This window comes from Hermetia illucens, chromosome 3, assembly GCF_905115235.1.
Source record: "Hermetia illucens chromosome 3, iHerIll2.2.curated.20191125, whole genome shotgun sequence".
Classification (NCBI taxonomy): Eukaryota; Metazoa; Arthropoda; class Insecta; order Diptera; family Stratiomyidae; genus Hermetia; species Hermetia illucens.
Genome location: NC_051851.1, coordinates 98,446,998 through 98,515,322, shown reverse-complemented (window position 1 = coordinate 98,515,322; position 68,325 = coordinate 98,446,998). Strand labels below are relative to the sequence as shown.

The 68,325-nt window shown below is 41.0% G+C and overlaps 1 protein-coding gene across 1 annotated transcript; it reads left to right on the top strand.

The window, feature by feature from the left end:
- The first annotated feature begins 15,082 nt into the window (after positions 1-15,082).
- On the top strand, positions 15,083-52,625 carry LOC119652796 (GTP-binding protein Di-Ras2). The gene is made up of 4 exons (XM_038057118.1): positions 15,083-15,738; positions 45,038-45,223; positions 45,286-45,456; positions 51,335-52,625. Exons 1-4 carry the CDS (start codon positions 15,601-15,603, stop codon positions 51,497-51,499), a joined length of 660 nt encoding a protein of 219 aa, XP_037913046.1. The 5' UTR covers positions 15,083-15,600; the 3' UTR covers positions 51,500-52,625.
- The last annotated feature ends 15,700 nt before the right edge of the window (positions 52,626-68,325 follow it).

Here is a 68,325-nt window from a genome sequence, read left to right as displayed (position 1 = left end):
ATTTTTGAATGTAGTTTATTGACCACTACTATTTTATGATCTAATAGTTTGGACGTACACGTGGTCTACATTGATTTTGATTTTTTTTTAAATAATTTATATATGACATAGTTATACATGTATTTTTTTATTTTATAGATTTTTATTATGATGAAAATCTCTCCCGCGAACAATTTCTCAGATAAAAACGGTGATTTTTGAGATAAAAACTGGATAACCAATGCTGCCAATTCAATTGCATTGATATCAAATATTTCGCGGCCGTGGTGTAGACAACAGAAAGTTGGTGCAAAATTACAATTAACACCAAATGGGATGGCCAGTGTGATCGTAAAAGATTAACGTGGCCTAGAGATAAGCGAAAAATAAGGGATATTTATATACAAAATAGAAAGGCCTCTTCAATGGGCATAGTGGGGCAGATACGGGATACCAGCATTTTAATTTGGATGTCGAGTAAAAGAATTGAGTTTTTCATGTCGACCTCCATTAAAGAAACCACCACATCACACTTCAATAGATCCAAATAGCACTTGAATTTGATTGTTGATGCTTGAAAAAGGTGACTAGGCTTCTTTTTAAGGTTTTGTGTAAACACAAAACCTTATTAAAATCGGTTTACCGTCTGTCTGTCTGTCTGTCTGTCCGTCTGTCTGTCTGTCTGTCTGTTTGTCCGTCACACGCATTTTTCTCCGAGACGGTTATAGCGATTGACACCAAATTTGGTAGAAAGGTCGGAACTGTGAACGCTCACGCATACAGTGAATTACATTCTTTTACGTCGAATTTAAGGGGGGGGTCCCCATACATGCAAAAGGGGGGTGTCAAATTTTTTTTCATCAAATATAGTCATGTTGGGTATCAAATTAAAGGTCTCGATTAGTACTTTTCAAAGCCGAGCTTGGTTTTTACATTCGTTGGAAGGGTGGGGAGCGCGGAGGGTTGAAAGTGATCATTTCTTTAAGGGGGCCATTCTCAGAAACTACTAAACCCAAAAATCTGAAAAAATCAGGAGGCTGCCACTATACGGTGCCTGTGCTCCGAAATACCTTCCATGCCGATATCTGTTTAAATAAACTTAATAATAGTATATTACTACAATTTTTTGTAATTGGTTAGAAACCCTCCTTAAGTTCATGCTAGTACCATGAAATTTTGCAGTGATATAGGCTATGATATAGAGCATGATCTTACCAAGTTTGGTGTAAATCGCACTATTAGTAACAAAGTTATAATACCTGAAATTTGTTGCTTCTTTGAAAATTAAAGACTATGAATGTCAATATCACCCGAAAGTGGATACTCTTACATAATATATGGATATATTACGTGCTACGTACTAAGAAATACACAAAACCTTTCGTACCTGAAACGTCCAGCTTCCGGTTTCCCGACTTGTTATAATAATAAAAGTAATCAGCAATTTAGCTTCCATATAGTTTTTTGCAAAGTCGAAACTCAAAAATCTTTTCCGAACTTCCCTTTATGATGAATCTTTGGTACATGGTTCGCATTGACTGACAAATCAGGTCTTGTGAGAAGAAGACCTGGTGAAAAATTTAAAGAAGATTGGATCGTAAAAAGAGTCAAGCATTCATTTAGTATTATAACCTGATCAATGATTTGCAACAAAAGTACAGGACGCCTACAAATTGAACAAAAGACAATAAGGCAGGACTAATATACAAAGAAAGGTTTTGGAAACCAGAATGATACTCAAAGTACGCGAATGGTTATCGAATGCCAACTTTATATCTGTGTACGACTCTGCTCTATGCTAAAAGATCAAAACAGAATGGCATTTTAAAAAAAAAACGCCAGACAGCTGCTATTGATCGGTAATTTTTCGGAATTTAACCACACTAAAAACCTTTGGGGATCAATGAAAAACACAAAATCTTTAAGAAAACTATAATGAATACGATTCAATTGGCAGAATCCTTCATAGTGGTTACGCATAGAAGCAATGAAATGAAAATTAACTGCATTAAATATATTGAAAGCATGCCATGAGTAAGAGTTATAATTCCAAAGACGGCTCGACTAAATCTTAAATTTTTATTTAATTTTTAATGTTATGGGATAATTTTAAGCATATTTCAAATGTCTACTCAATGCTTTCGACAACATAAATAATTTGTAAAAATTGGTAACATGTTTTTTATCTTTCCTTGCATCATTATCAACGGCGCAACAACGGGTATCCGATCTAGGCCTGCCTTAATAAGGAACTCCAGACATCCTGGTTTTTCGCCGAGGTCCACCAATTCGATATCCCTAAAACTTGTCTGGCATCCTGACCTACGCCATCGCTCCATCTTAGGCAGGGTCTGCCTCGTCTTCTTTTTCTACCATAGATATTTCCCTTACAGATTTTCCAGGCTGGATCATCCTCATCCATACGGATTAAGCGACCCGCCCACCGTAACTTATTGAGCCGGATTTTATCCACAACCTGACGGTCATGGTACCGCTGATAGATTTCTTCGTTATGTAGGGTACGGAATCGTGCATCCTCACGTATGAGGTCAAAAATTCTTCGGAGGATTCTTCTCTCGAACGCGACGGACTAAGAACCCAAGTCTCCGAGGAATACATAAGGACTGGCAAGATCATTGTCTTATACAGTAAGAGCTTTGACCATATGGTGAGACGTTTCAAGCGAAACAGTTCTTGTAAACTGAAATAGGCTCTGTTAGCTGATAACAATCGTGCGCAGATTTCATCATCGTAGTTGTTAGCGGTTGTGATTTTCGACCCTAGATAGGAAAAATTATCAACGGTCTCAAAGTTGTATTCTCCTATCTTTATTCTTCCCGTTTGACCAGTGCGGTTTAATGTTGTTGGTTGGTTGGTTTTTGGTGTTAACATTGCCACTATATATTTTGTCTTGCCTTCATTGATGTGCAGCCCAAGATCTCGCGCCGCCTACTCGGCCCGGATGAAGGCAGTTTGTACGTCTCGGGTCGTTCTTCCCATCATGTCGATATCGTCAGAATAGGCCAGTAGTTGGGTGGACTTAAAGGGGATCGTACCCCTTATGTTTACCTCACCATCACGGATCACTTTCTCCAGGGCCAGGTTAAAGACGAGGCATGATAGGACATCCTCTTGTCGTAGACCGTTGTTTATGTCGAATGGTCTTGAGTGGGATCCTGCTGCTTTTATCTGGCCTCGCACTTTGGTCAGGGTCAGCCTAGTCAGTCTTACCAATTTCGTCGCGATACCGAATTCTCTCATGGCCGTGTACAGTTTTATCCTGGCTATGTTATCATAGGCGGCCGTCGGACTGTTTCTTCTATACTTGGTGGTGGCAGTATTTGTCCGTCGTCTTCAGTTGGCGGGACCTTCAACTCGTCGATGTTCTGGTTGTTCAGTAGTTCATGAAAGTACTCAATCCATCGCTCCAATAGGCCCATTCTGTCGGAAATCTGATTTCCCTCTTTGTGTCGGCACGATAAAAATCGAGGTGTGTAGGGCTTCATCCTACTGACTTGTTGGTAAAACTTGCGCGCCTGGTGCGGTTGCTCCCTGCACTTTTCGAGTTCACAGACCTGTTGGTTCTACTAGGCTTCCTTTTTCCGTCTGTGAAGTCGCTTCTCCCCTCGACGGAGTTCGTGATAAGTATCCGCGCGTGCCCGCGTCCTTTGAGAATGCAGTTTGCATTCATCGTCAAACTAGTCGTTCTGACTCTTTTTGCGGGTGAGGCCAAGTATGTTTGTGGACGTATTTATGATAACGTTCTTCAGGTGGTTGTGAAGATAATTTTTTGATGCTCTGTTGACTGCGGTTATTCCATTTCCCTCTTATAGGTGTTGCGGAGGGTTGTGTTGTGAATGGCTTCAGTGTTAACTCTCACCTGATTGCCAGAGGGGACTCTGGGTGGTGTTGTTATTCTAACTAGGAGCACCATGTCAAGGAGATAATGTTCCGAGTCTATTTGGCCCCCTATATGTACTGACATTCATGAAGGCTGAGAGGTTCGATCAACATGTGGTCAATTTGGTTGAAAGTGGTTCCGCGCGGAGAGGCCCACGTATGTTTGTAGACCGCTTTCCGCGCAAACCAGGTACCTCCAACAACCATTTCGTGTGACCATGCTAATTGAATAATCCGTAGTCCGTTATCATTTGCATTTTGGTGTAAGCTATTGAAGCCAACGTATCGCCTGAATACGGGCTCCGTACCTACTTGGCTATTAAAATCCCCAAGTATGATTTTGATATCATATCTGGGACAGGCTTCGAGGGTCCATTTTACTGCCTCGTAGAAGGTATCGTTCTCCGACTCTGCAGTCTCCCCTGTAGGGGCGTGAACGTTAATGAGGCTTATATTTCTAAATTTGCCTCACAAGCGCAGAATGCATAACGGTTGGCTTATGTTTTCAAAGCCGATAAGAGCAAGTTTCATTTCATGGCTGACTAAGAAACCTACTCCGAGCACATGGTTGACTGGATAGCTGCTGTAATATATGGTGTTACGACTCTTCTCCAGAAAACCGCTCCCTGTCAAACGCATCTCCTGTCCCACTATATTGGGACAAGGTATCGGCTAGCTGCTTGGTAGCTCCATCTCTGTCCAGGGAGCACAGGTTCCATGAGAAAATGCGCAAATCGTTATTCCTTTGTCGTTGCCGGGTTCGTCATTGTGTTATCCATCCAGTCCGAGGCTCCTGTTGTGGCTTCGTAACAAGTTTTTTTCCGTGTGGGGTTGTCAGCCCTACACAACCCCCAACCTGAAGAGCCAGTTGGTATAATTTATCCCGTTTTTAGGCGCCCACATTCAGTGAAACAAAATTGTACATCCCTGTTTTGCATTTAACTCTCTTAAAATCACCATAGAACGTTTCCATTTACTGCATGAGCGAGGTTCATAGTTTTAACCTTTTTACTAAATTTTGTGTGAATATTCCTGGAAAAAGTGAGAGTGGCAAACAAATAGGCAAACAGACCGATGGACGGACAGACAACCAGTGTTCCACAAAATCTTAAAAATAATAAGAAAACAAAGAAGAGATGTTGTGGTTGTTCTATGCTCTGCAAAGGATAGAAGACACAGTGCCTCAAAATATCCGGCTCCCGATATACAGGCTGCGTAAAAAGTTCTGATAACTTTCCCAGGTGTTTTTTGAGTTGAAAATTACTGCATAAACAATTTAAACAATAAAAATACTTAATATATCAATAAATACATTTACTCTTAAAACCGATCACCCTTCATTTATGCAAAATTGACGGAGATTAATATTTCAGCACAGGTTTTTGGGACCTACGTTTTATTTATTTATTTTTTTGAATATTAACATACACTGACTTATACTGCTTTTTACTTCATTTTTATTAGCACTTAAAGACAGAAAATTAAATAAAATTATAAAAACCTTGCGTGATCACTTTTGTGAGTTTGAGCATTTGGGAACTTATTCGCCATCAATACCTTCTGCATCCACTTTTGCGTCCCGCACAGTCTTAATTCTTCCTAGCATACTTTCAACAAAATCCTTGCATCCATTTAGGACAATGTCCTGCCATCCAATATAAACTTTTACCCACAGCTCTTCCTTTATCTCCCTTCTCTCCCGTAACCGTCTTCCTTAATATTCCCCGAGGATGGAAACTATGGGCGATAAAAAATTGTAATATTCTTCTTTTTCTTCAGCCTTTGTCCCGATCACAAGCGGGGTCGGCTCGTCGTGATCGATTTCGCCATTTTGCTCTATCGAATCCCTGATCTAGGTGCAGTCTCGACGCTTTTAAATCCCCATCCAGCGTATCAAGCCACCGTTGTTTCGGCCTGCCTTTTCGTAGTTTACCATCGACTTCGATGTTCAGACCAATCTTGGCAAGTGAATTCTCGTTAGCACGAATTGCGTGTCCATACCATCGCAGACGCCTCTCTCGCAACTTTTCCACGATCGGTGCAACCCAATACCAATCGAGAATATCCTCATCTCGGATGTGATCAAAACTTGTCACGCCACTAGTCCAAGGCAACATCTTCGTTTTCATTACCGCAGGACGATCATTGTCTTTTATAGTCGGCCAACACAAAGAATCATCGAGGGCGACAGGGTGGACGGCATTGCGGTAAATTTCAGATTTGAGAAATTCGTTGATACGTCGTTCACAAAGAACACCAGTTGTAGAACACCACTTCATCCAGGTTGCGTTAATGCGTGAAGCAATTTCATAACGCAGTTCTCCATTGACTGATAGCATTGACCCGAGGTATTTAAATATTGTAATATTATTATTTTTAAATCATGCTTTTGTTAATTTGATAGTGACCTTAGGATCATTGTCTTGCTGGAAGGCAATATCGGAAGCATTCTCATCAAATTTTCTCAAAGTGCCAATATATGATATTGGAGCCCTCTTTTCGAGGTTTCTGTGAAGTGATTCAACGCTTATGGACGTCATACATCCCCACACCATTATGAAATATCCTCCAAATTTAAAGGTTGGCTTTACATGCCACGGCTGCAATTTCCCACTGGAGGTTTTCCATACTCACAAGCGGCCATCCGATCCCAAATGGTTGATTTTGCACTCGTTGGATCACATTTTTCCCCTATCGTGCAGCGTCCATTGAGAATATTTTCTAGACGTTGCGGCGTATACCTCGCTGATAGCAAGGGTTTTTTGACTTTGCCTGTTCCTTGTACGCCAGCGCTTTACAATGTTCGATGAATTGTTTCAGCTGATGTTTTGACTGGAAAATCGTCCGAATTTTACATATTATATTAAACTCATGGATATGCTTCTCAAAGATGAGATCCATCGATAAGATTCATCATTTCTTTAAAATTCTTTAACTTTTTGCAGATTGTAGTTATCTGTTGGTTGTTCGTTAGCTCCCATTCCGCTCCTAAATAAATGTTAATTATTTTTTTTTATTTCTACCATGATTTACGTTCTTTTTATTTTTCATTCAGAAAATCTGCTTTTTACTTGACAGAAATTAGTAAAAAAAAAAACTTTTTCCAAGCACGCTATTCTCCTGTTATGTATATCATTTTGTCGGCTCATTTCTTAGTTAGAGCACAAGGCTGTCGTACGGAAGGTCGCAGTTTCAATCTCAATGGTGGCAGTGGAATTTGTATCATGATTTGACGTCGGATACCAGTCGACTCAGCTGTAAATGAATACCTGAGTGAAATCAGGGAAATAATCTCGTGCGAGCGCAATGCTGACCACATTGCCTCCTACAGGGTACTGTAATCCTGTTGTGTAGCGGTGCGGTCTTGAATGAAGTGCTCTAACACGCTTCAAGGCCCTGACCCAATTTGATTGTTGCGCCAAAGATTTTTATTATTATTTTTAGTGAGAAAAAAAAAAGCAAAAAAGAAAAGAGCTAATGGTTCTTTAAATGCCGAAATTTTGTTATTACCCATATACCGGTATTTCGAGGACCAGTTGTCGTCTTCCTCAGTGAGTTTAGTCAGGCTACTCAAGATTGCCTAAGCAGTTTCACCTCTTGTGTATATTCTTTTTACCTTCTTAAACCGATCAGGCTTACTGTCAACACAAATCAATAATGCAGAAATAAACTTATTGGGAGGATCTCATGATGTGCCAGTTCGGTTAATGTGTTAGTTCGATACCGTTGGAAACCGATACTATACGTTTTGAGTGATTCCAGCCTTAGATTTGTGTAGAACACAGATAGAACTTTACACTCGGCGTAAGCGTGATCAATTTCGAGAGTGTCCTTATAACACTAAACGAAACAAAAATACAAAAAATGTTCAGCATTTTCTCCTTAATACATTTAAGCCTCAATACATTTAAGAAGTAGCTTATGAAAATTGCCAACGACGCTTGCACACTCATCCACTGTAATATCATCCCAGGCGCGTGTCAGAGCCGCTTTCAACACATCAACGGTGGATTGTTATTTATTCGAAAGTTTTCATTCCAGGACGGACCAGACGACAATTCAAAAATTTAAAAAAAAATCATGGAGTAACCACGGTAAATAGGTAAATTAATAATCTTAATATCTTAATATTCTTTTTAAAAATAAACTGAAACCTCTCCTCAACTTCATCTTATAATCATAAACTATTGCAATAATAAAGGCTATAGCATAAACCATGATGCTACCACATTTGATGGAGGACCTGCTATTGTTCTGAATGAAATTACACTAGCGCGCCTTACGCGCCCTACGCTACTGGACCAATACATTTTCGCCTCCATTACCGGTAGGCGCCGTCTTAATAGTAGGCCAGCACTCACAACCATAGAGGGAGAGAAGCGAGCGACACTGCGGTAAATTTAGGATTTAAGACATTCATTGAGGCGTCGATCACAAAGTGCGGAAGCTTTCGAACACTTCATCAACGTTGCGCCGATGCCTGAAGCAATTTCATAATGTAGCTCACCATTAGCTGATAACATTGACCCGAAATATTTAAGTCGCGTAGTTCTTTTGGGGGGGAGGGGGAGGGGGGTTGCTACCACCGGCAAAGATTCAACGCAATGAATTTTCAACGACATAAAATGGAGTTTTTTGGTCGGCTTGCCACGAGACCTGTCTCCAAGAGAGGCAGGTAGAAATCAGCACAGTGATCCCCTGGTCTCATCATTTCATTTTTGTCTTACTGATGATAGTACGTAAATAACTTCTTTTTTACTGACCAATAAAATAATAATTTTGCTTTTGTGACGGCGCACATTACACTGAACTTCCCGGCATTTCGTACAGCATGGAAGTTCGAGCGCGCAATGCTCACCACTACTCGCAGCAATCAACAAAGCTTTAACACTTTACGTTCATCTATGCGCCTCCACGATTTCGAAGTCAGCCAGGACTTACGACGCCTTCTCAGGACGTGGCCGACGACCTGAGTAGCCCTCACGGAAAAAACATTTTTAATGGCGACCCAAAGCTCATCAATATTCTCAACGGGACTATTGAAAATATCTGCCGTCCAAACAGTATGAGGCTCTCCCACTGTCGAAATACAGCTGGATCATATAAGCGATCGTTATTGGGAAACCGCAGCTTTTCAACCCTGTGAGAATCGGCGAACGCAAAGCGCAAACGAAGACAAATGACCTTTAGATGGTGATCCATTTTGTGGCCGATATCAGCACCGTTTTGTTACAAACATCCAGAAAATATTTGCTAAATCTACTGCTGATCGAAAGTTGTTGTCAAAGCACTCCTTGGCATTCAATTTCATCTTTCCTCCTGAGTGCATTCAATTGCTCATAGAAAGCCTCCTTTTTCGTTCTATCAGAAGTATCCGTTATCGAATAGCACTATACTATTGAGGTTTTCCTCATTCTGGACCAGAATTCCTCAGTCAGTATCCTGGCGGTTCCCCTAAGTGTTAATCCGATATCGAATTTACGTTTAGTTCAAGCCTATCGCAGTACAATAGCCTCCTACTACAGGAGGGAGAGGAGTATCTAACCATACTTAATTTTAGAATGTCGAGCTCATTACGCTGGAACAGTTGCTCAAGTTGGAAATAGCGACCATTCTGGGACTTACACATTCCAAAAAGCAGCTCATATCCTAATAGGAGAGCCAAAGGTCGTAGCCGATAAGTCGGCTCTTTCGAAATCTGCAGGTTGCAAACCCACGAATTTTTATCCCTTTTAGTCGCATTAGTGAGTTGAGAAAACTTAATTCTGGGGAGCTACGGAGATTATTGAGGTAAACTTCTGTAAGAAGACTTTTTGCTTAATACAACTTTTTAGTCACGTCTCTTGTGGTTTGAGTCTCGTTCACACGAAAGAATTTGAACGAGCACCATAAAAAATTGATAGATTGATGCAACGGTTCAAATCTTATGAATTTCATGAGCATGGTGTATAATACAAAGGCATAATTACCATTTGTGACCCAGCCTAACCGCCCTGAAAATGTATGTTCCATAATTTGCATTGCGTCTATGCGCATAATGCACGGGAAATGATTGATTAAGATGCAAATCAGCTTTCAATTAATTTAATAATTACCCGCATTACTTACTTAATTCTTACAACTTTAGAGAGGGCACCCTGTTTGCGAAATCGGTAATTCAAATCTGCTTGAGCCCTGTACCGATAAAACTATTATAACTTGCACCCCTGGTCTTGGTAATACTATCAATTGCCTCTAGTTAACGCGACTCAGTGTAAAATCTAATCAATTCTGCTAATCGCAATTTTAGATTGGCATTGGCAATTAAATGGCAAAAGTGAAGATAATGTTTCAAAAATAATATACATATTAATATTAGGATTGAAATGTAAGCATTTGGCTTTCAATCACAACGTTATGCTAGCTTACAACAACGGAAAACATAATTTAATTTTTAATACTTGAAATAAACATACATACACAGTCTAAAAATATAGTAATTGTTAGGTGATAACTGGAAACTAAGTTGAAAAGCGCAATTTGGCTGGGTGGCTATTTGCTAGTAAGTTGCGCGTTTTGAAGAGAATTCGAAAAGGTTTATATTAATTACAGAATATACCTGGGCAAACTTTTGTTTTAGTTTCGTTATAGAGAGGGCAAGAGCTTGAAAATGGTATCTAGGTAGGTAGGTAGGGTAAAAGGGGGTAGGGTAAAATAACTAAAGAAAATTGGCGCATCGACTTGTCGAGAACTGACGGATTTAGATATCTCGGATCAATGCTATTAGCCAATGATGAAATGTACTGTGAAATTCCTCCACGCTTCACGTCTTTCGCAACTGGCGTTCTTTGTAATCGATACACCAACGAACGCCTTAAACCCAAAATTTGGCTGATAGTATTGACCCGAGACATTTAAATCGTTCCGTTCTGGCCAGGTCACTGCTATTGACAATAATAGTGCCTGTTTCATGGGGATCGGTCTTCAAAAATTAGGTTTTACTCAGATTCAATCTGAGACCGTGTTGCAATCTATTTTTGGACAAGTTGAGTGAGAGTGTTCATAACAAGAACAAGGAGGAGTGGTGAGAGGGTGTTTCCTTGATAAACACCGACGGAGACACGAAGTGGTTTCGGTACACCCGCCGGACTTCGAACTTTACTTTTGGGAGTCTCGTAGATTAATTTATGCAGCGCATGACTTTCTTTAGTCTAGGTGTGTCGTAGAGCATACTGGATTAGTTCATGTGGCACACGGTGAAACGCTTTCTCAGATCCAAAAATGCAATGTAAAGAGGGAGCTGTTTCTCACGGTGTTTCTCCATGAGTAACGGCGCAGCGTGTATTGTCTATATCAGTAGTTCCGCAGTTCTTGATAAACCCAGCTTGTTGCACGGTTATTTCAACGATTTCGCGAATACGGTTAAGAAGAATGCATTCAGAAGTCTTCATGGTATGGGAAAGTAACCGGATCGTACTGTGATTTGAACATTCTGCTGGACTACTTTTATTTTTCCATATTGGAACTGTGGTACATTCTTGCCAATCAGTTATCGTAAAGATCTTTGTAATGGACCGCTCGAGTGACATCGATCGTTTCTTTCCTTTCCGTTTGACGTACTTGTAAATTTATCAATTCGCCAGCGTTTTATCGTTGAGAAACTTCTAGTAGTAGGCTTTATTTCAACATCATCATTTCATAGCCAGGTATATCAGTTGATGAACCGCTTACTGGGTCTGGTGACTCCGAGGATTGCATAGGCTGCTTTGTCGATCATGTCTTTAACTTGGTTCCACAATTCTTCCACATTCGTGAGGGTTGGTAATCGCATAAGTGAGATAATTTCTTCTTTCTTCTCAGTTAATAAACGATCAACGAATTAATTTAAAAAAAAATATTTTCGATCTTTTCGAGTTGAGAGTTTACAAGACAGATTAAATACTCAAATTAAATACTACAAATTCAAACTTAAACCGCAAAGAAGATTTACACGGTATTCAATTACGCAATTCGACATTCTAATTATTGCATTGATGACCTGTTGACGGATTTCCATGCATCAATTGTCGCGACACCTGTAATTGCTGACACAGGTCTGAATGCTCGTGTAGTTTTTAAGATTTTTTGTAAAACAAACCCTTATTAAAATCGATCTGTCTGTCTGTCTGTCTGTCACACGCACTTTTCTCCAAAACGGCCAAACCGATTCGAACAAAATTTGGTAGATAGATGGGAACTATGAAATCCCACATTCAGCGAGTGGCATAAATTTAGGTGGAGTTTAAAGGGGGGCTCCCCATACATGTAAAGGGGGGTGTTGGGTATCAAATGAAAGGCCTCGATTTGTACTTTCCGAAACTGACATTAGTTTTGGCGTGAATTGCAAAGTGTGTGAGTAAGGAGTCAAAATGTACGCACTTAAAGTGACATTTTCGGAAACTACCCAGCCTAAAAATCCGAAAAAATCAGGATGGTGCGCTTAGATGGAATCTTGGCCTCAAAATATGTCCCATTCCGATATCTGCTAAAATAAACTAACTAATAGTACATTACTAACTTTTAGAAATTTACTGAAAAACCCTCCTTAAATTCATCCTAGGACTTCCGATTTTTATACCAGGACAGAGAAGACAATATTTCGTATATACGCGGAAATCTAGCCATTAACGCCAAAGTTATAGCAGTCCAAACTTAGCGATTTCGCGCGAATTAACCCAAAGCCATGCAAATAAGATGCTGACGTCATAATTAACGGAAGTAATTGATATTCGCGTGAAATATTAAGGTCGGATTTATGAAGAATCTACTTCTCTCCAGCCCTTTTTAAGGTTTTGTGTAAAACACTTAGGTGACATCTAATCTTCGAGAGATGTCCCATCCCAGTATCTGCTCCAATAAATTTACTAATAGTATATTATCAACTTTGATGATCAATTGACTAAAAAACCCCGACATAGAGGACAGCCTCGTGCATACACATGCCAAGTTTCATGAAAATCGAACTATTGGTGTCAAAGTTATAGCAGTTCAAACTTATCAATTTCAATTAGCAGCATCCTAAGCGATACAAATAAGATGATGACGTCATAATTAACGAGAATAATTGGCATTCCAGTGAAATATTTAAATTCCATTCAAGAAGAATCTAATTCTCCCCAGTTTTTTTTTATATTTGATGTAGGTTACATTCTTGGCATTTGCTAATAATATTAAACTCGGAGTGTGAAGCGTATGGGGTTGACTATTGTCAATACAGGGGTTTCTATCAAATGATTTATTTAAATCGCTTTCTAAAAAAAAAAAGGGCAATGGAATTTTTAGTTATATGACACGGAGCTGTCCTGCCCTCGTCGCTCCTCACATCTTTTTATTTTTCTTCAGCCTTTGTCCCGTTCACAAGCGGGGTCGGCTCGTCGTGATCGGTTTCCTCATTTTATTTTATCAAATGCCTGCTCAGGATGTAATCGCGAGGCCTTTAAATCCCCATCCAGCATATCAAGCGACCGTTATTTCGGCCGGCTTTTTGTTTGCTTAAAATTGACTTCGCTGTTCAGACCAATATTGGTAAGTGAATTCTCGTTAGCGTGAATTACGTGACCACACCACTGAAAACGCCTCTTTGGCAGTTTTTCCACGATCAGTGCAACCCCATAACGCTCGCCGATATCCACATTTCGGATGTGATCAAAACGTGTCACCCCACCAGTGCAATGCAACATCTTCGTCCCCATTACAGCAAGACGCCGTTCATTGTCTTTTATAGTCGACCAACACTCAGAACTATAGAGACCAGCAGACGGACGACATTGCAGTAAATTTTAGATGTGGGACGTGCGCTGATACGTCGATCACAAAGAACACCACTTGTGGAATGCCACCAGGTTGCGTTAATGCGTGAAGCAATTTCATTACGCAGTTCTCCATTAGCTGATAGCATTGACTCGAGATATTTAAGTCGCTGAGATCTGGCAATGGCAGTAACCTGCCCAGAACCGAGCGATTTAAACATCTCAGGTCAATGCTATCAGCCAATGGAGACCTACGTTATGCTCCTCACATAGAAAAACACAAAACGTTTTCTACCTGAAGCGTCAAGCTTCCGATTTCCCGACTTGTTTTTATTGCTATTGATTTCACGCGTGCATTTTCTCCGGTTGACGTTAACTTAAATTTGTAAGAAATCTTTTAGACACTTCTTTCGAGAGTCATATGACAGGCATCAGTTGTATCCTCGAGCTGGCGAGCCAGGGGTCATCTCAGTGAGAGTATCGAGGTTCGTTCGTCGGTTTAGGGCATCGTCCAAACAAGTACTGCTACTCTATTTTCGAACCTCTTATACGGTTTTTTTAGCAATCATTAATTTTCACAAGTATTCGGTTATTTCAGATGATTGATTTAATTAAAATAAGCTATAAAATCAAATCAAACTTTTGCCTTAAAATAAATGTAACTTATGTTTAACGGAATAGGTAGAATGATTATGTAAATTCACGTAAACACGTTTGATTAATCAGAACACTTATCACGGTATGTTATCGATATTATACACCCCAATGCTTCAAAGTAAGCAAAATCCAAATATCATACAATTGTACCAAAGGAAAACTTCAGTCTTTTTGATGCCAAACGAAAGTGTAAACATACGTTTATGTATCTGAAACATTTCACGCGTCATGTAAACATTGCCTGGCAATTTGAGTTAGGTTCAAACGAAAGATATCAATTTCACTCAACAGCAGAAATCCGAACCAGTCCTGTAACCTCAGTGTGCTTGCGGTTAGCATTGCCAGACTGGCAGACTCCGATCAGTTAAGCAGCGAGTAGACTGTGTCTCATCGAATTTTGCGTATTGCATATGCACAGGCTGATAGCTCTGACGTCGTCGACAAGTGTCTTCGGTTGAAGTATGCAAAGCCAAAATTCTTATTGCCTGAAGCCATGCAAACTGTGAAGCCCGAATCTAGGAGTTTCTATAATTTATTCATTTTATGAAGAACGGTATGATCCGTCCTGCCAATATCTACGTGTGGAATGACAGAGTAAGTAATAGGCAACTTGGACCATTGTGCATCTTCCGTCCGTTGTTAAAACGAATCGAACTCCCAGCTGTCCTGTCACGCGGGACGTTCCGTTGGCGTGCTGTGGGTGCCGCGACAGGTGTGCGCATGGCTGCTGCTTGTTGCCATTTCTTTCTCCACCCCATGAATCACGAAGAACGAAAACGTAGTTGCGAGTCAGTTCCTTATTCGGTGCATGTCGCAGTCTGTCAAATTTTCGCTCGCAGCCTGCCTTTAGGAGTTTTCAGCTGTCACCTCCACCATTCAGCTAATTTCGTTGTCGCTAATATGTAGGCAAATTCGCGTCGGGATAGATTTTCGCCTTAAAGAATGTTTACACTGCGCCGTTTCGCCGATTCCACCCTCGAAACTAACAGTTCTGGTGTTTTCTCGCGCGGTTCAACGGCAAAGGCGAGCGATTCGTCCAGGGGATGATAAAGTTTATGTCGCCGACCCACAACAACAGATATCGGGAAATTGCAGTTTTCCTCAGTGGGAAAAGTGACGCGCGGTGAAGTGTGTGTGGGAGATGTTGCTCCACAGAATGATTGCTGCCCATGCATCGTGAATTGAGGGACCCAAACGCATAAGAAACGATTTTTTCACGATTTCCTTCCAATAAATCCGCGGCGGAGAAGATATTGTGGTGGCCATCGACGCTCGCGAGATCGACCGAGTTAGTAGAATGCCAGAGCAAAGCAATGATTACCGAGTAGTAGTGTTCGGGGCGGGCGGGGTGGGCAAGAGTTCACTCGTGTTGCGCTTCATCAAAGGGACGTTTCGAGAGAGCTACATTCCAACGATCGAGGATACATATCGCCAGGTACGCTAGCGTTAAGAATCCACCAAGTGACCCCAACGCCCCAACCCACGCGGGGATCTAAATTTCATATTAATAGGACTCGTTCAGCACGGAAAGTGATTAGGAGCAGGCAAATGTTCCGAGCAACCGCCGATGGGGGGGCATCAGCCCACCTCAACCAGCATATGCACGCACATAGGCGGCGAATACACCCTTTCTCGGAAATTGAAAATAGAATTTTTCACTCTAAATAATGGTCGGCGGAGGGAAGGCAGAGTGTAACGTGGCCAAAGATGGATACGGTTAGAGCTTAGGAAAGGTTACCACCCACGCCTGCAATCGCGCGCTACCAATTACAGAAAAAGACTTTCCCAACAAGTCGCTCCTCGGATGGCATTAATTGCATCGCTTGGCCAATATAACACTGCATGCGTTCGGCGGTGCAGCCCCTCCAAGAAACTATTCGGGTACTTTGAAGTTGTTCCTCATTTGATGGCGGTGAAACAAACGAACTGATTAACGGCGAACAATGTTGATCCAATGCCCGTTTAGGCTCCTTTCTTAGTTCTCCATTCACTAAGAAAGGAGCCCAAAATGTAGACCTTGACAGTTGGTACTTTTCTGGTAAGGTGGGTGCAGTGCTTAATTTATTGTAGAAGGATGGGTTGTGACGCAAGTGGGTGGTTTGTAGATGTACCATACAAACTATATGCGAGGAAATTAGGCTTGCACAATTGCAACGATTGATCGTTTAAACGTCGAACTTCAGATAACGAATCTACGGTGAGCGTCCTCCCCAAGCAGTTGTCCTTGGTAGTGCGGGAGTCAAGACCTTGCTTAAGATGGTTGCTGTCTTTATCAGGAATCTGTGCACTAGCAATTACAATATGTTCATTAAGAATGTGTACGCTATTGTTTTCTTATTTACTATATGAAAATAGCGTTCAGGTAATAAGGATGTTAGTAGATGTAGTAGTAGAATCAAGCGCACAATTGAATTTTTACTTCGATCCGTGCTAAATTAAAAAGTAGTTACTTGTTCAAGGGAAAGAAGTATCAACTACAAGAAAAGTTTCGTTGCTGTATTTCTGGTCTGCCAGAAAAGACCAAGTCTAGTTCAAATAGTTAGAATCTTAAAAGCTTCAAAGATGTTCATAGTCAAATGAGTTGTTATCTTTGAAACTAATGGCAATGTCAATAGCAACATCGAGTAGAGATTCCGTTAAAGCACAAGGCAAGACCGTCATTACCCTAAGCACGAAGCCTTTAGCACAATCTTTGTGTTAAGCAAAACTAAAATGACAAAAAGGACGTTAAAGTGTCATTAAAAGCAAATAGGCAAAGACCTCCAGTACTGCCTTTATTAATAGAATTGCAAAAAAGCCGTCCTTCTACTGGTTGAGCTCAATCTTCATCGTCCTCAGTATCTCCCTGACGGGGAGGGTTCCCCGGTTTGTGAATAGGATTACTGGCGAATCCAATCCCAAGTGTGATCAGAACATACAGTCATTGGATCGTGCCTTCCCAATCTCTCTAGACATTCTATTTTTGCACCCAGGTCCACCAATTTGACATCCCTAAAAACGTTGTTTAGGAACCTTTGCTATCGCTCTATCTGAAGCAGAGTTTGCCACGTCTATTTCTACCATAATAGATAATTTCCTTACAGACTTTTCGGAGTTGATCATGCTCTGTTGGCTGCCAACAACCGCGCACGATATCGATTATAATTTGACCCTGAAGAAAAGACATTGTCAACGGTCTCAAAGTTGTAGTCTCTTATCTTTATTGTTCTCATTTGACAGTACCTTCTGCTGTTATTGGTTCTTTGATTTTTGGTGGTGACGTTGCCACCATATATTTCGTCTTGCTTTCATTAATGTGCAGCCTAAGATCTCGCACCGTCTGTTTGATCTGGATGAAGGTAGATTATACATCTTGGGTTGTTCTTCCCATAACGTCAATATGGCTACGCGACGCATCATAAGCAGCGTTGTAGTGGATTAAAAATTTTGCTGGTCATATTCCAACAGCCTTTCCGTTGTTTGCCGCAGAGAGAAAATCTGATCATTTTGGTATGGACCGATGATGTTTTGGGTGTTTGGGTCGGATACTAGCAGGATAGCGGAGAATATCTTACAGATGGTATTTGGCAATGTGATACCTCTATAATTGGTGCACTGCCTGATAACCCCCTTTTTATGTTCGGGACAGATAATGCCATTGTGCTAGTCATCAGGCATTGATTCGCTGTCATAAGTTGATGCACTGCTTGGTGAAACGTAATTGGTCGTCTCCATATTTAACCACCTGGTGACTTATGCTCTTTAAGCCAATGTATTGCACGGGCTGTTTCTTCCATGCTTGGTGGCGATATTTTTCCATCGTCTTTAGTTTGCTTGACCTCCACTTCGGCAATATTTTGGTTGTTGAACAGTTTATCAAAGTACTCCATCCATCGCTATTCCATAAGGTAGGAAATCAGATTTCCTTCTTTGTCTCGGCAGGATTAGCATCGAGGTGCTGGCTTTTTGGTAAAACTTTTGCGCCTGGCAAGGTTGCTCCCTGTTCTTTTGAGCTCGGTGACCTGTTGGTTATCCCAGCTTACTTACCTCGTCGAAACACCCTTCCGACTTTTTTGTGAAGGGGGCCAAGTATGTTTGTGGCTGTGATAACGTGGTATGATAACGTTCTTCAAGTGTTGTGATGAACATTTCCCGATCTACATCTCCAGGACCTCCATTGACTGCGGTTATTGCGGCAATCATTTACCCATTATAGGTATTACGAAGAACTCTGTTATGGATGGCTTCAGTATTCACTCTCACCTGATTAAGAGAGATAATTCGTGGTGGTGTTGTTTTTGGAGCTACTGCTTGCCAAAGAAATAATGACCCGATGTGATGGAGGCAGCTTTTGTAGTAGAGCTGGTGATCCAGCAAGCGTTTCCAAGGTTTTATGGGTAAAAATCTACGTTTCACCATTGGACGTGTGGACCGCCGTTCCTTAAGAGCAGCCATTTCTTTTTGGGTTATTTCCCTTTGCATTTATAAATGGTTTTGCGCTTGTTTGCAAGGGAAACGACAGAGAAAACTCTCGCGATCACCACGCCAACCGGCTATGAGATAGTATGGTAGGCAAACGCTTCCCACAAAGTTCCCCGTCTCTACACTTGCACAAGACACTTATAATGCACCTCGCTAAAAGAGGACTATACCGCGCTCAAAGAAAGCGTTCTGCTGAAAGTAGATTCCTAGCATCTGCCATTAGCCGTTTAACGGTAAAACTCTTGCTCCAATTTTGTTCGTTGCCGTTTTAGTTTGCTTTAAACGCTCATCTTAGGTTCGATAGAAAAAAAACTACCTTCAGACAAGTATTGAATAAACGAGCATTAATTTGGGCTGTTCATGAAGCATCACTTTGTATATCTATTCCAGGCTACTTTCGGGTCGTGACGTCTTTTTCAACTCAATTCCAGTGCGAAACTTAAATTGGCAATGCTTCCTTGACAACCCCGCACCGGAACATTGCAGTGGATCCGATATTGAAAACTGCAAGCCAAGAACTTTCTTCCATCTCCAGAATCCGCTTCTCACTGGAGTCAGGGTGAGGAGACCCCATTCAAATGTTCTGACTTCTCCAACCAGGATTTGCTTCTCCATGCCTACGACGGCATCTTGCGAACCAACAACTTTTCATCGAAAGTTCCTCATTCGATGGAAGATAGACACTGGAAAATCTTATCCCTAAACACCGATTTTTTCTCTCTCGGATTTCAGGATACGAGGATATACGCTCTAGGCTGGAAAACAGAGCCTTCTCTGCCTTGACTGCCTCACAGAACGCGTCCTTCTCAATTCTCTTCGGACCTAAGTTGACTTTCGGGGATTAAGATAAAGTTTTGTCCTCCGTCGATCTAATGAACAGCGCTCACCTAGGTCTAGTCCTTCTTTATTTCTACGCCTTTTCTTTTGTCGTCTCGAAATTCGTATTCGTCTTGCCCTTCTTCGTTTGGTTGCCCTGAAGACTATCAGAGGCAATTTTCTCCTTTTGCTTTGGAATGGACTATCTGAGGCTCTTTTGGTGCTTTTTTTTCAAGTCTTCTGCTGTGGTCTATGTCCGCCTATAAGGGAAAGTATCTCTAATAGCTCTCGAAACTTTGTCGTTACGTTTTTCTGTAGAATGGTTGCAGTACATGGGGTTTACAATTTCTGAGGAGGCATTTTCTCATCTCGCTCCGCCACAACAGAATACTAAATTGGCATCTACGCACCATCTGGCATTACTTCGTTAGGCTTATTTGGTATTTGGCCATACGCACCCTGGTTATGCCGGGTTGTTTCAGCAATTAATACCTCCTTGGCTCGGTTGGTTGGTTTCCTTATTCACCATGAAATTATTGCTAGAGTGTCCAAGTGAGCAGGTCCATTTAGCGAAGAACGGCGTAAACTCGAGTACAAAGCCCCTAAAACAGTTCTCTGGGGTCTATACACACTACCCAAACAAAGAACCGGAGGCTGTGGCTCCAGATATGCGCCACACGCGCGTTAAAATTTGCTAAAATAAATTGTTTCTTTCTTTAGGTCTGAGTTAAAAATTAGGGGCAGCCTATTTTTGCTCAACAGTTCGTACCTCAAGCTTTTATGTAAAAAAATAATGATGAATATATATCACGTATTCGAGCGAGAAAAAAATGGTGGATGTATTCGGTAAAGAAAACTAACCATTTGAGCGGAAAACTTTCAATCGATGGTGACAGAGGTGCGGAAGAAACTCCAGGCATTGGTTTAAAAAAAGATCGTTGTAACCCAGCGAAAGAGAAGTTTTAGATGTATTGGATAAAGAAGGGTGACCAGTGGAAAAATAATTCCGATGGGGGAGATTTCGGTCAAATTTTACCCCACAGCCATATAAAATCTTGTTCTACTCCTCGAAACCTTTAATTTTTTATAGCTACTCCACGTATTCAATGACATAGGATGACTTTCTTGTTGAGGATGCTGGGAGTCCTGAGTCTGCACCCACTTGGTGACGGACGAAAATGACGACCGGAAATGGAATTATGTATATGTCATCCTAACGGTTACAGGCCTGCTTGAGATACTATGACCAATAAGTACACTATAACCAGTAAAAGGGGCACAATAGTTCTTCAAGGACGCGGTGCGACTTTCCCTTACAGAATAATAATAATGGCGGCAAAATTAGCTTAAATAAAATGCGGCTTCCTTTACATCTCGCGTATTGCTATTAATGGACTAAATCCCGTTAATATTTATTATTTAACCAATTGGAATACTGGAAGCTGGACGGCTCGGGTATAAAGAGTTTGTGTTCATTTTGTATGAGAAATTTCCTATGCACGTCTTAGATTGCGATAAATTCACGTGAAATACAAAATTTCGACCTTCTATAATTAATAATAATAATAATCGTTGACGCAACAATCCATACAATACAGAGTCGGATCACTATCTTGTTGATATGGTGTTCCAGGCTCGAATAACCACCTCGCCCAGAATCCCCTCTGACAATCGGGTGAGAGTTGATACTGAAGCCGTCCACAGCACAGCCCTCCGTAACATCTATAAGAGGGAAATGAAAACCGCAACAACCACAGTGAACAGAGACCTTTGAAATGAAACATCAACACAAGATCTTCACAATCACCTGAAGAACGTTATCATAGATACTGCCACAAACATACTTGGCCCCAGTCGCAAAAAAGTCGGAACGGCTGGTTTGACGATGAGTGCAAGCTTGCAATGGAACGAAAAACGAGTAGTAATGTTGCATTTTCAAAGAACACGGGCACGCGCGGAGACTTACCACGAGCTCTGTCGAGGGGAGAATTGACTTTACAGAAGGAAAACGAAGCCTGGGAGAACCAACAGGTCTATGAACTCGAAAAGTACAGGGAGCAACCACAAGTCAGCAGGATGAAGCCTTATATACTCATTCTGCCGAGACAGAAAGGAAAATCTGATTTCCGACAGAGTGGGCATATTTTAGCGATGAGTTGATTATTTTGATGAACTGCTCAACAACCCAAATATCGACGAGTTGGAGGTCCAACCAACTGAAGATGACAGACAAATACTGCCACCACCAAGTATAGAAAAAAACAGTCCATGCAATCCATCGGCTTAAAAATCATGAATTGCCAGGAGCCGATGGAATTATAGCCGAATTAGTTAAATATCAACTTATACTCAAGGTTTGGGACAGCGAATCAGTGCTTGACGTCTGGCAACGAGGCACTATCTGTCCCATACATAAAAAGGGAGATATGCAGTGCAGCAAATATAGAGATATCCTGCTGCTGAGTACCATTTATAAAATATTCTCCGCTATCTTGCTTAGCCTCTTTGGATAGCCTCATAAGGCCAGAAGATTATTGCCCAATACCAAAGAGGCTTCACTCCAGGAAAATCAGCAGCAGATCAGATTTCCTCTCTGCGTCAAACGATACAAAAACTACTGGACTTTAAGGCCGTCTATCATAGCATAGCTAGGATAAAACTGTACACGGTCATGAGAGAATTCGGTATTCCGACGAAATTGATATGACTGACTAAGCTGACCCTGACCAATGTGCGAGGCCAGATAAAAGCAGCAGGATCACTCACGAGACCATTCAACGCCAACAACGCACATCAACAATGCACGAGATATAAGATGACAACGTCAACACCAAAAACCAACCAACCAACAACATCGAATCGCACAGGTCAAACGAGAAGAATAAAGATAGGAGACTACAACTTTTAGACCGTTGATAATTTCTCCGATCTAGGGTCGAAAACAGCTATGACGATGAAATCCGCGCACGGTTGTTGGCAGCCAACAGGGCCTATTTCAGTTTAGAACAACTGTTCCGCTCGAAGTGTCTCACCATAGGGTTAATGCTCTTACTGTACAAGACAGTGATCTTGCCAGTCCTCATGTATTCCTCGGAGACCTGGGTTCTTAGCAAAAAAACTGCAAACTCTTGGCCGCGTTCGAGACAAGAATCCTCCGAAGAATTTTACGCTCCCTACATGAGAATAGACGATTGCTACATAACGACGAAATCTATGAGCGATACTATGACCGTTTGGTTGTGGATAAAATCTTGGGCTGGTCACTTGATCGATATGGATGAAGATGATTCAGCCCCAAAAGGGCAATATCTACATATGGTAGAAAAAGAAGACGAGGCAGGTCTAGACCGGATATCGGTTGTTGCGCCGTTGATGATGATATATAAAGATGTTTGTTTTCTGACTCACGAATACGCGACGTATAATTGTCCACGCGCGAAATAGGGAAACTCCTCAACTTCCTCAGCTTTGAAGCTCATTCCGCAAACTTTCAACGACTGGCCTTGCGATTTATTTATGGTCATCGTTAAAACCAGGCGCACCGGTAATTTTAGACGCTTCAGATCGAATGGGAAATCTTTTGGAATCATCGGTATACGCGGGGTGAAGACATCCTCTCCTTTTTTTCCCCTTGATGATCTTGGCCTCGATGACGTTATTCATTAGCTTTTTCAGAGCCAGTCCCGTTTCATTGTACAGTCGAGGTTGATTAATGTTACACAGCATAACCACAACGGATCCTAGTTGTTGGTAGTTGGTAGTCTAGACAAATCTAGGGAATTTAAAAGCTCTGTGGGATAGTTGACTACGTCATCCACGTTTCTAACTATGTCAACTGATTTGTAAGAAAACCACTCTCCTGGAAGAAAGTTCTGAATGGTCGTATTGAGATCATGGACATCTTTGTTTTTGGCCACCAATATTGTTCGTTCACTCAGCCAATCATCGTTTCTGAATTGCTGTTCTATGTCTGTAAAAATTACAGGAACACTGCGTCCGTGTTTGGTGTGCCTGGACTTGTTCCATTCTAAGCATATCTACTTCATTATTATTCATGGTGGAACGTAATTCTGCCAGACCAAGGCGAATGTTATCATTATTTGTATCTCGCTGGTCGTTAGTGCAGTGTGTACGTGAAGTAGCTCAACGCATATTTGATTGACTTCGACGACCCAAGTCTGGTCATCTTCTCCTTGACATTTTAAAATAATCACAGTAAAAAAAGTTCTCGCGCACTGACAAACTGATGATAGAATTTAATCGTCTTGAAATTTATTTATTTATTTTCTTTTTCGATTGAATGCACCTATAAATATTTGACAACCAAGTGAAAAAGACATCAAATGTTTCACAGTTAGAGACATTTTGTATTGAAAAATTAAATGGTCGTTTTTAGTATTTTCCGTTACTTATTATTTATGTTTAAACCTTCCCTGAACTTATTTAATATAATTAATAATATTTCAAGAGCCAAATCGGTCCAGCCATTCTCTAGTTTTAGCGAAGCAAACAAACAGCAATTGATTTTTATATATCTTATATATGTTATCACTCATAATGGTACCAAAACTTGCGCTTCTAGGATAAGCTTAAGGGGGTTTCGGATAAATTTCTAAAATGTGGTATTCTGCTATTGATTACTTTATTTGAGCAGATATCGGAATGGGGTGTATTTTGAGGCTTACATTTTGTACAGATGCAACATTGTGAATTTTTTCAGATTTTTCCTTGGGATAGGTTCTGAGAAGGAGACGTGTTACACTTTTCGGGGCTCATATTTAAGGGCCTCGACACGACTATGTGTCACCCAATATCAGAAATAAGACCTGATTCAAAATGGCGCCACTTGCTATATGTAAAGGGATTTAGAGACCACATGTTTTCACCAGATTTCGTGGCAATGGCTTTAACAGACAGATAAATAATGACTGTTGATTAGTGAGACATTAAATTCTGAAAATTATTGAAAATTCCACCCAAAAAGTCTGACATTGGAACATCAAGCAGGCATACTTGGCAATCTTCAGCCAGTAGAGCTGCTGAAATATTTTAAAAACGAGACCGACAACTGGAAATAGGATGAATCACAACTTCTACTTTAAAAGCTGCTACAATATGAGAAGAATAAAACCCACTCCGAAAATATGACTGGATCAGAGCTTTTACTTCAAGAATTGCTGAAACATTGGAACAACATGCTAGTTTGAGTTTCCACTTCAAGGGCTTCAAGCGAAAGCGTTGCTGCTGCAATTCCCGAAGAGCAAGATACAACACGACGTGAAGTTGAACGCTCACGGCAGGTTCGATATTGAGAATCAATCACTATAAAACAACATTTAATTGCAATGAAGACTATGATTACTAAATGTACCGAAATGTCCTCATTGATATAATCGCTCTATGCTGCTTATAGTTTCACGCTTTAAAGTTTCAGTAAGAAATGCCTGGTATGTGTTATTCCACTGGGAATGTAACTGATCCGCAAAATCCACTTCTAACACATATTGCTGGAGCCACTCAGGAATCCAACCACTTTTTACAGCATATTCGGAAATACGATGCATGCTTTCAAATGGCAACATTTGGAGCGATGAATATGGTAAAATATGGTAATTTCACGAACACATTCGAGTTGCAAGGACCAGATCCAGAGAGTTTAATATAAATGCCTGTCATGCTGGCAGAATCTCACGGTCCTCTTCAGACACGGATTGATTTAGAGACAAAAATCAGAGTACGGCCGAAATTTACACAATGGTAATGGTTTATACTGAATGGATAAGAGGCCTAGCTAATACCTCTGCCGCAATTAAGGGGTACGGGCCCGAATTGTACCGCGCAACTCCATACTAGACTCCACAAGGAGCTCTACTCATAATACGCCCAACCATACTCCCACAATGAGTCGAACCACAAATGATCGGGCCAGGAGTAAACCCCCAAACATTTTTCTTCACCCCTTATAACTTTGTTAATAATAATTGGATTTTCTTAAAACTTGGCCAAATTGCGCATTATGCTATCCCTTACACCCATGCTAAACTTTGTTTTTCTATAATGAACATGAGGGCGGTTGCCGGGCAAATTTCTAAAATGTGGAAATGTACTATTATTAACTTTATTTGTACAGATATCGACACCGGGTGTATTTTGAGGCCTAGATTTCGTAGAGATGCACCACCATGATTTTTTTCAGATTTTTCGGTTGGATAGGTTCTGAAAACGAGACCTGTTACATTTTTCGATGGTCGTATTTTGCGCCCTCACTCTCTTATGTTTCACTCGATATCAAATGTGCAACCAATTTCGAAAAATACTAATTAAGCCCTTTAATTTGATACATGACACATGACCACATTTTATGAAAAAAAAAATGTGCACCCTCTTTTCACATGTATGGGAGCCCTCCTTAAACTTAACACAAAATGGCGCCACTTTCTGCATGTATAGGGAACAACAGATCACATGCTCTTACCAATTTTCGTGACACTCGGTCGAGCCGTTTCCAAATAAATCGGGTGTGACAGACAGACAGACATCGACTCCATTCTAACAAGGTTTTGTTTCACACAAAAACTTAAAAAGCATAGAGGTTAATCTGACTAATGGATTTACAGCATCAATAGGTGGCTTTCACTAAATAATGATATGAGTCATACCGCAACGGAATGTGCGGCAGGTTTTCAGTTTGGTTACAGCTCTTGTCATTCGGTGTCGCCTAAGTCCTTTTGTAAGTCGAATATGTGGGAAGCATCTGAAGCTAATAACCACGTTTCTTCTAGACTTCTTTTGACAAAAATTTTAGCCACACCTTGTTCCCGATGTATTTCTTTTTTGGGATAGAGTGGTCCTGGGCCCGCCATTTAGTTAATAGCGGGCGGCACCAATTTGGAGAACAACTTACTCCTTCGGTGTAATGCACCGACCGCTCTTTTCCTTTTCCTTCCCAATACTATTAAACATTTTTTGGCTTCATTTTCTTATCAATTAAAAATGAGACTCTAAAATCTCGCTTTCTCATAAGCTTCTCTTTGTTATTTTTCCACCTGTTGTAATAGGGCTTTTTTTGCTGCTGATCTGTACAAGGATCCCACGTTCCAGATGGCAATAGAATAATCCGCGTTTCGTTTACGAGATCGTTGCCGTTGAGTCAATCCAATTCGAGACGTTCTTGGCGGGCGACTTGAAGGACCGAGTCAATGTTTTGTTAGCTTCCTTGACGAAAAGGTGAGGTAAGGTATGGTGAAGTTTTCCCAGCTGGCCTCTACTAATTTTACTCAAGATAGTGTTAGATGTATTGCCTCGTACCCCTTCCGTTATCTGGAATCTGAACTTGTTACTGCCAATTAGAACAAGATACACTCGTAGATATTGGTGTTGCTTACGTGTCCCCTGCCCCGATAAAGCTAGTTGTAGTGAGGCATATATGCACCATTCTTTCTTTCGTCTCCGCTATCATGAACAAAGTAGACAAAATTATTAGCTTTGGAGACTTCAATCTACCAATCAAGTTTTCTGGGAAAGAAAATGAAAACTGTCAGTCAATCTTTAACACAATCGATTTTAACCTAATTTGTGGCAATTGTTTATAGCAGGTTATTTCGATTTCCGCTTTTTCAAAATAACAAATGGTTAGATCTAATTTTCAGTAACTTTAAGAATTAGAATAGTAGTTTCGATTACCGCTACTAACCCCAGACTCCTAATTTCTACTGTATTTTACAAAATGCAAAAGAGACGTACAGTTGGTGTACATATTTGCTTCCATATTACCCTCGATGACTATCAAATAACCACAAAATACACTCCCTAACAGCCCCACACCACAACTATTCCCTCGCCATGTTTTTTCGGCTCCAGTTTCCCTTTTACTTACAGGAAAGAGCAAATTACCCCAAAACGTGTGACGTTGAAAAAGGGAATTCTTCGAAGACTCAAATCGCTTTATTTTTTTTGATTCCGTGCAATTGTACGGAACCCACGTCATGCGAACTGTGGTACAGTAGAGGAGGGGAATATGGACGCGAATATGTACATCAATCATTCAATCCCCAGGAGCCCGAAATTTGGTTCCAAATAAAAGAGGCAAGCTTTGTGAAGTGTAACATAACAGACCCACAATAGCAATATTTCCAAGTCATAGCAGTGCTTCCATCGCGGTATGCCGGGAGAAAAGAATGCAGGCCATGGACGGGTGACCATAAATCCTCCCAGCTCCTCCGCCGCCTGCAATTAGCCGACTCGCGAAGCTCCGCGCGGAAATACGCGCAATTAAACGGCGGATTCACTGCGAGAATTCATGCGGACGGAAATCTCAGCGCTCTCGGTTCAGATCACGTACACAGCGCAGCTCCAAAAATCTTCGTCCCGATAGTATATATTGGTATCACTGCAGGTTCCATTCGAAATTCTCAAATGCACGAAACCACGTAATTGGACTTCGAGGAATGCAAAAGGACCCCGTTTCATCCCCTTCACGATGTCTGTCTACGTCCGACCGAAACATGAAAATACGGTTGCTTTTAGGTGCAGACACCAATATAGGCATTTGCCCGGGCTACAGAAACCAATAGTATAAAGAGACGTTCCAAGGCAACCTCGCAAAGCCAACAGCAGCGGCAACCACAAACTCCGCAACGATCAGGTAACCAAGAAATGCAAGCAGTAGCATCAATATCCCAGCACCGATTTTGCAAAGCCCAATGCCAAATGAAATCATAAACAGTGCTGCTTTCTTGAGTACGATAGACAGTGCTCCCGCAACAATGATTAGCGGGTCTATTAGCGACATCAATGGACTCGAATCTTCTTACGCGATGGCCAACGACATTAAAGAAAGCCCGATCACGACCCAACACTAAGAAGCAATCGTGGCAATACACGGCTTCCCATCTCTAAAATCCACTGTCCCCGGACGGTCCCCACGTATTCGAGGAGAGCGATCAGACCCGAGTCTGTAAGGGACTCATCTGAAGTGGCTCTGCCACGAAGCTTCACCGTAGGTTATCTGGTACCATGGGAAACGGGATCGCCCTCTGACAGCATATGCTCCAGGAGAATTCCTGGAGGATGTGTTCTCGGCCCGGTTATTTGCGGTTGGTCCCCTAGTGGGGGTTTCATAGTGGTTGTGGTTATGTCTCCATCGCGGGCAGAACTCCTCGGAGCTCGAGCGTGGAGTTGCGCTGTACAACTCGGGTGCCGTACCCCTTAGTTGCGGCAGAGGTGTTAGATAGGCATCGCATTCACTGGTATGCATGCTGAGCTTGCACTCAGTATAAACCAGGACCGCTGTGCTTGCATGGCGGGGCTCTGATTGTGGTCCCAAAATCAATCCGTGTCCGAAGAGGACCGTGGTATTACGCCTCAGGGCAGATAGTCACGTTAAACCCCCCAGGGCTTTCATGTCCCCGGGCGACCCAGACATCAACCTGCACAAACGAAAAAGAAAATTGTTGTTAATCTTTCCGCCCAGCTTTTTACAGGCTCAGTCAGCTGTTACCTTCTGTACAATACTCCACACTCACCATATCCAAAGCAGTACGTACATACTTACACTTTGGCTTGAGCTGGTTTGACTTAGACAGGCAGTGTTTGGGCGAAGACCTAATATGTATCTATCCCTATTCCCTGGTACACAGCTTTCAATTACATCGATCGCATTATCGTGCCCTATAAGCTTCACTAACTGAATCGTCCTCACATTTCCTTGCTTTCCTTCTTGGTTGATTGCCATGGTCTTTAAGTACTTGTTCATGCATCTTCCCCCGCGCAAACGTTTCATATTGTCAGCCTATTCACGGATATGTATAATCGAAATATGAGGACGTAGCAAATATAAACAGGACTAATTTTCTCAAAGATTCTAGAAGGTTCGATTCACAGGAAGCCCGTATTGCCAGGAAAAGAGGCAGAACCGAATCCTTCCGTATATCTGTAGTATTAAAGATACCACGAGGGAGCAATAGATACACTTCCGTCTAGAACAATGAATTACAGTCAGGTTTTGGTAAAACCCCTATTTTCCCGTGGAATCCGAGGTGCACAAACAATTTTCTTAAGGTCGAGAACAGAGCCAAAGTTCCCATCCAGAGACAATTATAAAAGACACATGCAAAATCTCATGGAAGAAAATAGGCGCATGATCGATGAAGGACTAAAAATTGGTTGCGAGGGTGTCCAATAAATTGTTGGACGGTAGTGGGTTTGGGTTATTGCTAAGTATGCGCTTGATGAATTATACATTCCTTACCATTGGAGCAGAAACGATATCGATTGGAAATTTCCCAGCGATTTTTCAATCCATTTTAGTAGGAGGATGTAGACACTCACTTTGCTTAGAGATGCCTACGTCTGTTGAGATTAAATTTTGCGGACATATGCAGACTATTAAACCCCACTCATCTAGCAAAAGACATGATTTTGTGTGGAATTTAAGGAAAGTGTCTATACAAGCGAAATGGGGTAGTGTTTTTCCCTCCTAAAGGCTGGACTTCCGCAAGCATTGATATTTTCCTCTCCGGCCAGATTCGGCGTCGCTACCACAACACATGACGGACCGAATCAAAGTACTGTGAATTTTGTTTCCTTATATAAATTTTTATTTTTCAGAATTGGTAGTACGAGGTAGAATGTTTGGTTGGCAATCATCATACACCTGTTGATTTCGTCTATTTCGTTGTTGTTGTTATCCTTAATATTCCATCCAATCCAATTGTTTGAAGTTGTAATCTTTTAGTGTTTGTCCATTTGGCGCCTTTTTTCTGGTTTGGGTCATGGTTTTGGTTTTCCCTTCGTTTATTTTTAAGCCAACTTGCTTTGCTTCTTCGTCAAACTTCATCAGGGATTCCTTGGCGCACTTTATCGATTGCATCAGGATATTTAGATCATTAGCATAGGCCACTATTTGGGATGGGTTTTGTATTTATATTGATCTGGTCTTACTAGTTTCTCTGGAACTTCAAATTCGGGAAATATTTTGTACAGTACCGATCGATACTGTCTTAAGTCTGTTTCAAGTCAATGATGGGCATCTACTTATTCCAACATTCGTCCAATATATATTTTGCTGTAAGTATCTGATCAATCGCTGATTTTCCACATGGAAATCCTCCCCAGTATTCGCCAACAACATCTTTTGAGAAAGGCTTAAGCTTTCTCCCAATTATATTTGACTGATCCTTGTAACATATGCACAACAATGATGTTTCCATTACACAAGGCATTCATTGCCTTTGTTAGTCGACCAACCGTCAGAATCATGGCGGGCGACAGGGCGGACCGCACTGCGGTAAAGCGCTCGTTGATATGTTGATCTCAAAAAATACCAGGTTTGAAACACCACTTCATCCAATTTGTGCTGATTTAGGCAGCAAATTCATAAGGCATATTGATCCGGAATATCAAAATCGGGTTCCTCGGGCACAATGTGTTTTCGTAGAGCACACGAAATCAGTTTGTGCGGCACAAGATCCCTAGGTCCTGCAATGCAATATAGAGATGACGATGCTTCCCACTGTATTTCCACATGAGTAACAGCGCAGCGTGTATTGCGCCTGTGGCTTCGCAGTTCTTGACTAAACTGGCTTGGCTCACTATTATTGGAACTGTTGTAGAGAATAAGATCAAAAATATTCATGGTATGGGATAGCAATCAAATCGGAGGTAATTTGAACATTCTGCCGAACCTGTTTTCTTTTCTCACATTGTAACGGCCGTATTTTCTTGTCAGTCAAATGGTGTCCTACCCTTCCCAATAATCCGATCAAAAAATTCATTGAGCTACAGTGCTGGGCCCCAAATGTTGGCTTTCCAGGGGCCCCAAGTGTTCGCTTTCCAGAGCTCAGGTGCTCAGGTGACGATGATAAAATTGCGGTGCCTTATGAGAGTATAGCCAATTTTTGTTTTATTTTTTCCACCATAAAATGCAAATGAGATGAAATGCAGATAAATCGTCTATCAATCAAGTACTAAGCCGTAAACTCGATTATACGCTCGCCACCCTTTTTGTGTTCTCGACACCGTTTTCAATCATGGCAGCTGTTGCCGGGTTGATTTTCATCCACATCACCATTGAGATGGCTCGCAATAACGTTATATTCATCGGCTGGCTCGTTACGCCTCAAATCTAAAATTTACTCGCTGTAATGGAGAGAAAGATATTGCGTTGAACTAGTGGTCACGGTGATCACATCCGAAATGAGAATATCCGCGATCGATATGGGGTTGCACCGAACGTGAAAAAATTGCCAGAAAGGCGTCTTCGATGGTATGCCCACGCTAACGAGAATTTACTTGCCAACGCTAACGATAACGAGAATTTACTTGCCAAGATTGCGTTGCACATCCAAGTCGATATGACCAAAAAAGTGACCAAAAGGCCAGCCGAAACAACGGTCGTCTGATACATTGGATGGAGATTTGAAAGCCTCGCGACTTTGACAGAACAAAATGCCGCAAACGATCACGACGAGCCGAACCCGCTTGTGAACTAGGCAAAGGCTAGTGAAAAGTCCACTAAAGAAATTTTACGACTAAAGACGGCAATGCCGACACCATATTGAATATATTGTCTACCAAAATAGAGAAGTTTGTAGCCATTTTCAGCGATGTCATATCATTTAGCACCTTGTATAAAGCAAATGTCAATACACCTCTCCCGTCTTTCCAGCGAAGGTAACAAAATCTTTCATACATGAAACGTCCAATTTTCGGATCCCGACTTATTCAATCAGGCAGGGAGAAAAATTGGATATATCTCTACCTAGAGGGGGGCATATTGGAGCGATGGGTTGAGTACTTTGATGAGCTACTGAACAACCAGAACATCGACGAGTTGGAGATCCCGCCAGCTGAAGACGACGGACATCAGATTTTCTCTCTCGCGGCAAGCGATGGAAAAATTGTTGAAATATAGACACCAGTTGTACCATTGATTCATCGACTTTAAAGCCGCCTATGATAGCATAGCCGGGGTAAAACTGTACACGGCCATGAGAGAATTCGGTATCCCGACGAAATTGATAAGACTGATTAGGCTGACCCTGTGCGAGGCCAGATAAAAACAGCAAGATCACTCAAGACCATTCGACATCAACAACGGTCTACGATAAGGGGATGCCCTATCATGCGTCCTCTTTAACCTGGCCCTGGAGAAATTGATCCGTGATGCTGAGGTAAATGCAAGAGGTACGATCCTCTTTAAGTCCACCCAACTACTGGCCCATGCTGACAATATCGACATCATGGGAAGAACGACCCGGGACGTGCAAACTGCCTTCATCCAGATCGAGCAAGTGGCGCGAGATCTTGGGCTGCACATCAATGAAGGCAAGGTATATGGTGGCAACGTCAGCACCGAAAACCGACCAACCAACAAAATCAAACCCCACTGGTCAAACGGGAAGAATAAAGATTGGGGAATACAACTTTGAGGCCGTTGATAATTTCTCCTATCTAGGGTTGAAAATCACAACCGATAACAGCTACGATGATGAAATCCGCGCACGGTTCTATTTCAGCTTATAAAAGCTGTTTCGCTCGAAACGTCTCACCGTAGGGTCAAAGCTCTTACTGTACAAGACAATGATCTTGTCAGTTTTTATGTATCCCTCGGAAACCTGGGTTCTTAGCAAAAAAATTGCGAACTCTTGGCCGCGTTCGAGAAAAGAATCCTCCGAAGAATTTTTGGTCCCCTACATGAGGATGGACGATTCCGTAGCCTACATAACAACGAAATCTATGAGCGATACCACGACCGTCAGGTTGTGGATAAAATTCGGCTTAATAGGTTACGGTGGGCGGGTCACTTAATCCGTATGGATGAGGATGATCGAGCCCGGAAAGTCTATAAGGGGAATGTCTATGGTGGAAAAAGAAGACGAGGCAGACTCTGCCTGAAATGGAGCGATGGCGTAGGTCAGGACACCAGACAGCGTTTAGGGATATCGAATTGGTGGACCTCGGCGCAAAACCGGGATATCTGGAGTTCCTTATTAAGGCAGGCCTAGACCGGATACCGGTTGTTGCGCCGTTAATGATGATAATGATAATATCTCTACCTGCTAAAGCGAGAAGATGCAAGTATGCAATGGAAAAAGTCAAGTGAGAGGATACCGGTGGAGCTGAAGTGGAATGAATTTGAAATCCATCATTTATTTCTTAAGAAACCCGACATATTGTTTATTAATAAAGAAAGTAGTTACAATTTTAAAGCTATACATATAGTGTAAAAATATTGTCTCAAAGTCCTGCGTATTTGGCTTGTCCAAAGACGTGCATTATTCTCTGCAGGTCCCTGATTTTACGCTGCTGAGCGAAGTGTTTGACTCTAATTGTTTGGCACTGAGTACCTAAAAACAATAAAAACCACTATTTTCTATTGTTTTTATTTGCATTTAGCTTTTACGTTCTATTCCTTAGTAAACTCTTCCTACTGCAGTTGAGTTGTCTGGGTTATTGATCTCGTCTCTCTTTCTCGACAGACAAATGAGACCCGTTAATACTTAAAATTAATACTGTTGCACTATTTTTATTTTAAGAACTGATTTCAAATACTTTTTTGCATCTAACTGCAAGCCTACGACCTGCTTTACCTGGAAAGTAATAGCTTGTGCCACATTTATTTCTAATTGCTCAACTTATTTGCACTTCTGCCAGTTTCCATTACATTACATACGAGTATTATGCTTTCATAGGGTTTTCAGATCCCGACATTTTCCACCTCGATGCCTTTTGTAATTCGAATAACTTTTTGCTCCCGGTCAAGCATTTTAAAGACTTCTTCCAAGGTCCAATCAGAACAGTTTTAATTGCTTTTTGACTGAGAAGACCTTCCTGTTTTTTCCACGAGAATGACTCACTACGTCATTGTTCTTGTATATATTTCCAGTGAAATGGCTTCGGAAATCGTCCCACGTTCTACCGAATAAAAGGCTTTCTTAGAGTGTATGAAATTTGATACCCCATTCTTTTTCGATCAATACATTACGCTTTTGAAATGTCGGATACTTTACTCTGATAGCACTTTGCTCCTACAGGAGGTCGACGTCCATTTTGCTAACAAATTTTTGAAATTGCAAGGAAAGTGAATTTTTCCAGCTATTCCAGTTTGACGGAACCTATTATTCTGTAAATACTTTTGGGAACACTTATCGTATCACAATTATTTCTATAGTGGTACTTTATATTTCCGAAGTCTCTATTATTTATTCACATCGTAGTAACCATTTACCCCATTGCTTGCATGTTACCAATAAAGTGGATTCTGTTCATAATTTCATAAGTCTATTTCACTTGTCCTGCTGTCTCGTGCGTTTCCTCTGTTTAATATCTTCTCCTGCCTTTCATCCTCCTCTCATCACTATTTCCTATTTCCTCCTTTAACCGTCAATGGTTATCGCTCCATCTTTCAATTCAATGTTTATCACAATCGCAGTTGACACATTGATAATTGTTTCTGTTCCCCGTTTCTAACGACTCGGTTTATCTTAAAATCAAATCATAAATATTGATCCCCAGGTGACGCACCTGTTATTCAAACAGCCGGTATCAAAAGGGCTTTTCCTACTTCCCGCAGGGAATATCCTAAACTTCAGTCCTTTTAAATAAATATCACTTGCCGACAGCATATTACTCGAGACCGTACTAAGTTCGGCTTGTATAGTACGTGCCTCCTGAACTTTATCTACACACTTCAACTTGGCATGGAATCCTCATGCGGAGAGGAACCTGAAACCATCAAGGCAACGATTCTGACCCTTATTATGCCTTTCGTGGCGATAAAAAAACACCTGCATCCAATAGCTCGGGACTCGGTACTCAAATTCGTTTTCCCTACCTGTACCTTGGATGCCATCGCCAAGGTATCTGACTACAACATACAACCTATAATAAATTTAACAGGAACCCATCAAATAGCGGATCATTCACTTGGGTTCGACAGAAGTGCCGCCCACTCACTGTTAGATGGCAGGGGCTCCTAACCAGGGCAAGAAACTTCTGATTATGCTAAACGGAATTTTTGGTTAGAGAACCCTTATCGACACTGGCGGGCAAGTCTTGGTTATACCTCGAAACAAGGCACGGAGACTGTGGTCACCTACAAAGTACCAATTATAAGCTCCCAGCAATTCTATAATTCAAACCTACGATTGCCCATCAAGAGTTGATTTCTTGGATTATTTTAAATTACTCGTGAACTTGTCGAAAAAAAACCGGATCCGCTAAGCAACTGCATTAGGTAATGGCCAACCTTATCGTGGTTTCAAATAGCCTACGATCTCACGTCTTTGATGAGATGAGCGGTCCCTCTACCCTTCGATTCTTTTCTCCAGTATTGCTGCCATGCACTGAAAGTACGAATTCACTACTCTCTTTACAAGCGACGTCTTCTTGATTTCCCTCTCCTCTTCTGAGGTATATTGACCACCTCTCTATAACAAAAAAGTGATTGTGATAACTTCTGCTATCACCATTACTGCTGGCTCCGAGACCATTCTATTTGCGTTAGCCACTTGCGTTACATCTCCTTACTGAAGGCAGGTATGTCGCATTACCTTGCAGAATTGAAGGCGTATTCTTTGTCTACCGTCACAAGGAGCAACATTTGTTAACAATGGCGACTGTGCTGTTCAGCAAGAATCCATATTGGATCAGGACTTTAAAGTGTGTTAGAGCACTTTATTACAGACCGCAACGGTACACTACAGGATTACAGAATCCAGTAGGAGGCAATCTGGTCAGCATTGCGCTCGCCTGAGATTATTACTCTGATTTGACTCAGGAACTCACTCTCAGCTGAGTCGACTGCTATCCGACGTCAAATCACGATACAAACCCCACTGTCACCAGTGAGATTTGAACCGCGACCTTCCGTACGACAGCCTTGCGCTCCAACCACTCAGCTATCCGAACACACTGACGCAATGCTACCGACATTTATGGCAATAAATTCCAGCTTGGCGACCATTTCCAAAATTTGTGCATCCCGAGAACCTGATTAAGCCATGTCCCATCCAAGGGATCTAGCGTTAAAGTCTTCCCACTAAAACTCTCCCTTCAGCGTTTTGAATCTCGCTCTCTAAGGCGCCGAGCCTATCCCGAAAACCGTACACAACAAGTGCAAACGAAACATCTTCTCGGTCGTGCCTCTGCACAGGCAAGTTGACCGTATCCTTCACCCAGTTGGCAGAAATGCCAGATATATCGGCATACCACAATGGTGAACTCCTATTTCGGTACTGCTCACTGAGGAGCAACAGCTGATTGATCTTCTTGAATGTTCCTTTGAATGATATGGATCAGGGTGCTTGACTTCATTTTCACTTTTTGCAGCTATTTTTTGACGACGTGGCACTATCCGGAATTGAGAACATGAGCCAAGTCTTCTTCCTGTTGACTGCGGTTCTTGCAAAAAACACAACATTTTTCTGATGTACAATTCTTCGCTTTGTTCCCGCGTTTCCTATACTTGTAACACGAAATGCTCCTGCCCCTCCCTTAGCCCAGCACTTCTCCAGCAGCAGCATGACCGAAAGTGGCAACATGATGTAATCGCTCCATTTGTCCGGTCTCTCATCAAGTGGATGCGGACCCAGGAGCCCCTGCATCCTCAACAAGAATTTCACTTCGGCCTAGTGTAGGTTTGAATGTATGGCAATATAATTCGCAGTCACGTTTGCGATTATATATAAAGGAGCGATTACCATCTGTTGCCATTTTCGGTTGAGAGATGAGGCAGCATCTGATGAGTTGCCTCTGCCCTAGACGAAACGTCAGTAAACTTTCCTGGTGGGAAAATTTTTATGATCAGAAGTGCAAAAGAAGCTCACTATTTTAGAGGTATACAGTGCCTGCACCATATTATTATTGAATTGGTTGTAGTGGTAATCGCAAACTGCCACAAAATAAAAACCATTTGTCAATTTTAAAATAGTTTTTTTCCTTCAAATATAACCAGTTTGATTCAGCACACGATCAAGCAGTAATAAAGTGTTTCACATATTACCGTACACATCTTGTAAGAAAACCGCTTTTAGCGTTAGAAGCTGCAAAACTTGCTAAAAGATTTTGACGGTTAGTAGTCGCTCCCACCATAATACCAACTGTTTCAAAAAGGCAGGGTTCGTCAATTTGAATAGTGGAAGTCCCGCACAACTTGATGAAGAAGTCATTGATTTGCCAATTTCGGAAGATGAATTTGGAGAATACCTTTTGTCCGATACAAATTTTGAGGACTATCGAAAGATTTCATGTGAGGAAATTATAGCAGAGGTGATGGAATGTAACACCGACATAACTGAAGGCGATAACGAAGACGAAAAAGCTCCAGAAATTGAAAGTATAAAACTAACATCTGCATATGGTGAAGCATTACCTGCACTTTCTGAAACCCATCTTGAATTGATTGAGAAAGCCATTTTAAAGAAATCAACTAAACTAATACAACTTACACAATCAAAGATCACCGAATTCCTTAATAAACGAAAATTAAACCTTCGATTATTACTTCTTCTCTGTTTCTACGAATAATTTACAAAAATTCATTCATTTTTGAGCATTTTTTTTTAAATTCATGCCTTGAGGGATAATCATAACAATTTTACAATTATATAACGGACGGTTAATTGAACAATATTGCGTTTATCTGATTCCGGCTAACTACACAGCCGGACTAAATGGAAACGATTTTGGAGCCACAATTGATTGCATTTAAGATAGCTACACTTACCAGGCTTAATTTTTCGTAAGACCAGTCTGCACTTCCTGGGTAACCTTTTTTCTTTTGCCCTTGTATTTCAGGTGATACCCAGCCACCCTGCTAATATGACTTGCGTTCCCGCCTGGTTGGCGAGCTCGTGAATATTTTTTCCTGACAAGGGAGTGTCACGCAGTTCAAAATTTGCAAATTTTCTCGTGGCGCTTTCTCCAACTTCCTGCATGATGATGCGTCTTCTTTCTGGCTGCCAGAACTATTACCATCCCTTATGCTTTTTCTCTCTCACAAATGATCCCTTTCTGTACTGAGACAGCGGACCTCTCTACGTTTTGACGAGATGACTATTGCCTTGTACTTCTTGCAAACGGATTTATAGTAGAATCAACCATTTTAGTTGGGACCAGTGGTGAAAGTCGTGTATACTCCTTTTAAATATTTCGACTATTGTGTCATCGCAATTTTTGTTAGTGATGCTGCTATCTCCGCTAAAAAGTGCAGCCGCCTTAAATGATCTCCGTAACTGTTTATGCAAGCAGAGAAGTATTGGGTGGGTTGATACAAAGTCTTCTGGAAATTTGTGTTAGCCAGGATTAGTCGCTAGTCATAAATCTACCCAAATCAAGAAGACAATACACAGGAGGTGAAACTTGGCAAAAAAAGCAGGACAAAAAATGAATTATCCGGTTTGAGCCCGAGTCAAGATGCCAGTGCGTCCTGCGCAAGTGTTAATGTATTGTGTGTCCTATTTCTATACCACTTCTGTGCGTGAGAATCCATGTAACTAAGGAACCAGCTGTAAGCAACCAATACATTCATGCAAAAATACAATAGGATATTTATAAAGTGTCATCGCAATATTATTCGGATCGCCGACTGCTACAATTGGTTTTTACACCAAGCTGGAAAATGTATATATCAAACCTGGCTAGATGCACTAATATCACCATACAAATGTTAAGCGATTTCAATAATGATGCACAGAACGCAACTGCGATCCTGACTGAAAAGCCCCGGCCACCGGACGCTATATTTTCTGTTCCGCAAAACTTCAAGGCTTGCATAGCCAGTTTCACCTCCTGTGTATAGTCTTCTTGCCCCAACTTAATGACGCGATAGCTTTCAATGTACTTGCAGCCCTGCCAAGGTTATTATCCACACCGAGGCTGCTGTAATATTAGCGTGAGAGTCATTCCCACGAGATGTCACTCTCGCGTATTAAGGTCACAGAATTCAGCTTAGTCCGAATTATTTGCCCCAGAAAATTTAATTTTTTAGGCCAATGTTACATCGATGTTTTACATTTGAAGAAAAGCCTCTTATTAATTTGATCATGAATAACATTTTAAACGGAATATTAAAGGGGCCAAGAAGGCTACGTAGGTAAATCTTGAATTTTTGCAGCACAAAAGAGATGATGTCCGGTGGGTAGGGCTTTTCAGTGAAGATCGCAGTTGTGTTCTGCGGAACTTCTTTAGTTTCTATGTCCGTCAAGGCGTTAGTGCACGTGGCTGCATTTTTTATAGAAGCTATCCAAATCCAAAATCAATCGTTAAAAGCGATGAGCCAAATAACATCGCGATGTCACTTTATCAATTTCCTATCAGTTGTTTATACCTGGTTGCCGGCTAACATGGATTCGCACACACGTCTTCTTGGCTCAAGAACACATATCCAAAACTACCCTCAAGCATTACAAATTCTCGGGCACCCTTTACTTTAAAATAAAATTAAATCACTGGTGGCAGTGGGATTTGTATTGTGATTTGACATCGGATACCAGTAGACTCAGCTGTGAATGAGTACCTGAGTCAAATCAGAGTTATAATCTCGGGCGAGCGCAATGCTGACCACATTGCCTCCTACTGGGTTCTGTAATCCTGTAGTGTATCGTTACTGTCTTTAATGAAGTGCTCCAACACACTTCAAAGCCCTGATCCAATGTGGATTGCTGCGCCAACGATTATTATTATTATTATCCTCCCTTTTTCAAAATTGCAAAATTTCCTTGATTTGGGTATGCTTTTCAAACTTATGTACAGCTCAGCTCTGTTACTGCCGACATTCCATAACCCAAATTATTATACAATGCACCCTGGACAGATATTTTTAGAGCCCAATAATTAAAGGGTAGGGGGAATCGTATCAATTATAACATGGACTTTGGCTTTATCTTTTATCATTTCAGCTTAAACTTTTATCCATTAAAACCAGATAAGGCTTTTTGAGAAGAATTTCTCCATGATGATTAGTTTGGCACACCTTTTAATGTGGGGAATAGAGGCTATAATTTTGGTCCTAACTCTCCATTTCTGAACAGTTTGAACTGGAATTTTGGAGTACTATGAGTGTCGCTGATGAAAAGCAATAATGAAGTTCAGCTCCAAGGCATTTCCTCTACTGTTTTTTCGCCCATTGTGAACTACGCACTGCCACTTCTTCTTCGTCATTCAAAATTTTATCTGACCTGAGTACCCCGGTGAAACAACGTAGACAAGTGATGACACAGTAGTACACAAAGAACATTGGCGGAGAACATTCTCAACTTGATACTGAGACTGTTATTGATGCTTATCTTTAGTTCGACTCTGTTTGTCTCCTCGAAATTAAGTGCCGTTTGGTCAAGTTCCATGAGTTGGAGTAAGATTTGTGATATACAATCCAGCAGAACTCCGTTTTAGATTTCAAATTACTCTGAGATTTTACCATTATCGAGCACATGTCATTATATTTTGCTCTGATAATACTTATTAATCCTCCAGAATATCACTCGTGCGTAAAGCATCCTACATACACTCCCTTTTGGCGGCGCTGGAAGCTTTCTCAAATCAATGAATAGCAGAAGACGCAGTGATTTAAACCCCATAAACCGAAAAGTTTAATGTGATTGATACAGAAGGATTTAAAAACCAGCCTACTTTGTCCGAAACCGGTTTCCAGGTAATAAGAACGAGTCTGCGATTGTATAATGTTATCCTTGTCGAGGGTAAAACTCTTTAAGAGTTCTGCATTCCAACTCGGTGGCCCTGCGCCTTAAATGTCGAGGTATTAAATAGACGTGCATCCGATAGCATGAATATTGAACCTGCGTTTAGTATGAACTACTGCAGTCATAGCGGGTTTCAATTATAGTCACAAATTCAACGCATGGTGAAAGGACACCGTGGCATTCCGCAATTAGGCCTCTCCCCTGGTCTATTTATGTCATGTATTGATAAACTTCTGGCCATCCAAACTAAATAAACATTATTATTATGACTTCAAACATAAACGGTTTTTAGTTCTTTGTGGTTTTTTAAAAAGCCAATAATTCAATGTAGTTGAACCGACACTAATACTCTCCGTCCAACTTTAATTCATGCTTGCCCGAACATCTACTCACGTCTCTCAACACTTATTTTTAACATACCCCTAGTCAAGGATACATCATACACGAACTCTAATTTTAATCACAGTTCGTCTAAATATATACAGTAGAATATTCTAAGTGAAGAGCAATATCTAAATTACACTCCAGTGGAAGTGAGCATTTGCGTGGGTATGCCCGTTAATATGTGCGTTCATGTATACATACTTATTTAGAAGAAATATGGAAAGAAAAAAAATTAACGAATTAATACTAACTGCCAGATTCAAAACAATAATATAAATGATTGAGAAAGGAAACCCACCTGAATCCCTAAGGGTCTAAAGAATACTGAAGGCAACTATAAGTTACTTACATACCCTAAGAAAGTGATTTTATTCTCTTCCTACCCCATGCCAACAATACCAGGGACTTTTCATGTTGCACGCGATGTTTAAGGGGGTAGAGCGTCAGCCTCTCGATCTCGTTGTTCCGGGTTCGAATTCCGGTTGTAATGAGTATTGTTTTTTGTTATTGTGCTAATCTCCGCTGCTGTAAGCTTATCACTTGTACAAGTAAAATGTGGGGGAAAAAATAACTATAAAAACGAAGAGATTGTGTGGATGACCTAAACTTCACAAAGGAGTGAAGAGGAAACAAAACAACAAACAAACGAAAGTAAAGGAAGAGTTTTGCCATATTGCTTTTATGTTTTTGCATTAAGGAACCCTAAAATAAAACTCTTTTAACTCGCTATCTCCCTGTTTTTCTAGGTGTTTTTCGATATCTTTAAAAATACTTGGCTTGGAGACGCCAGCGTGTAGGACTTCTACCCATTAACATCAAGAAGGGATAAAGTCGGCGGGAAATATAGCGCGCTCTAACTAGGCCTCTTTCTACCATTGATTTACCCATAACCGCACGTTTGTAGCCTCGCCCTTGCCTGGCTGCTTATCCTGAATAGACCTGATCACGGAATTAATCGCACATCACCCCTAGATTTTCTGACGTCATCTTCCAATTTCTTTGGTTAATAATTTCCACACAAAAGTATACATGTCCCGTACCTACTTCATCGTGCTGGGTACGTAACGCTAACTGCTAGCAAGTATGAATACTACTACATAGTGAGTGCATGGAAGAATACTTTTATGTTGTGTGTAATATGAGGGATCCTAAGTCCACATTCACTTGATGTTGGACGGGACCAAATGGAGAGAAATTTACTCCCACGTTTTTTGGTACACGGACCCCTCGTTTGGGACATAGCACCCAAGCATTCGAAAAGAGGGACTAACGGTTTCGTGCAGGGTACAGGCAACTTATCAGACGCTGCCTGACCTCTGCCCTAGGAGCAGCGTGACCGAAAGTGGCAACAGGTGGTCACCCTAATCCCAAGGCAGAGGTGAGGCAGCGTTTAATGAGCTGGCTCTACCCTGGACGAAACGTTAGTCCCTTTTTAAGGTTTTGTATAAACACAAAACCTTATTAAAATCGGTTTACTGTCTGTCTGTCTGTCTGTCCGTCACACGCATTTTTCTCGGAGACGGTTATAGCGATTGACACCAAATTTGGTAGAAAGGTGGGAACTGTGAACGCTCACGCATACAGTGAATTACATCCTTTTACGTCGAATTTAAGGGGGGTCCCCATACATGCAAAAGGGGGTGTAAAATTTTTTTTTATCAAATATAGTCGTGTGGGGTATCAAATTAAAGATCCCGATTAGTACTTTTCAAAGCTGATCTTAGTTTTGACATTCGTTGGTAGGGTGGGGAGCGCGGGGGGTTGAAAGTGGTCACTTCTTTAAGGGGGCCATTCTCAGAAACTACCAAACGGAACAATCTGAAAAAAATCAGGAGGCTGCCACTATATGGTGCCTGGGCTCCGAAATACCTTCCATGCCGATATCTGTTTAAATAAAATTAATAATAGTATATTACTACATTTTTTTGTAATTGGCTAGAAACCCCCCTTAAGTTCATCCTAGTACCATGAAATGCAGTGATATAGGTTATAATATAGAGCATTATCTTACCAAGTTTGGTGGAAATCGCACTATTACTAACAAAGTTATAATACCTCAAATTTGTTGCTTCTTTGAAAATTGAAGACTATAAATGTCAATATCACAGAATATATGGATATATTACGTACTACGTACTAAGAAATGCACAAAACCTTTCGTACCTGAAGCGTCCAGCTTCCGGTTTCCCGACTTGTTTTGAATACTTTTGTTAACACGCGCTTCTGGACACGCTACCTGCTGGTATGTACGAGTAATTTCGTATGTGCTATGTCTGGCATATTCTGTGCTAGATACGCTAACTGCTGTTAAGAAAGAATAGAGCTTTAGATTATGACTTGCTTAAAATCTTATCATGCCTTGTACTGTTCTTTACTTTTATGCAGTTTTGTAATCCCAGGATGAACTTCGGTATTACATCCGTTAAAGTTCCGCCACGCCGGGATCAGAACTAATAAAGACGCTGGGCTACCTATGGTAACCTATTTATCGCTACTCCTTCAGTTTCTGCAGATTTGCTACTTCCATTTATACAGAGATCCTAGGAATCGGAAACATTTCCCAGAAAGTGGAAGAAGAGATGATCGATAAGATTCCGAAAAAGGCATCCTTGTTGACTGCGGCAAGTGCTCTCCCTGCCACCGCGAAGATAATAGCTAAAATTAAAAGAACACACCAAATGCTTGATCATCAGACAGCAAGCTAGATTTCGCTAAATGAACCACATCAATATTTTGCAACAATATGCGGAGTTTAGATCTTCGTTTCACCTGCTTTTGTACGATTTCGGGAAAGCTTCGACTGCATGACCGGGTAAAATATCACGCGTTGTAACGAGGTAAAATCTCAGAGGAATTTGAGGTCCGAGGCCGAGTCCCCCAAGGTGGTATCTTGCCACCAATATTACTCCTTCCTGTTATCAGGGACCGAACTTGATGTCTCTTTATGCATTAACAGCGTTGGATCTACTTTCGTTTTCTAGTTTCAAACATGGAGATGCAGTTAACTCAACACAAAGATCAAGTTGACTCTGTTCTGTACTTATGTTCCTTCTGCGTTGCTATATGGAAGTAGCACATGGAAAGTGATCACCACTGTCAAAAGGATAACATGGTGCAGAACAGTGGAGAAATAGCACAAGCGTCTCCGGAAGTTCTGAAAAAATTTGATGCAGCAAACAGTGTGTAGGCCTGGCTGACGAGTTATGTTCAATGGAAAGGTTAATTTCTTAAACTTTCCAATTTCATTAACAGCATTCTTGAATATTCCTCTCTGGTGTGTTAATTACAAATTTGACTCCTCAACCAATTTCTAGCTGTAATCTGTTTTTCTTTAATTTATCCCTGAATTATTTCCATTTTAATTCTTCGCAGGTCATAAGCTGTAATAAGAATATATGCACATTACAAATAACAGATACTACGGGATCGCATCAATTTCCCGCAATGCAACGACTTTCAATAACGAAGGGACATGCCTTTATATTAGTATACTCAGTCTGCTCACGGCAGAGCCTAGAGGAATTACGCCCAATATGGAATTTAATAAAGGAATTAAAGGTAATTTGCCCGTCTTCATCTTAACTGATTATCTGAGTAAATCGACAACAATTGATTTTCAGGGTCAAGAGATTACACAAATTCCTGTTATGCTTGTTGGCAATAAATGTGATGAAAGTGCCGAATTACGTGAAGTTACAAACTCCGAAGGACAAGCCGAAGCTGCTTCTTGGGGTGTTTCGTTCATGGAGACATCTGCCAAAACCAATCACAATGTGACTGAACTGTTTCAGGTAACTTAAGGCTTCCTACCTTACCGTTGATTACATATTTACATATAGATAGGATTCTATTTAGAAAAAACTAAAGAAGGTTTGCTTTTCGGGTTTGAAGGATATTTTGATAAATAGAAATAATAGCAACGTTGTGACCCCTGATCGCAGATGGCTCGATGCCAACACGGATGTCTAAAATTAAAGAGATTTTTTTAAAGTATTTCCACATCTTTCTAGATTTTGAGCTGGATAGATCCCGACAGCCGTAAAACAAAATCTTAGTCCGGCTTGACCAATCAATCGAAACCCGTCAATATATTTATTGGGTGTCAACTAAGCAAGCCAATTTTCGATACCTTCGCTAGAACTAGACGTCTGATCTACATGGGCTAACTGCATCAACCGGAACAAGTAATAATCTGAAAGAGCTATATCTGGCGAACACGGCGGATGGGGTAGGGTTTCATTGTCCTGCCCTTCCGAGTACGTTTTAATAACAGAAGGAGCATGAGGTCTGGCGTTGTCATGTTGAAAAAGAAATTAGTTGTGTCTGTTCACCCATTCTTTTTTAAATAGCTCGTTGTCGTTTGTAGACGTCGCTAATAATACGTTCACCTGTTTCTTGTAACTCTTAATACACCACACCCTTGTGATTCCACCAAATACACACCATTAGCACACTGAATATCTCATTTTAGCTGCGATCTCTTATTACGTCCATCCAGAAAACAACTCCTAAATCTACTGCTGATCGCTAACTGGTCGATCTGATTTCTGTAACGGCGTCGGTCAGTTGAAACCCAACTGAAGTTATGGCAAACTCTGTGTTCGAACAATGTTGCTCCAATGACGAGGCAGTGGTAATTGCAGAAATCCATAAACCTGTCTCCGCATACATCATGTTTCCCCATAACATGTCCGAGCAAGGTGTTTTCAGATTCCACCTTGGCAGTCAAATCACCCATCACGATCACAATGTCATCCTTCTTCACTACTTCGAAAGTTTCCGTTAGTGCGTAGCATTGTACAATTGTGATGCTCTTCAACATGGACCGGAATATTGCAGTAAGAAGTCTGCAAGTCCGAGAAAGGTCCGTTTTCGATATCCAAAGGTCCTCGGCATGAGGTCAACCCCTATCCGAGGTGTTGTTGACGTTTCGGAAGCAATAAAATTTCAAAATTTCCAGGTTGCTAGCCCATAAATTTAAATCCCTTTCAGTTGCTTTTTACGACGAGCTGGGAAGACTTCGAGTGTAACCCGAACTCACAGGAGTTCTATGTATCTATGTATCTATCGGAATTATGGGCGAATCTCATTGAAATGGAAGGACTTCTAGTACTGGTACACTGTGTCGTGACCGATAACCTCAACCCCGAGAAGGACGATTTTTTAATGGAAGGTATCCACCGAAGCACTCATGACTGAAAGGCCACCGCACTCCTTACCACCCCAAACGCGTCCAGCACGTCAGTTGGCGCAACTGCGGATACTTCCCCCGCGCACCTAGCTACAGATCCATCCCTATTCTCATCGCTCTCCAGATCCTTGATATTATTTGGTTCATCTCTCAGCATTTTGATCCTGAACATTACCACTCTTTAAGTATCTTTATAGCAGAACAATTCTTGAAACTCCATTTACAGCCTTGACTACGCCGGGCAATGTGCGCGCCGGCCCAACACGCCGACAACTAAGAGAGTATATAGCATGCCCGCAGGATACGCCAACACCTGGAAATGGTACGCGAGTAGCCACGAGACCCGTGAGGAATTGGGACTCGGCCCAGTCAAGCAAAATACTGCATAGCAGGCGCTTTGCGCGTTATAAATTTTTAAATACATTTATATAAATGATATAATAAATATAAATGTTATAAATTGTTAAAGTGGTAATCAGGAGTCAACAGCACACATAGTGAATTCAGATCAGAAGGTTGCGAGCTCAGATCACGTCGGGGTGACCAATGTGGTATTGATTGCTGGTCCTGCCAAACGAAATATCCCAGATTCGTTTAGGTATCGCAGGATTCCCACTATTAGATGGGAAATATTAAACCCTTTTTTGCTGTATCTGCGATTTAATTTTCCTCTACACCTCAATGACCAGATACTCAGAGTAGTTTCATCGTATTTAATATGAAAATGGAGTTGCGTATTGTCTCAATGGAAAACCCTGCTTCTCGTTTTTATTCGAAATTGCGTCCTCTATAAACTAAAAACTGAAGAGCAGACTCGCAGGACTTCCACGTTGGTAACCAGGTTTTTACTTAGTGAGTGCGCCGCGAATGTGATGCTCAACCAGTCTCTCTAGACATTTCAATGAAAATAATGTTAAGCGGATTTGCCTAAAAATCTTTCCCAGCATCAGGTATAAAGACTACCTTAACCTTGTGCCAGAGCAAAATGCGCTTGAAAGGTATTTCTCAGAAATTGTTCTAAGGGATCTATACCCTCCTTTAGCATCGATGGATAGATGCCATCCATGTCAGGTGCTTTGAAGTGTCCAAAGGATAGTATGTGTCCGAATAGCTGAGTGGTTAGAGCACAAGGCTATCGAACAGAAGGTCACGGTTCAAATCTCGCTGGTAGCAGTGGAATTTGTATCGTGATTTGACGTCGGATACCAGTCGACTCAGCTGTGAATGAATACCTGAGTCAAATCAGGGTAATAATCTCGGGCGAGCGCAATACTGACCACATTGCCTCCTACAGTGTCCTCTAGTGTACCGTTACGGTCTTGAATGAAGTTCTCTAACATACTTCAATGCCCTGATCCAATATGGATTGCTGCGCCAACGATTATTATTATTATTCGAAAGATAGACTCCTGTTCCAAAACCCGTTTCTGTTTTTGACATATTGGGGTCAGCATGCATATCTCGTTTTACATTATTCTGGTTCATCCCAATTTTTTTCTACGTTTCCGGATAAGTTTATATTTTCTACCAAACAAATGTATGGGCATCCGAGAATCAGAAGGAATTGCAAAATCTGGATTCAGTTGTTCCAATGACCCTCTGTGCCCCTCACGTTCATTGTTTCCCATAGATCTAGACGCATTAGACTATGAGCTGCTTTCTCTGCAGAGCTCCAAATAAATAAATCCAAGGACTGCAAAGTGGGTAATACATTTGGAGCTGCGCAGGATACACATACATCTCTTTACGGAGAGGCCAGCTTATAGTACACCTTAATCCATAGTTTAGTGGTTTTATTTGGATTTACTGAAACTCAATGTCCGAGCCACCCGTTTTCAATATTTCCATTTCTATGCACGTTTCCGACATCTCGACCAACTAGCAAAGCCATATTGTTTGATTAAGGCGAATTTTGCAGCTCACATAATATCTCTTTGTGGGCCAACTTTTGCTGTTCCTAGTGTCAACTAGCGATCAACACCCACTTCAGCACACAGCAATGTTTTTGGAACGGCGTTTGTTTTGTTAATCAAAAACCCCTGAAGTATTCACGAGCACCCTCTTCGCGTACTCGCGTTTCAAAACACCCTCCAAAACCAAAGATACTCACAGGGCTTCCCACGCAGGTAAGCATGTTGGTTTTAATTTAGTGAGTGCGACTTTAGCGCCTTTTCGCGAATGTGACGCTCGACCAGCCTCTCCAGACATTTCAGCGAAAATGATGTTAAACTGATTTGTCTGAACTTCTTTGGATGTAAATAGTCATCTTTCCCAGGCTTATGTATAAAAACTAACTTCCTGTGATAGGCACGGAGTCCAGAGAAAGACATTTCGAAAAATATTTCTTGGAGGATATTCTAAGTGGTCTACACTCTCCTTTAGCAGAAAACTGGATAGGTGCCATCCATGACAGGTGTTTTGAATTGTTCAAAGAACATAATAGGAGCTCTTGCTTTTTCATTGATAACTACCGCTTTTGCGGTGTTCCAGTTTCCCTTGCAATAGTTTTGTTAGCAGAAATCACCAATTCTTTTTGTCCAACTCCTGTCACCTGTTTTCAAGGATGGTTATTTTCAAGAGAGTGTGTGCAGACACAACTCTTGAATTCCTGAAAGTTCCATCCGTCTTCTAAGAGAGTTCAACTTTGCCGATCCATCCCTTTCATGGGCTCTACACAGCCTTAAAGTCTTTCTTTCGTCTTTCAGTTCCTTGCAGTACACTCTAGAAGATTCTCGGTTTGAATGTTCTATGAGCGTCTTATATTTAGTCTAACCAGTCTTCATCCTTATTGCTGTTGCAAGAAGTCGTCTGGTTGATCTCCTGAGTTTCCGCAAGTGTGCAATTCATCCAATATAGCCAAAGGAGTTCTTAGTCGCGTAGGAAGCTGCATTTTGTTGCCAAGAAGCTTGTTAAACTTTCTAAAATTGTGGTAACTTTTCCATAGGCATTCTTTGCAATGTCGAGCAAAGCAACAGAAAGTGCACATACTTTTGAGTGATAAGTAATAATCCTTCGCAAGAATCATAATTCACTGTTTGCATATGAAAATATGTTACTAAGTACACCATGAAAGGTTCGTTCTTCATTCATATTTAATTAGCGCTGCCGAACATCTAACGGTGCGGATGTGATAAATGTATTGCGAATATCACTCTAGTGATAAGTAATATTTGATGATGTCGACTATCGAATGTAAAAGTGTCATTATAGTACATCAAATATAAGGATAGGGCAATAAATAGTGATCTTTTAACACTGCTTTGAAATGTAACGTTTCTCAAAAGTGATGTTTTATCCCACCTCCTACTAAGGTGGTGTCACTTCCCTATTCATTAACCTTTGCTTCCTGCGCTAGGGGAGTCGGTTCATCTAATTCGGGCTCGTCACTTTCTTCGGTTGTAGGCCTGCTCCAGGTAACGTTGAAAAGATCTCAAATTATCTTATAGCCTATCATGCCGTCGCTGTTTCCGTCAGTCTTTAGATAAAATTTGGTTACCAAGTTAAATTTCATATATCGATCCAATAATTATATAAATCGTTGGCGCAAAAATTTAACTGAATCTGGGCCTTGAAATGTGCTAGAGAACTTCATTTAAGACCGTAACGGTACACAACAGGTCCTACGGTACATTGTAGGACACAATGTGGGATTATTACCCTGATTATTCACAGTAGCGATAAGCTAAGCATTACAGTCTTGGAATAAGGTACCATACATTTCAATGCCGATTATTTTACCGAGTTGTAACAATCTCGGTAGATTTAGGATTTTACCCAATATTAGCACTAAGTGCCAAGTATTTAGGCTCGGACGATTGTTCCTACCTAAAAGATAAAGGGGCTCTCTATGAGCTTTTGTATAAGCTCGGGTGACGTTCACGCGGTCCTCCCTTCCATCTCAGCGAAGAGCTCCCCTTTTGCTGTAAAAATAAGCGCGTAACGAGTCGACTTGGCAGTGATGCTGTGCCATGGTATCCCCGCCTCCGATGTCAGGAGGCAGGTTCACCCGCTCCACGGCAGAATTTGGATGATGCATTCTGAATTTTGACATAGTAGTCCGTATCCGCCGCTGGACGTTTTTCAGATCCATTTTCATGGACGGCAATATTTCCAATTCATAATCCAGTGAAGGGATGGCGCATACATTCAATGCGCTTATTTTATTCTTGCCCGATAGATGCGATTTCAGTACCAGCTTCATACGTCGCAGAAATTCGGACAGCAGAGCAGCCTTCAAATCACCAACTCGAGCATGGGCATGAAGAATTTCTACGTATTTGTAGAAGTCCGTCTCGCTCATAGCTTGGATGTGGAGGTCACCTTTGCGAATGGCTTAGATTCGGCACTTGTCTAATCCAAATTCCATCCAAATATCACGCGATACCGATTATAATTATTATTATTTAATTTTTTTGAGCACTTGCTCTTTAATGAGCACAACAATCCTCAATTCTTAATAAGTTTCATATTTTTCACAGGAGCTTTTGAACATGGAGAAAAATCGCAGTGTATCACTTCAGTTAGACGGGAAGAAGAAGAAAAACCCAAAAATAAAGAAGAGCAAAGACATCACCAACGGGTCGGTGGCGGACGGCGGCGAGGGAACCAGCGGAACAACGAAAGAAAAGTGTCATGTAATGTAAAAGCAACTCCTACACTTCTGAAATATTATTTCTATGTTACATGTTGCGAAGTTATTAGATTTTATATAAGCACACCTCACTGAACCTTGGCAAAGACAAAACTGAACAAATGGAACATTTCAATAGTTTTTAATATTTAAAGTACTTTCTAAGCTAATTGAAGATTGCATTAAGTCTATTCAAGAGAGATATTCACTATACGTTGAGAATTAAGTACTTTTTTCAGATTTGCGCATATATGTAGAGTTCGGTTTCTATCCTCTATTCAAATATGTGCTTTCATATCATAATGATGTGTATTCCTTCTGTTAGTAAAGTCCAGCGTTATTTAATATTGTTAATGGATGAATATAGAGTTATTATATGATATTCAATAGTAACAGCTTTTAATACAATTGTAAGTTAGTCTCATTCCATAGAAAAGCTTATGGGCGTGCACGCCCACGATCTCTTTACTAAATATAAATATATATCGTCAAAATGTTAAAATTATATCAGAGCAACATCAATCAACTTTGATTTCATATGGTTGGAAGATAAAACTTTTTCGTTTTAGAAAAATAAAACATTTCATGAACTGTCGTAAATTACTATCAATAATTGTAAAGTTAACAACCAAACTCCTGTAAAGACTAAATCGTTGCTGCATCGAGCTTCAAAGGACGAGACGATGCAACCTGAAACCGCGAATGAGATTTTGAACTTGCTTAGGTAGCGTCACATTGTGAAGATTCAGTTGTTGTCGGTTGGAAAATGTCTTCAATTTGCACAACAATGTTATCCTGGGAGCCAAATAAAAAGCATTAAAGAGAAAAATTAAAGTTGACTTACTTCAAAATCTTTTAGATTTTCCTTAGAATCAACGAATCTACATACATTTTTACACTTTTTGTAGTAGATAGAGTAAAGTGTAAAGTATTGTTCAGTTTCCATGTTTACGACCGATTTTGTGATCAAATATAAATATTAGAAAATAAAATCGCGGGTGTAGTCAATACGATATCCATTATAAAATTATATCAAAGTGTGCAAATTTAAAATATAAACAGAAAAGCTTTAAAAATTACGATAGATTCCAATACAAATCTACGAAAATCTAAATAAAGTGTATATTGAGACGCTTAAAGAAATCTTGGTGTTTTCTTCAATGAAGGAATATTTTAACAACCCCTCCACCTAACTCGACATTTTGAACTCAACAAACATATCGTCACTGCAATCAATCAGGTTTGACTTGTAGAGTCTTTGTTCACTAGAAAACATGCCGATACTCATTTGGTACTGTTCCTTACTCTCTTAAGAAGTGTAAATATTCCTTACCTATATCTTACCTTGCTGTTGCACAACATTTTCCTTACTCTAGCTTAAGATTACACTCACATAGGGACATTGTTGCGCGATGCGCGTACACAAAAATACTTCAGAAAGCTTTCTGTCAGCGCCTAATTGACATAGACGCTGTGAGTGAATCGTCTTAAGGCAAGGCGTCAAATCGATCCAAAGACAAATGTCCTGATATGGGTTGGTAGGCCACACTGTCCTAATCAGCACGTGAAAATTCTGGCGTGATAGTTCCTATTCCGTCGATAGATTAGCTCATGCAAGAAGACTATACACAGGATGTGACACTAAAAAAAGAAAATTCGGGAAACCGGAAGCTGAAAGCTTCAGGTATGAAAGTTTTTGCGTATATCTTTAAAAAAACATCTTCCCTTAGCACGTAATCTATACGCATATATTATGTCAGAATATTCGCTTTTGGGTCTCACTGACGTTCAACGTCTTAGAATTTGCAGTGAAGTGACAACTTTGACATATTATAACATTGTTAGTAATAATACGATTTCCACCAAACTCGGTAGGATCATGTTCTATATCATAGCATATATTACTGCAAAATTTCATGATGGACTTAAGGGGAGTTCTGCAATCAATTACTAAAAATTATAGTATTAATTTTATTTGAACAGATATCAGTGTGAAGGGTATTTCGGAGTCTAGGCATCATAAAATCGGAGCTTTTTGATTATTTTCAGATTCTTCAATTGGGTAGGTCCTGAGAATGGCCCCGTGAAAGAAATGCCCTTTTCCAGCCCCGCCCTCTCCCCTTTTGAATTAAATATCAAAACTGAGCCCAGTTTTGTAAGGTACTGCTCATGACCTTTCATTTGTACCCCTCATCACTATATTTGGTGAAAAAAATTTTACAATTAAATGATGAAATTAAAAATGATAATAATGTACTATTATTAACGATATTTGAAAATATATGTTAACGGGGAGAATTTCAAAGCCTAGACACCATATTTTTTTAGATTTTTCAGTCGGGTAATTTCTGGGAAGGGATCCTTCAAACTAATACCTGCGTCGAAAAGTACTCCTCGAAACCTTTCATCGAAGAAAATTGTTCACTTCAATCGTAACACCAAAGTGATTTATAGTTTGTGTTGGGGCACATAGTTCCAACCTCCCTATCAAATTTCGTGTCAATAGGTGTAACAATTCTGAGAAAAGTGGGTGTAACAAATAGGCAGACCGACCGGGCGCCATGTTTTTTGTTCTGCAAAAATTCAAGACTTCAAAGGTGATTGGACCCAAGTACTCACTGACAGCTGAGTCGACTGGTATCAGACATCCAATCACAATACAAGTCTCTACCACCAGTGAGGTTTGGACCACGACCTTTCATACGACAACTTAGCGTTTTAACCACTGAGCCATTCGTAGGGTTTACTTATAATGACAATTCCCTTCCCGGACTGGTCTTTGGTTTGTTCAAGCGAACGACCCTGTAATAATTTGAATAAACTACACTTTCTCATTGCAGTTAGCGCTTTCATAAATTCCGTGTATTTACCACGTCCGGCAATATGCCGCTTAGTTCGCCCTTTTTTCCTACACACAAAATTAATTTAGGGTTCTTATTGCATTCCTCGGCGATATGATATTTCCCCCACACCTTCTGATCGAACCAATCAATACCGCTGGCTCCATGTCCTCCAAAAGTATCCAAACGCGAGACATTTGAAGCAACACCTTAATGAAGATACTTTAGAGTACGTAGTGTGACATTCTCCCCAAGTGAGTTCTTAGCTTGTTTACGAAAACCCTCAGTTTTACCCAATTTCTTCAGCTCAAACATAACATCGCTTTTCTGGGTCCTTCGGATCTTGCTGACATTTCCGCTAGATCTTTTTGGGCAGAGTCAGCTTTGGCCCATTTTCGCATCTACACGTAAAACAACGATTGCCTCTTGGTGAATTCGCATCTTTGCTTGCTATTTATAATTTCGCCAGAGTTTCTTTACAGATCCATTCAAAATTAATGGCAATTGATCTTAATGGAATCTGTGAGCGAATGTTGCTTCTATAGGAATCTTGTTGCATGCATATACATTTTTATTTTTTAAGGTTTTGTGTAAAACAAAACCTTATTAAAATCGATTCAATGTCTGTCTGTCTGTCTGTCTGTCACATGCATTTTTCTCCAAAACGGCTAAACCGATCCGAACGAAATTTGGTGGACAGATGGGAACTATAAAATCCCACGCATACAGCGAGTGGCATAAATTTAGGTGGAGTTGAAAGGGGGGCTCCCCATACATGCAAAGGGGGGATTCAAAAATTTTTTTCACCGGATATAGTTGTGTAGCATATCAAATGAAAGGTCTCGGTTTGTACTTTCCGAAACTGACATTAGTTTTGGCATAAATTGCAAAGTGCGTGAGTAAAGAGTCAAAATGTATGCACTTGAAGTGAGACAGGACTCATTTTCGGAAACTACCCAACCTAAAAATCCGGGAAAAATCAGGGTGGTGCGCCTAGATGAAATCTAGGCCTCAAATTATGTCCCATTCCGATATCTGCTCAAATAAAGTTACTAATAGTATATTACTACTTTTTAGAAATTTACTGAAAAACCCCCCTTAAATTCATCCTAGGACTTCCGAATTTTGTACCAACATAGGGGACAATATTTCGTATATATGTGCTAAAGTTCATGGAAATCAGGTATTTAACGCCAAAGTTATAGCAGTTCAAACTTAGCAATTTCGCACGAGTTTACTGCTTCCAAAGCCATGCAAAGCCATGGTTTTTTGTAAAACACTTATGTGAAATCTAATCTTCGGGAGATGTCCCATTCCGGTATCTGCTCAAAAAATTTACTAATAGTATATTATCAACTTTTAGAAATTGACTAAAAAACTCCCCTTAAGTTCATCCTAAGCATACTAAATTTTGTACCGACATAGAGGACAGGTTCGTGGATACACATGCCAAGTTTCATGAAAATCCAACTATTAGTGGGAAAGTTATAGCAGTTCAAACTTATCAATTTCGTGCTAATTAACAGCATCCTAAGCCCTACAAATAAGATGCTGACGTCATAATTAATAATAATATTAAACTCAGAGTGTGAAGCGTATGAGGTTGACTATTTCAGTACAGGGCTTTCCATTAAATGAATCATTTAAATTACTTTCTAAAAAATAGATGCCAATAGAATTTTTAACTATGTGACACGGAACTGTCAGGCTCATCGCTCTTCACATCTTCTTCTTTTTCTTCAGCCTTCAGTTCACAAGCGGGGTCGGCTCGTCGTGATCGGTTTCGTCATTTTATTTTATCAAATGCCTGATCAGGATGTAATCGCGAGACCTTCAAATGCCCATCCAGTGTATCATGCGACCATTGTTTTGGCCGGTTTTTTGGTTGCTTACCATTGACTTCGATGTTCTGACCAATACTGGTTGTTGAATTCTCGTTAGCGTGAATTACGTGACCACACCAGCGAAAACGCCTCTCTTGCAGTTTTCTCACGATCGGTGCAAACCCATATCGAACGCGGATATTCTCATTTCAGACGTGATCAAAACGTGTCACGCCACCAGCGCAATGCAACATTTTCGTCCCAATTACCGCAAGACGCCGTTCATTGTCCTTTATAGTCAACACTCAAACTATAGAGAGTGACAGACGGACGACATTGCAGTAAATTTTAGATGTGGGACGGGCGCTGATACGTCGATCACAAAGAACACTAGTTGCGGAATGTCACTTCATCCAGGTGGCGTTAATGCTTGAAACATTTCATTACGCAGTTCTTTTTTGGCTGGTAGCATTGACTCGAGATATTTAAATCGCTCAGTTCTATCAATGGCAGTAATCTGCCCCTCCAGATATTTAAATCGCTGAGTTCTGGCAATGGTGGCAACCTACCCAGAACTGAGCGATTTAAATACCTCGGGTCAATGCTATAAGCCAATGGAGAACTACGTTATGCTCCTCACATAGGGAAACACAAAACCTTTTATACCTGAAGCGTCAAGTTTAAGATTTCCCGACTTGTTTGTTTCTGTTTTCGCGCATGCCTTTTTTTTGAAAAAAATTTTGATTGATCGAAGCCACTTACTCAAGGACAGTGAAACGAATAAAAGTTTTAAGTGCAATAGTGCCGTGTCAAAATATAGACTTCATTAGGTAAGTTGAAATATTATATTTTACAGTTATATTATAGAGGAAAACATAATTTTCATTCTTAAAACAAGTAAGCAAAGTATTGTTTTTTAAATAGTACAAACACTTTTCCTAGGATGCCTGCGGTTCATTATGCACTGGTATTACAAAGCTTTCATATGTTTCTTCTTGTATTTCTGGGGAGTATTCCGATAGCCATAATTTGCTTCATTCTATGAGCAAATAAGTAGATGCATTCAAGATCAATCTTTCGGAATTTAGAAAGAATCAATATCAAAGCTTCTTTTGTTCCCGCGCAATGACGTGCAATGTTAAGATGAAATGAGGTATTTTTGGAGGCAATCGTTAATTTTTGATGCATTTCTTTCCTGTTGGGAAACTTCAAACTCCCAGAAACGCGCGAGGTGTGCGGCAACTCGCTTCCAAGTCGGCACAGTGCGTTTACAATGTTCGTTTGATGTCGCTCCTTCATCATGCACACACCCTTTGATTTGTGCAAAAAAAACGCATTCCATCGGATCGGCGGCAGGCGCAAGTGCACAAGCCAAACACCCTATTTACACGTTAGCGATTGCAACTGTTTCTTAAGGCTCCCCAAGGCTTCCCAATTCCGATTATGAATTTGCCGATCTCTTGCCGGTAAAATCAGGAGTACCGTAAGAGTCCATTTCACCACATTCCTATATATAATATTTTCACGGCAGACGTTCCTCAGATGGGCTCTGACATGATCCACTATACCGATGATGCACATATCTTCGTGTCAAACCTCCGCCCAAACGCCCAAAAATACTTGTTATAATACTTCCACTGTTGTTGCATTAACATAAATGAGGCTAAAAACAATTGTGATTATACGGTTCTTTTATACTTATTCACTAATTACTTAAATTGCTTTTAACATTTTTTTAAACTATCAACCTAATTACCTATTAATTACCGCGGCGAGTCTTATTAATTTTGAGGGGCAATTACCTGAATCTCTGCTTTATAACCGCGTCGCGTCTTCTCTCAAAATTTCTAAACTTTCCCAAGGATCCAAGGTAATCATTTGGTTTGCACGATGCAGGAGCTCAAGATTTTCCTATTGAATGGTATGGACTTCTTCGACTATGTGCACTGCCACTGATGATCTCATGCACGACTTTTGTTTCGAACACTGCTTACCGCTTCCTTGATGTGTTCATTAAATCTAGTCGTTATCAGATGTTTAGTCTGTCATATGTATATGTTATTACAGTCGCTGCACGTTATTCGGAAGATCCCGCTTTTTTCCTCCACTGCCAAAGGATCCTTAACACTTCCCAGTAAATCCCGCAAGGCCGACGATCGACTCGAACCTACGACTTTCAGTTGAAACTTTTTTATCCAATTCCTGATGTTGTTAAATAGGTAGGAATACGGGATACTTATCCGTCTCGTGGTTACCTCCTTCTGCTGCGAGAATAGTGTTGTATAGGCATGCCTATTGTGTTGCTTGATTTTCCTTATGATCAGCTTCTCGATAGTTTGAGGATTATACCCATTCTTAATAGCGATGTCAATAATATGCTGTCGTTCCTTATTGAAGCCATTTTCCGAAAGAGGGTATGTGATCAGTCGGTGAATCATGCAATTATAGGCAGCCATTTTTTGGGAAAATGTATGGTGTGAAGTTGCTGGTATCGTTCTCTGCATTTCTGTAGCCTTACGGTATATCTCAATCTTAAACTTCCCGTTAGAGTTGACGATATTCAGATCTAGAAAGGATAGAACCCCATCCTTTTCTACCTCTAGTGTAAACTCGATTTTATGATGAATCTTGTTTATAGAGGAGATGACCATGTCGATATCATTTCTTCTAACAATCGCAGATACTTCGTCTGCATACCTAAACCATACTACCATACCATTCGTAAACGCGATTTCTCAAGGCGTACAAGGGGAACAACGTCGTCATTATGGGCAATGATAAGTGTGACCAGGCTGTTTTTCGTAAACTGGAGAGTGGAAACTTCATCGAATTGCGCAACAACCCGCTTCCCGAATCTATCAAAAAAGACGATCGAGCGTTGAAGGAAGCTAGTGCGATATTCCCAAACATTGGGCGATTCCGAATGGCTAATCCTGCGGTTCCGAAAATCAGATGTCAATCGAAAATCGACAAAGAGGGGGACGAGATGCGAGAAATCATTGCGGACTCGAACTCACCGACATACAACATTGCCAAGTGGTTGATCAATAAGTGCCAGGCCCTTGGGACGACGTAAGTGTTCAGTGGCTAACTCCCATGGACTAACACAGAAGCTGCAACGTATTGAGAGCATGGGTGAGGACGAGGTGATGGTGTCGTTCAACGTGAAGGCATTTTTTCCCAACACGCCAGTGAAAGAGTCAATTTTCGAACTCGAGAGATGACTGAGCCAGTGTGGATCTGGCCGGAATGGAAATGAAAAGCTCGAATTTATGCAAATCTTGCCAGGCTCTACATGAACGAAAACTATTTTACGTTTCGGGATAGATTCTACAAAACTACTTCGGGAGTAGCGATGGGGAACCCCTTCTCGCCGTTACTCACTCAAAGGTTCATGTCATCAATCGAAGAAGAAATTGATTCGAGGGGAATAAAGTACGGTTTAGGTATGTAGACAACGTATTTGCGATTGTTAGCAGAGACGATATCAATATGGTCATCTCCTCTATAAACAAGATTCATTATAAAATCCAGTTTACACTAGAAATAGAAAAGGATGGGTTCTACCCTTCTTAGATCTGAATATCGTCAACTCTAACGGGAAGTTTGAGTTCGAGATATACCATGAGCCTACAGAAACGCAGAGAACGATACCAGCAACTTCACACCATACATTTTCCCAGCAAGTAATGATTCACCGACTGATCAAATACCCTCTTTCGGAATACGGCTTCAATAAGGAACGCCAGCATATTATTGACATCGCTATTGTGAATGGGTGTAATCCTCAGAATATTGAGAAGCTGATCATAAGGAAAATCAAGCAACATAATAGGCATATACAACACTATTCTCGCAGTGTGCGGATAGCTGAGTGGTTAGAGCGCAAGGCTGTCGTATGGAAGGTAGCGGTTCAAATCTCACTGGTGGCAGTGGGATTTGTATCGTGATTTGACGTCGCGGATACCAGTCGACTCAGCAGTGAATGAGTACCTGAGTAAAATCAGGGTAATAATCTCGGGCGAACGCAATGCTGGCCACATTACCTCCTACGGGTACGTTACGGTCTTGAATGAAGTGCTCTAACACACTTCAAGGCCCTGATCTAATATGGATTGTTGCGCCAACGATTATTATTATTCTCGCAGCATAAGAAGGCAACCACGAGACGGATAATTATCCTGTATTCCTACCTATTTAACAACATCAGGAATTGGATAAAAAAGTTTCAACTGGAAGTCGTAGGTTCCAGTCGATCGTCCGCCTTGCGGAATTTACTGGGAAGTATCAAGGATCCTTTGGCAGTGGAGGAAAAAAGCGGGATCTACCGAATGACGTGCAGCGACTGTAATAACATATACATAGGACAGACTAAACACCCGATAACGACTAGATTTAATGAACACATCAAGGAAGCGGTAAATAGTGTTCGGAACAAGAGTCGTGCATGAGATCATCAGTGGCAGTGCACATAGTCGAAGAAGTCCTGCGTCGTGCAAACCAAATGATTACCTTGGATCCTTGGGAAAGTTTAGAAATTTTGAGAGAAGACGCGACGCGGTTATAAAGCAGAGATTCAAGTAACTGCCCCTCAAAATTAATAAGACTCGCCGCGGTAATTAACAGGTAATTAGGTTGATAGTTTAAAAAAAATGTTAAAAGTAATTTAAGTAATTAGTGAACAAGTATAAAAGAACCGTATAATGGCAATTGTTTTTAGTAGCTTCGTACTGATGAAGGGGGGTAAGTTGCTCCCGAAATATATATTTACATTGAAAACTAAAAATTGTAGTTTGGAAGAAGCTACCCCGTGTCTATCAATTTTAGGCTAGACTACAAAAAGCAGACAAAAATCGAATTTCTTATAAATGAGGCGTAAACGCAATCGTGTACATTCAGAAAACAATTTAGATACTTAGATCCTAAAAGTACCCATAAGAATGTTGAACGCTTGAAAATTAAAATTGGAAACACAACAGTGAGCAATTAACAAACGATCAAATAATTGGGAGTTAAATTTTACGAGCTCCTCAGTTTTAATTCGCATCTGAAGCTCGCTATCGGTAAGGCAAGAGGCGCTGACCATTATTTGTTACCATAGCACCTACGTAAATCATCTTTTACGGAGCACCTAGGCAGATCACCTGCTAAAACCTCGTTTTGACCAACTGCAGCATTTGAGCGCCGAATACATAATATTTCACCCGCCTATCTTATAACTGGAAGACTGGAAAGTCTAGACTAGAAAGGTCGAAGAAAAACGCCGAAGTACATATATCGACGAGCGAAAATAAAACCATTTTGGAGTATGTTCTCGATTTGATGAAAAAGATCACCCAAATCCACTAATATGGCAACTCTTCCAACAGTGTAGCACATCCCCTTTGGCCATATTTCTTAGGCCCTGCCAAATTGTGTGTGGCAAATAACCTGAAGCCTTTCAACCTTTCGCTCTTTGACACTCCTGACCTGGTATGGGTACATAGAAGGTAAACACAAGTTACTGAGTTGTGCGATTCTATACAGTTGTTTTAAGTTCTTAAGTTGGCATGCAAGTAAATAGTAATTTTTAAGTAAAATAAAAAACCCTTTTGAAATTTAATTAATATTAAGTAGCTAGAAAAATATTAAGATTGATGCATGTATCTAAATACACGGCAAAGTATATTTACACAGCATGGCGGGTGGGTCAAACAATTGTAACAACCAACCATTGAAATAGAATTAAGATAGTTAATCTCAACTTAAATTAGAAGAAAGTTAGCTATGTTTAAATGTAAGTCACTATTGAAAAATAAAAACTATTACAAAGGAAGCATTGCTCGCCGTTTCACTATGTTTTCGACCTTAGGGTCCAGCTTTCACTTTCCCGTTCCCATTCGTTTTGGGCATAAGGATGTGAAGTTTTTAGGATAATGGCAGTCACTTTCCGATGCTTTATTGTATAAAGTATCCTTCTGCAATCATAATTGAAAAGTCAACTCTGGAATACCCCACCATCCTGGAAGTAAATCATTCGTTGGCGATTCTTGCAACCCCTGTCGCAAGGTGAATTGGAACACTGCGAAAGTGGTTGCTACCGCTGAAAAAAACAGAGCTACTATAGTGTCGTTTGAACATCCCAAATTGCCTGACATTTATAAATAAAAACTAACATAGTAACCAGCGTGGAAAGTCCTGTGAGTATGCTCTTCATTCTTTGCTTTCAATGATAGAGGATGCTACTCTGCTGTTGTTCCGTAACAACTTTCTCTACAGGAGCAGCACATGGGACCTCTGTCCACTATGTGTCTTCGGTGTATCCTGACCATTCTGACCCAACACAAAAATTGCCAACTGGCTTGCATGCATTATTACCAACACCAGGAATGGTGACCCACAACCATATGTACATACATACAAATATAAAGCTAGCCATTATAAAAATATTGAACATTTCAAGAGTTAATCGACACAGCATTAGTTGAAATTGATAAAATTAATTGTTTTGAATGTTTGAATGTAAGTCGAGTAAATCTTCTAGTTAGGGCTTCGTCTTAATTGGGAATGAAATATAAACGTGACGAGAATATTCAAAACGTTGACGCGCCCCATTAGATAGAATGTTCTAGCAAAAGTTTTGCTAATTTGTACATTGTACGCAAAGTCAAGGAAAGACTTAGATTGGAAGGGAAGATCAAAAAGTCGTTAGATTAGATATGTAATACGTGGTACCAAATTCCACCCATAAATCACAATCCTTTGTTTTTTCTACACAATATATGCATATACGGGTCCATGCGTATGTGTTCGTATATATGTGTAATATAATTCTAGAATGGTAATAGCGTGTCCAAATTAGTTGGCTCATTCGTCACGTTTTACATATGTACGTACATGTATACAAGTGTACACATATTGCCAATTGGCGACCGATCTAGCAGGTGTCTGAGCTCTTTATTGGGTTTTAGCAAATCAAAAGACTTTTCAACTTTAGATAACTAAATCCCAATTACAGGTAGGAGATTTGATAAGTACTTTTTAATGGCCTCAGCAGTAAACTTCTGTTGCAATAGTATGGGAGTAACATGGGGAAAATCATGCATAACGCTCCAGAGTTGGTAAAAGGAAACATTCGACAAATAAAACTTATCATAATCATATGTTATTAACATTTTCATTGCGGTAACTTGCTAAGGAAAAGCAAATAGACTAAATAAACACGTGCGCAAGCAAGAACGGTGTATCTGACCAAAAACTTATACAAATAGGAACGTGTTTTTCAGCTCTTCAAAAAGTGGTCTTATTCGGATGTGAATATGTACACTCATATCCGACCGCACCAAAGGTGGTGGACCTATTGATGTTTATATGCAATAGAATGCAATATATATATATATATATATATATATATATAGCAAAAAGCCCACGGACCCTCTTCTCGCCCAACCGGACCGAGGGGCGACCAACCTAAGGATGGGCTGAAGGCAACATCCAAAGGCCCGCATCACAGCGATGATGCGTTTTAACGCAAAGTGTGTGCGACCATGCGAAAATGTATGATATTACTACATCCCGATTGTCGCAAACACTTCAGCCAATGACGCGGAGGTTCTACACTGCAGAGACATGGATCTTATATCGAAGACAGTGCGGATCAAGACTGAAACCCATTAGGTCAGATTGTTACCGGACAGGACTCTTCGGACTATAGCACAGGTTGCAAGGATAACTGCTTTTTGCATCTCCATGTGTAGTCCAGTCCTAAGATCGAGCGTTTTCAGCGCTTTATGTAAGTTCTGCGGGACTAATCCCGTCGCTGAAATTACTACTGGGACTACTTCAATCTTTTGTAGTCTCCAAGTCTGCTTCATATCGTCTGCCAAGGGGCCGTAGTTCCGGATTTTTTCGTGCTGTTTTTCAACACTGCTCCGGTCCAAGGGTACGGCTACATCGATTATAAAGCACGCTCGTTCTTCCTTCAGAAGCAGAACTAGATCGAGTCTGTTATGATTAACACTGTGGTCAGTGGCAATAGTGTGATCCCACAGTAGTTTGACCCGATCATTTTCCAAGATTCTCTGCGGAGTATACTTATAGTAAGGATGGTAGGTTGCCACTAAGTTATACTTCAACGCAAGGTTTTGATGGAGAATCTTGCAGACGGAGTTATGACGATTGGTGTACTCGGTACTGCTCAACATCCTGCACGCAGATGTTATGTGCTGGATGGTCTCCTCTTCACAGTTGCATAACCTACAACTGGAGTTGGTGATTGAGGAGTCGTGAAGAATGTACCGTTTATAATTTTTTGTTGGGAGCGAAGCATCCTGAATTGAAGTTAGAAATGCTTCGGTCTCATAGAACAGTACACCATTAGTCAACCATTTGTTGGAGGCTCGATGTCAATGCCTGACAACAACAAATTTTTGATATGACCTCCGTGAATGGGTTTCTCTTTCCACATGTCGATCTTCTGTTGGACTCAAGTAACATTCGACATGGGATCCCATTCTCTGCTTCTCAAGTTCAAAGGAGATAATTTATTATCTGCCATGACGGTAGCCTGATGTATTTGGCTAGAGGATTGTTTCTCATAGAAAAACTCACGAAGAGAATGCACTTGATTGTAGTGCAATGTTTTTAAATCAAGTACCAACCTTCCTCCCTGATGACGTGGGATAGTGATCCTCAATTTCTCGGCAGCTCTATTGTGCATGTTGTTGTTTGCAAGAACTACCCTTAACCGTCTATTAACAGATTCTAAATCAGTATTACTTCACTGTATCACTCCGAAAGTGTATAGAAGGACGGGAATGGCGAAGGTGTTGATTGCCATGATTTTATTTTGCCCGTACAGCTCAGTTTTAAGGACAAGATCCAGACGCCGTTCAAATTCCCCCAGCAACTTAGATTTGAGTATTGCCACAGCAGGTGTTGTTGCTTGCAATATGCCGAGGTATTTGTAGACGTCGTACGAATCCATGCCCTCAATTCGGATGTTATTTTGGGTGTATCCTTCGTTGTCGGTGTGTTTTCCCCGAACAATTGTTTTTATGCGACATTTCTCCAAACCCAACTGCATGCCGATATCCCTGCTGAACTGGATGGTGATGTCCAGCAAGGAGCGAAGTTGGTTCTCGTCTTTGGCATACAATTTGATGTCGTCAATGTACATCAAATGGCTTAATGTACATTTCGACAATATGCCATGCTTGAGTTGGAACTCGTATTTGCTTTCATGCAAAAGATGGGATAACGGATTCAAAGCCAAACAAAACCACAGTGGGCTTAGAGAGTCGCCTTGGAAAATGCCACGCCTGATTGGTATCTCTCCTGATGTTTGCGAAGATACCGATAGCTTCGTGCTCCAATTCTTCATTACTGTTCTCAGTAGAAGAACGACATTCGGGTTGATTTTATACAAGCGTAACACTTGTAGTAACCACGAATGTGATATGGTGTCAAAGGCTGATTTATAATCGATGTAGGCTGTCGAGATGTTTCGTTTTTGGTGGACAGCCTGCTTTACAGCTACCGTATCGATTACAAGCTGTTCTTTGCAGCCTCGGGAGCCTTTTGCGCATCCTTTTTGCTCCTCAGCTATCAATTTATGAACATCAAGATGTTTTGAGATGTTCACGCACAGAACTGAAGTGAAGACCTTGTAGATGGTAGGAAGGCAAGTAATTGGTCGACATTTTGAAGGGCAAGAGACACCCTGTTCCTTGGGGATGAGGAAAGTTATTCCCTTAGTGAAAAATGGTGGAACTAAATCAGGATTGGCAATCATCTGATTAAATTGATTTGCCAATATCCTGTGAGGGCTCTTGAACCGCTTCAGCCAGAAGTTGTGAATCTTGTCAACTCCTGGCGCCTTCCAGTTACCTGCCTTGTCAAGGGCTGCTTCAACGTCGACTTCAGTTACGTCAGGCATGGTCATTTCGGGGAGGGCCTCGCATGAACGCATAAGGTGTGGGAGCCACGCTGCTTCTAAATTGCAACGGCTGGATTCGCTCCAAACACTTCTCCCGAAGTCTTCTACCCGATCCAGATCGAGGTTACTTTCCCTATCTGAGCTGGTGAGATTTTTGTAGAATCCCCGTTGGTTCTGGAAGAACAAGGTGTTGTCTGTCCTTCGCTGAAAGCTTTTCTGATACCTACGGATGCGATTGGAGCATACCGCAAGTTTCTGCTTCAGCACCTCGAGGATTTCTTCGATTGGCATATCATTGGACAGATGGTAGTTTCCAATGATGTTCGCAACGCATCTGTGCACTCTTGGTGATGGATTTCCAAGGAGTGCTTGCGTCACACGACCAATCTCCTTTCTCAACTTTTCGACTCTTTTGTTGAGTCGAAACACCCAGAACGGTAAAGTCCCTCTGCGCATACCTATGTTATTCGCTCTAAGATGTTGGTTATGGAGACGAATAACCGTGGCAGCTACAACGTAGATCAGGCTGTGAACCTCTGTAGCAGTAATCTCGCTAGCCAAACGATTAGCCAAAATTCTGTCAACGGCAGCAATGATGTTAGTAGTTGCCGAAGTAAACTTCAGTTTTGGGATCTTTGGCCTAGCGTCTGGGAGAATCTCAGCATACTCTGTGAATGCGACCTAGAATGCGGTCAAAGCCTCATTATAAATTGGGTCGACATCCCCAGTTACTAAGCTTCTCCTTACTACTGGATTCATGGAGTGCCTTACAGGTGGAGTACTTGTGTTACTCCTTTGACTAGTCCCGTAATTTGATGACTCCAGCCCGAGCTCAAGTGAAACCTCTTGGAAGATTTGTTGCCTAGTTAGTAAGGCAACTCGGTTGTTATTCACGATCACCCGGTACTGGTTGACGACGTTCTGTTCCGGAACATGACTTAGCTCCGGAAATCGGGTTATGAATCGCATCATGTAGTCGATGTCTGTACCCTGATGGATTCCGTTCCAAATCCGTGACACGGTAATAGGCGCGGACGATAAATTCGTTGAGTTGGTTCGTCCAAACCATACGACCTGGTGGTTGACGGCATAACCGCCAAAACATCCAAGGGCGAAGAGCCGCTCTGATGTTGTTGAACGACCCTTAACCGTGTTGGATACTGTCTTCGTGTCCCTGGGGTCCCATTAAAAAAATTTAAATTGTTTTCCCCAATTTTATTCCCACGAGTATTGGGGAAGCAGTCAACCCTGCAACAGAGCCCCAATGTTGCAATGCCCCATGGTTACCTCCAAAGTTAGGGAAGGTATTTGGAGGGGAGCCGCTGAAATACAGTGTAACGTCACTGCAATTCATCCGATAGGCGCGTCGATCCCTTCACTCCGGATTACGGATTTGTTAAGGAGGTTTACTCCCCCTGAACGGGAAGAATCGGTAAGGGAGGACGAACACAAAGGGAAACGTTCTGCTTGTCCGCGGCTACTTATTTACAAGATTAACTTGCGATATTCGTAGCTGACCCGGTGGGTCATGTCATTATCCGCAACCCATGACACGCGCCTGGTCGCATGCAGCTCTGCGTTTGCAACTCAGGTGAGGATAAACCTGGTACGCCAGGAATATATATATTGAACACAAGTCAGTTTTGGATAATGACAGAGTCCTCTGTTTCTATATTCCATTCATTTCCTCAAAAGACGCTGGTGTCGCATAAGCCAATTCTACTAACTCCGCCAAAAGACGCCAAAAGAGGAGGAAAAAGTCATCCCAGTCTGAGTGGCCATGTAATAGGTCTCTCAAACCCAGGCCTCTCAGAGACTAAAGGATGGGGCCTCATATTCAGCTAAATTAAATTTTATGTTAAATAGTTAAAAAATATTTATTACATATTATAAAGTTAAATATTCTCTTCCCACATACCGGCATGGGTGTATAGAATAATGGATTCAAATTTCAACTATATCAATTGAGTAGATTTTTTCCTCGAGAGTTGGAAAATGAGGTATCGAGGCTACTGATGAGATGGTTCCAAATTCTTTCTTTCGCCATCATGAACAGGGCGGGTAATTGGAGTATTCTGTCAGGAAGAGCATTCGGAAGAAACTATTTTTTTTTAAACAAGATTTGCTTTAGTATATCTGTCGGGAGTGTTATATGATACCTTTGTAAAGCATGATTTCCAATGCTCCAATGTTTTTACGTGTGAGAGCTCTAGGGCAATAGTGATATTGAAGTTACTTGTATAAATGTTGAAGCAAAGGC

Coding starts and splice junctions, on each gene's coding strand:
- LOC119652796 (XM_038057118.1), top strand. CDS start 15,601: ATGCCAGAGCAAAGCAATGATTACCGAGTAGTAGTGTTCGGGGCGGGC. Junction 45,224..45,285: donor ATTTAATAAAGGAATTAAAG/GTAATTTGCCCG, acceptor ATTGATTTTCAG/GGTCAAGAGATTACACAAAT. Junction 45,457..51,334: donor ATGTGACTGAACTGTTTCAG/GTAACTTAAGGC, acceptor TATTTTTCACAG/GAGCTTTTGAACATGGAGAA.